This window comes from Saccoglossus kowalevskii, chromosome 6, assembly GCF_978046115.1.
Source record: "Saccoglossus kowalevskii chromosome 6, keSacKowa6.1, whole genome shotgun sequence".
Taxonomy (NCBI): domain Eukaryota; kingdom Metazoa; phylum Hemichordata; class Enteropneusta; family Harrimaniidae; genus Saccoglossus; species Saccoglossus kowalevskii.
This window is the reverse complement of record NC_140646.1, coordinates 33,285,226-33,342,701: the sequence shown is the minus strand read 5'-3', so window position 1 is coordinate 33,342,701 and position 57,476 is coordinate 33,285,226. Positions and strand designations below refer to the sequence as shown.

Here is a 57,476-nt window from a genome sequence, read left to right as displayed (position 1 = left end):
AGTTGCCATATGCTGTCTACAATCCATTTAACATTCATATGCTTGAAACAAATGACCCGACATTCAAAATAGTATATCTGGTAGTGTCAAGTAAAAAATTTCCTATAAAAATATTTGCTGAAAATAGAAAATTGAAACTATCATCATGAAATGAACAAATCTATTGAAAGGACAAGCAAGATGTACGTTTTAACCAAACTTACTACTCATGCATGAATTTATATTTATAATGAATCTGATGTAGGTTTACCCAAGGTACTTGTATATAAAATATCAAAGTTATCTGGGTGCAGTTTTTCCAAAAGAGTCCCAACATGCAATTGTTGACGAATGGACGACGACGGAATACTAAGAACAGCTTCGAAGCTAAAATTTATTTTGTAGTAGAAGCAAAAAAATGCTAGTAAAGCATTTGTGTTAACCACATACGAGCTAGAGGTCTTGTTGTGTTTAACAAAAAATCTTTTGTAGCAATGTGTCCATATGTTTTACACCTGTAATGCTGCTGTGGCTTAACGCCTACTCAAACAATGTCACGGGGGGGGGGGACCAAGCTGAAACCCTTTGTGTCAAAATACAGTAAATAGCGTTTCAAAAGGTCTACTTTTTTAAGGGGAAGCATGCCCCGGACCCCCTAGTAAGGTTGCGAGGCATGGTCAGCATATCTCACCCATGCACAATTTCGTGCAGCCGCTTAAGTCGCATACTATACCAACCTTCTCGGCCCTTTTTTCGGCCAGGCCCGCCGACCATGAACTGACAGTCTGTTTGATAAATCTCCATTGTCAGTAGCAGAGAAGCAATTCGATTATGAACATTTCGCAAAGGTTACTGTATACCAATAATGTGCCCCTGTTGAACAGAAAAGACCATTCGCTCTATTGCAAGATAGACCAGGTTTGCTGTTGTCAGCTGATAATCGAGTAGCCTGTATGAAGAAGTGCACTAACAGTAATTCCTTGCACACCTGAAACAGTGAGCAACTTGTCTGTGTCTGGTAGACTTAATAATAGTACTTCCATTTTCTTAGTAAATATCTGGAATCATGGGAGATAACATAGGGTGTCACATGGAGTTATTGGGAGAGGGGTGAAATATATCATTCTTTTTAGCAATTAAGGCGCGTTGAGACTATACAAGGGCTTCAAATTTGTTTTTCATACTTTGAGAGGGACCACCACGATGACCTACCAGAATATGATACATCTTGGACAAAAACACGTGTACCTTGCTTAATTATGGCCATGACATTAATCTTGCTCGGCCCCTTGTAATGGTGATAAACAAGATACATTTGGCTAAGGCTGGACTTCAATCTGTATCTGTCACCAAGTACAATGCAATTATGTTGAACTACGATTCAACTAGCGAGTTTCCATTAAACGTTTTTAGCAAATCCGCACTTGTACACTGCTAATCCACAGTCTTACCCCAGCTTTCTCTGCTTCACCGAAATACGCGTGATATACCATTCCTATTCTGCCCACTATAAATTTGCATATCTCATTTAGCCTTTTAAAATCACCCAATCATGAAAGACATCAGTATCAAAGGTCACCACTTGAATAATTAATTACATGCCCGTATTTTTCAACTGGCGGTGATTCCAACAGTACAGAGTCATTTAGGCATTTGCTGTTCGCATTTGCATTTTTAAAGTTGCAGTAATTTTAATATAGATAATAGAGATAATAGATCACTGTTCACTAGCACCTTTATCAGCAATATTGGATTTGTTGTACGGTACATTATCAGAAAATACGGATTAAATGTTGCATTTTAATTGAACCAAACTCTTAGAAAGATTACCAGTATATCTTCTGATGACTACTGTTGGTCCGTTTATACAACTGTCAACCCCTCAAATCCTGCAAAAATGTATTCAAATTGAACCGAAATGACCATGATACTAAGTTGTATCATATATTGAATGACTTTCCGTTTGGTTGGATTTATTATGGACAGAAACGAGAACTTGTCCCCACGCTTTTGCCGAACTTACAATGACAACCTGAATGGTGCGATATCAAAGAGTTAAGTTAGGTGCACTGAAGTCGCTGGCCCGGCCACGAACTTCCACCAAACAGTGAAACACAGATTATTGTAATACTTGACATTTCACCCTGAAAATGTTTGCGAAATATAGAACGAATTCGATTTTTTGCTGACAAGTTTTAAGGGACTCGATTGGTGATGGCACTTATTGAAATATTTTACTTCCAGGAACTCATGCAAATAAGGGCATTTGAATGACGTGAATACATAATTTGCTTATTAAAAATGTGACTATTCAATTTTGGAGAGTAGATGAATCGTACAGCAAATGTACTGGAGTATATTTCCAGTAGCGAATCGAAGCAATGAAACAGAAAACTGGGGTACCACAAATTATACAAAAAGAATATTCTTCATAGGGTTAAGATAATGCAGTAGACAAAACCTCCGCAAGCACTGGATCGTGTAAGCAAGTGTACGTCTGAGCTCAAAATAGTGCTTACTCCATTTGTTTTACTTGTTCTAATAAGTTTCTTTCTTGGCCATCAGCAGACTATTATTTGGCATATAATTTTAGTCCTGTTATAATGCTTTTCACATTTCACCTGCAATGATTCATGGAAACAACCTATGATTTCAAAAAGATTTGAATTAACTATCAATATTATAGTATGTCCAGCTCAAGAATCTTCTAAATACTAGTATGTTTCTAACAGACAGGTTAACAAAAGAACAATGTCACAGTCTGAACTTAAATCAGTGATTGATGCTAGGAATGCCAGGTCTATGGAGTTGTTTGAGGCAGGGAACATGGATGCGCTGACAATGGAGATTTATCACACCGACTGTCAGTTCATGGTTGGCGGGTCAGAACCAAAAAAAGGCCGAGAAGGTTTGTATACCAGTAGGCATACATTACAGGTGCAAGACATACGGACACATTGCTACACACAAGAATGACGCAATGCGTCGATATGGACAGAACACAATCAGAATTAAGAAGCACTGACATACACATCTATTAAACTAAACTCAATAGTCGTATAGGAATTTCAAAAGTATAATGGACATATAAAAATATATATGGGACAAATTACATTCACACATACAATTCAATATGTACAGTAATTAATGTGCCACATGCGATGAATTGGTCAACCTTGGACCATTCCTAAAAATGATTGTATGTACATACAAATAGATATAATGTTAAGAACAAGCAGTGATACCAGGTGTTTGCAAAAGAGCGAGTTTGCCCTACTGATGACACTCGATATTTATTAATCTAAGTAGTCAATTCATGGAACGACTTCTACATAAGACAATTAATGTTAAAACAATCAGAGATCATCTGTCTAGGTAATTCGTCGTAATGTTGTTCCCAGTTCATGATATTTGCCGTACGCTTGAATGTTGAGGTAAGACAATCTCTTTAAAAAAAACTGACTTAGCAACTTTGAAGACAGTGGTCTATGACATTTCGCAAACCATAACCAATGCAAGCTCTAGCATAGCAACAAGCTGGGAATTATATACAACATATGCAGAAGAAAGAGGGATATTACTACAAAGATGAGGAAAATTGATGATGCTAAAATCAAAGTCATCAACTTGTCACACATCCTAGCAGTAAATTTACCATTAGAATGAAATTGTGTGGTTTCTTAGATTTCAGATTCAGGTGGATATATCATAGAAAGATAATTGACGAAAGGATACGTTTATACATTTCTGAAGAAATTCGTTCACATATGAAAAATGCCAATGCTTTGTTGAAAGACATGGCTACCAAACTTCACAATTATGTTGACAATCAAATATATAAGCATGCTGACGATGTTATCTTCTGTATGAAACGTTTTTACATCATTTTTTATCAGTAACAAAATAGGTGATTTGTATCATGATAAAATAAACTAAAGAAAGCTTGGTAGATAAAATCTTTCAAAATGAGAAAAACATTGCAGGACAGAACCGTTCATCGGCAATGTCACCAATGGAAACGAGAGGACAAGGAAAGAGTTGACCAATCAGAGCAAAAAGAAGGCAGTGAAATCAATATCCATTCCTGTTGGTTATAGTGTGCCCAACCAGAAGATGAAGAATTGTTTTACTTTCGTCATCCCTAAGCCGGCATTTAGTTTCTCCAATTTAAAATGTTATAAATAAGGGTTTATCATAAGAAATGAAATCTTATTTAGTAGCACATAGGACACCATTAAATAGGATGTTATTTTGTAACACATAGCATATTGTTACAAAGTTAAAAGGTGTTAATTTTTTGCGTGTTCTCATAGTACACAAATGATGCTGTATTTCCTTATTTTGGTTATTGTTTATATTCCGGCTATATCTAATAATATGTTCATATACAGTGGTTGTCACCTTTCATTATTTATGATCTACCATGACTATAACTTGCATGTCTTTGTTTCCAATTCGCTGTCTTTGTTTTGTTTTCCATTAGATATAATTATTCATGACATTTGGACTAGCCTGAATATACGTTAGGATGATATAATTATTCAAAATTTGTGACAATATGCCTAATCACGGATAATCAAATTGTTTCAAACCAAACTGGATGCTTTCCAATCCTTTTCCCCCGCCTTTTTAATAATAATCTGCCAGTTGGCCAAAAATACAAAACTATACGGTGATGAATTTTATTACAATTTTTGTTTGAAATAATAAAAATTCAATCTGTGCATGCATGAACAAAACAACAGACACATTCTTCTTTCTCTTTTTTTCAAATAAAACAATTTCCAAACGGCCTTTGATACTTTGCTTTTCCCATATAGAGATATTGGGACTTCATAGATTTGAAGCAACTTATTTTTCATCATGGGGTCCGTCTATTCTTGTCTTACTGTGTGATTTTGTTCTTGTCGCCATCCGAGAGTCTCAGCTTAAAAATTGCTAGGGAGTTCGCAGTGGAGGGTCTCTGCATTGTCATAGAATCTCAAATCCAGTTTTATAATTACAGCTGCTGCAAAATTGATGGCAGAGATGAGGAAAACGGGTCTGGTGAAGTTGAAATTAACTTCTGAAGAAGTTGGCGGGCTCGATACAGTTTATGATCGTGGATCCATTATAATGTACAAGGAAGATGGTTCTGTTGCTGGGAATGGAAAGTATGTGGTGATCTGGAAGAAAGTGGATGGGGAGTATTGTCGATATATCACTATTTCTAATAGCAACAATGAATAATAATTAACTAACTTAACAAAAACTCCCTTTGTCTCTTTTCACAAGTTAGGCCCAGTGTAACATTGATAAAATAAAATTGAAGTGAACTGAACAAGAAAAGTATGCTCTATTTCTAACTGATTTTTAGAAGTGGAAACCTGTGTTTTGTTTTAATATAAAGGGAATAAGAGGGCTCCTGATACAGGTTACAACAATAAAAAAGGCATTTTACGTTTTTACAGAAAAATAAAATAAAAATCAAATTTACAGTAAAAAATAGGTTTTTACACTATACAGAAAAAAACACATTTCTAATTACATTTTCATAATATATTTAGTAATTTGTGTTTAAGAATCAAAATTTGAGTACGAATTACGACATTTAATGTGGGAAATGCTTTATAAGCTTACAAAAATAAGATCTTTGTACAAATTGACCGACACATGATTACATTTTACACCTTGCCCATGTCTAAGAATTAACGAATTTATTTATTTAAAATACATTATTACGGAAATAAAAACAATTGATTACAGCTTACGAAAATACCCCTCTCAGACCCTCTATAAAAATCCCAATGATTTGAGTTTCAAATTTATGATGTGATCTAAATATTTACACAGATCAGTTAATTTGCAATTCATTCAAATCAACAATGATGTTTTGTTGTGTAATTGTGCATCATATAACATCTATGATGTGAAGAGAGTTCGTGTCCTATTCACATTACAGAAGCACTACCAACCTCCCTAGGCAAAGCTAGCATTATGTCATAGAAGCACTACCATCAGCGGAATAGTTTAATGCTGCGCAATGCAGTCATTTGATCGTATTTAGGATTGTTCAATTTGTCTTATTGTTCTGCAATAATGCAGTATGTTCCGTTTATGTAAATTATTCTATAACAGAATGTGAATAATGCTTTTTATCATATTATATATCAATTGAAGTACTGTACAGATTGTACCATTTCTAATATATAAAGTAAATAAATAATGATTATAACATGAAAAGCAAAGAAACACTACTGATATAGAACAAAATGTAGAATAACATTTGAACATGTTATGATTTAGCAGAAACAGACACGTTGACATAAGCGTTTCACTAGACTGATGAAATAATTATACATTTCTCCCATGATTCATTGCGTGTATAATGATGAAATCCTATTTGTAACAGCAACATTACAGCATTTGGAATCTGACATCGTACAACACACTTGGTAGGTGGATGTAGCTGCAAATCTATAACATGCTGTAGTAGGAACAAAGTAGGTGTATTGCATGTGTGGTTAATGAGCCTCTGCTTGAAGCATGTAATTATGCCTAAATATTGTGTCCGACAGTATCAGAGAAATAGAAAAAAATGAAAGGAGATTTTCAGAACGTATTAATAGCTCAGGAGAATATAATATTATGCAGGAAAAAATCAAATTCGCTTTAAATATAAATATAAAATCTGTTTGGGATAGATACCTTTAGATGCTACGAGATAATGGGAATACAAGGCAATATTCCCAGAACTTACCACTGACTGAATGCGTCCGATTGTTTTTTATCTTGGTAACACCCTGCAATTATTGTTATGTCCTATTAAAAGAAAAGATATAATTTAACCAAACAGACTACTCATGTATTTATATCACATGAAAACAATAAGGACAGCACATAAAGGACAGAGGATGTTATCAGATATTGTATGAAACACTAACATCTGATATATTAGCGCCAAATCAGCCGAGTCACTATATGAGGGCCGCCATCTTGAATCTAGGTACACAACAAATGCACATGTTGTGAAACATGTTTTCAGATTCCTGCAAATCTGACAAAAAAAGCCAAACTTTTGTAGACATATGGTCGATATTACGAGTTGAAAAACGATTTTGGTTTTAAATACCCAGGTTTCAAGATCTGTGCATAATGAGACTAGAACCGAGCAAATTTGATAAAAAGTTACTGCTATTTACTTACCGTGTGTTGCGATATAATGTCTCTGTCAATTTAACAGCCATGGTAACAAGAGGAAACAGTTGGAATGCATTCATGTTCATGTTCATGTTCTCCCACAGCAAGGTAATCGCATCTGATATTAGATGAGAGCCGGTGTGCACGAGAGCATTGCCGTAAATACTGCTCTTTTGTACAAGTTCATTTGTGAATGATGGTCGTTAGACTTTACAATATCTGCCACTCTGTCAATAAATCACTTCTGAAAGAAAGTCTGGTATAAAGTTTATTTCACCCTATATGTACATTGTCACTAGGGTGATCTGATGTGATTTGTATCACTTTGAAACAACTGAGTTGTTCTACTGTTGTGTGTTGTTTCGTAACACTACTGTCCTCTGAAGGAACGCATTGATAGTGTTCTGTACGACAATGAATGTATGTATGCATGTTTAAATCTTGTATAACTACCTACCCTATTCCATAAGAATCCATGTGATGATCACTGCACTTGGTTTGGATGGTACATACTTTTTAGGGAAGAGAATCCAAGAAAGTCAACAGTAATGATCTGTTAATGGCAGTTATACTACTTTTTTGTCTCGTCCCCATTGTTCTATGTTTCTTACTTTCGTTAGTGGACAGTTTCAACCTAATTAATTATGCATTCCTGTTAACGGTACTGTTTTATCAATGGATTAACAAGCCGGGACTGTTAATAATGAATGGATTAATTTAAATATTCATGAGCACAACAGGAGTGGAAAGCTGATTAACATAACAGGTGGCCACTGAATAAAAACAAAGAACAAGGTGGAATTTTCATTTAATTATTTAAATACGCAATGACGATTATACGATACATTTTAAAAACGTATTTCAAGTTTCATATTTCCTTTTAAAACATTCAGACACTTGGGAATAATCGGTTATGACAGCGGTATTAGATTTGTCCCCGTCTGTTGGGGTGGTGGATATGTCATGCGTTTTCGCTTCTTTCGCGGTTTTCGGTTTGGGTGGCTGCAATGCGTCTGACACCGCTTTCGTCTGCTCGTCCGCTTGTAGCTTCTAATTGCTAGACTGGAGTGACCCGTTCTTTCTGCTATTAGCTGCTCGTAGAAATTTTGCCGGAACAGCGTGGTTGCCTGTGTAACCTGTTTAATTAAAATAAAATACAATACAATGTATTAATATGAAAGAACAATGCCTTGTAACAGTCCACCTCATAGCAATTTAAAATATCAATGTATTGTTATAGTACGTTCAATCGTTCAGCTTTTTAAAAAACACGCCAAAGCAGTTTACATTAAATCTTTATCGCGTGAAATGAATCCGACATATCGTCCCAGTGAATATAATATTTAAATGGTATTCCACCAAACAGTTTGCATGAAAAAATGGAGCTAACGAGTAGTGATTATTTTTGACATAAAGTTATGACTATTTCTCGTCAGCGGGGAAATCGAACATTGCATTACTAAAGTGCAAATTCTAATACGTACCTTTCCTGAATGCCCAGTATTATAACCTTTTATCCCAGCGAGATCAGTTATCTGCTTTGCTCTTTCCACTCATTCCATGTTTTGACGCCCCATTTTGTAGCGCTGCGAGTTGTCTTGGGTAAGCGTGACTGCTGGTATTCGGTGACTTGTTTGCTGTCAACTGGTCCAGGAGGCAAAAAACGGAATTCTTTCAAAATATAGCTCAGTTTAAAGTCCTCGGCGTCGTCAACATCAATTTGGGACAACCAGTTTTCCAAATCCCAGTCAATTTCCGGAGCAGCAAATTCTTGAGCGGACATGATTCTGGCAGATCTCCGGAGATCACCCAACAACGTGCTACACTGTTTTCACAAATGAGCACCAAATTCACGTGATCGAATGTTTTTTATGCAATTCTACGTGGTCCAATCAGTGTTGGTTATGGTAATACAATAAAGTCCACTGTTGGTGGATTCTATTGTTAAACAAAACAAACTCTGCTGAGTAAATGCCGATTGGCTAGAGCTTTTCAACACATCTGTTATAGCCAATGAGCACGGCTGATAATTGCGGTTGACTACACCTGGTTTAGAATTGCGACTTACACAATAGCGCTGTAAACATCCGCCATAACCACAATATTTAAAATAAGCCGTGCAAAACTCGTCAAATTCGCAGTATAACTTCGTTATACTACCCCTCCTCGGAGATTAACGGGGTGCGCGCCTCGGACTTTTACCAGACTGAGGCTTCAAAAGGATCCGCTATTTCCCGTTAATCTACTCGTAGGGGTAGTATAACTATCAGTAAATACTCTTTGTCTAGTTTTGGCCTTAGAATCAGTAATCATTGGCAATATACAAAATGTACATGTGATCCTTGGTGGGTATTGACTAGAAAGATGTCACCAAGGTTATTGCCTACTGGTAATGTGCTGCTCCATTGCCTGAAAGACCAGGTTTACATTTCTGTTGTTGTCAGCTGTCATTTTCCCCAAAGCTTGCAGTACATGTATAACAACTTAACTAGTCATCTAAGTAGTGAATTTATTCACAGACAGAACTGGAGTTCTTTCAGGCCACATTCAACTTACTGACACTCGTCTTACCCCCACTAACTGTGTCATGATTGTTATAATTTATGATATCGGGCCAAAACATGTTTACCATACTGGTCTCGTTGTTATGTGGCCACGGCAATAATCTTGCAAGGAACCTTCATATGATGTAAACTGGGACATTTGTCTGTCTTTCAATGTCATCAATGTATATCTCCATATAATTACAGTGCAATTCCACTGTTATTAAAATACTATAAATCGGTAACTGACTAGAGATGTAATTAGCAATGTCTAATGAATAACACAGTATTCATTGTAGACTTCAATCGCAGTACTGCAGTTGACACAGCATTTGCAAGCATGAGAACTTGGAATGCTGATCATATTGTTGTCAGACACTTGGCTAGAAAGTTGTGAAATTTCTCTTCTTTTATCAATAATAAGTTAAGTAATTTTTTTCTCAATGGATGTTATACTTCTGAGCTTGATGGAGTTTGAAATCTTTTTTCCATTTTTAATTCCTCTGATGCTCTGATCTTGTACAACTGTATTTTTGGCATATACTGTGTTAATAAACATGAAACTACTTTGTGTCCCAGATCATTTACGAAGTGACATAATACTGCTGTTCTAAATCCACTTTCCACATTTCTTTTTTTATTTTTGAAATTTTTTATTGGAGCTTCATTATGAAATACATTTCAGATGTTATGTAATATGGAAATTATTAAATGTTAATACATTACAGCACTGTTTTAAAAAATGTCGAAAGGTCTGAATGCTTTACATGTATAATTGACATAGTATAGTAATAAGTGTTTCAGTTTGCTTGTAAATTATTTTGGATAATTGTTTTCAAGTAATTACCCAATTTCTTTATATGGCTATTTCATTTATTCCTCCTCAAAACAATAAAATATTCTAATTTTTGAATATGCTGTACATATTTTTTGTATCCAATGAAATCAGGAATTTGTTTCTTAGCCCGAGAAATATAAATACAACGTTTCTCAATTAGAATAAAAAAATACTCAAGCAAGTTTTCTGTTCATCTCCAAGTATAATTGGTGATGCATTGAGAGCAGTATGTCCTTCCCCGTAGCATAAAAAAGCATTCCCAAAATTCCTCAATATAAACTACAATTACAAAAAAGATTAATTAATGTTTTAGGTTCAAAATTACAGAATGTACATTTATCTGAAACAACTCTGGAGGGCGTCCGTTTACACAACACAACATTTGTTGGTAAAATATTATGTAAAATCCTAAATTGAAGCTCTCTTAGTGCTCCCGGCAATCCATGTCTACATTCAACAAAAACAATTTCTGATCTGGGAGTAATAAATGTACAATCCACAATAGATTTGGATATATTCCTTGTATTATAGTCACCAATAATGCTAGTAGTATCAATGTTGAAATGTACAAGTTGTTCTTCTGGAATGTGAAAATTATTCATGTTTGTATGTTATTTCACCTCAACTGGTAGTGCATGTATTAGACCAAACCATTGTAAAACATATCTACTTGAAACACCCTTTTCTTGATTTTGTCCCATTGTAATAGACGATTATGTTATGGTTAAACAATTCATGTAAGAATAAAGATCTACCCTCAATAAGAATATTTCTATTATTCCATATGATTGAGTTAAGAGTAACAATGTTGCTATTTTCTATGAATGGATAAGTATGGCCATGTTGATAACATGCTTTTAAAGAAACCTGATCCATTTATGTCAAGCAGCTTAGGGTCAAAGTCACATTTCAATAAAAAAAATCACACCACCAATTTTCTTTCAGTATTGTGTCAAGAATTATTTTCCATGGACGATGAAGGTTTTCATCACAGTAACGCCTTATCAGCTGTTTGTCTGGCTACTTTATCAGGACCATTCCAAAGAAAATTATACAAGAGTTTGTTAATATTTTTCAATAATTTTACAGTGAGTGGGATTTTGTGCCTTTCCTTTTACCTTTTTTGTTTTAACACTATTTCGTTCTCATAAGAAGCACTATCACTCCACATTGATTAAACGTCACCCGTAATTAGTTAAATCTCACACTACGTCATAAAATCAGTACCAGTCACTTTCGGTAAGCTAACATTACGTCACAGAAGCACTACCACTCACTCTTCAGTTAAAACGTCATATTAGCAGTGGAGGAATTACGTCATATATTTATGTGGCGTACCTTTCAGCTTAGCTAAAATAGTATCTGGGAGTTTGTGATGTCGTAGATTCGACTTGTCCACAAACCACATATCCCATAATTCCATTATAAAGTTACCCTACTGATAATAATGATGTAATGCAGTGCTATTGACCTTTTCCCCATGTGTTCATACAGTCAGTTATATAATCACTAAATCTGTCAGGAAGCCGTTTGGTTGATAATTTACATGTGAATTGCTCATTCCCGCTCAATTTAAGTAGAGATATTCCATAGGAGTTTTATATTATTATCAACGAGCTGTTTAATATACACTATTCGTTGTGATTCCATTCCTGTCAATGGTTCCCACTTTTCTTAAAAATCAGGCCCTCTATAGTTGGGATCAAATTGTTTTATTTCACATCGTTTTTAACACAGAGAACATTATTACGAAAGTCATGGTTACTGATTTAAATGAAGTCTATTGACAGCTGTCGGATGTATTGTGTAGCATCAAAATAGTCTTTTGATTTTTTTGAAAAGCCATTTACTCTGTGGCTCACATTTTGGTATTTTTGGCGGGAGAGCCACTACGTGTTTTGGGTACCGATCTGTGCCCTTGTGTGCAAACAATTGTGGTTTCATTGTTCCTGGTGTTGAACATGCGATATATATATATATATCTGTTCTATTTTTTATAGAAGAACCTTCCCAAATAAAAGAAATTCTAAAATTTAAAAACATAAGAGGTAGTCACTAAACCATGTACTTTCACACTCAAGCAAGAGAATAGACATGTTGGTGAACTAGCCTTGCACTGTGAGTGTTTTATTGTTTACACTCTGTAAAATACCATTTTTTTTCACAAATAATAAAAAAAATTTAAGAACTGTAGACCTCACTTCTTTATATTTTTGAGTGGGCCAGCCAAGTTTCCACATGCAAAAATACACATAATATTTCTATTTAATTTCTTTTATTTTATAATATAATATCGCTACTGAATTCTTTAAAATAAATTTACCATTTACAAATTAATGTGTTGGACACTATATAATCTTAATATTTTACAATCCATATCCTTATATTTGAATCTGTTTCAAGACATTTGAAAAAAATATTTTAGAAGCATAACAATACAACGACTAGATTTGGTGTCACAGTTTGCTCCCAATTCATACTGGAATATTGCCAGCAATAATTAATAAAGCTTGTGCAGAATACCATTTATTCCCGACATCATATTCAATGGCTAGTTCTCAGGATCTACAACAGTAAATAAATAAACAGAAATCATTTTGATGCCATGTTTTTAGACGACACCGCCATATCGCACAGATATTCAACACTGCCATAACGAATTTGGATTTGGTCCATACCATTTCAAGCTGCAGGGGTGTCTAAACAATGACTCAACAAACAATAAACACATCTTCCTCCCACCACACAAATTTTAGCCTTAATTGAACAACCAAGAAAGCAACAAATATCAGGCTGCATCCTGAAAACAACGAGATAGCGCATTACAACCAGTCATTACTAACATTAAATCCTCCACCCCTCCCAGTACACCCTACAGCATTAATGGTTCCTATACTCATTTGCATCTATGTACAACAAGCTTAGCCAACGTGGCACCAGGTACTAACGTACTAAATATCTAGTCCTATGTAAGTAAACAACTAATTTCCGGCCAATGCACTTTATATACTAGAAATAGAACAATAAGTTCCTAATCGTATATATGTTTATTTCGTAGTTTCGTCAATCTACGTCTATTATTATTGCCGCAAATTTTTAGTTTCTTTTTTTTAGTTTATTATTAAAATAATACAACATCGTATTTTCATTCTATGCTTGATTGTGGCAGTTATAGCAGCCTTTTTAATGAAGAGTGCTAAGAGCTGTGTGAGAGCCGGTTCTACATAAATGTGGCTGATTCATTGGCGTCATTTCCAGCCATCACTTTTGCTTTTTCCAGGTGTCCCTATATGTGACTAGAATCTCACTGGGTGGCACAAGAACAACTACATCAGTTTTCTATGTGACTGCTAGAAGAGTGGTGAAGCTGTCGGGAAAAATATGATTTTTTTATTTACCAATATCATAACGTCGTAATGACGTTATTACGTGGCATTCGACAAACGCGAGTGTCACGGTTTTGGGGATATTTCTACGCTTATTAATGTATTATACACATTTGATTAAAGTCAAATTAAATAAAGTAAGGGTAAAGTAAGGGCATATTCAAAGATTTCGACAAAAAAAGAAATTTTGATTTTTGAATGTGACGTTCATTCACGCCTTACACGCAATACGCGAGATCTCGCAGTAAACGGGTCCCTCTCCAAATCAATATACTGCAAACATGTCTTTTTAACTAGCATAATATTGTAGATAATTTAGCTAGCTTGTAATTGTTTTTTCACAATGAGATAGTTAACACTATAGCATTCATGCACAGCACTCCCATAAAATGATTTTTAAGTTAATAAATTATTGGTTGCTGGTGATCATGAACAACATAGGTATACGGATGACATGAATCTCACTCACATATAAAGTAGTCCTGTGGTTTATTTGTGTTTTAGGTGGCATAATGAAATATTGAGCCTTTCGAGAGGGCATATTTATTAATCAAAGAAAGCTTAGAAAGAACTCCCGTGTGCTGAGAGTATTGGAGACACATTAAAAATTAATTTAAAATTACTTGAACTTGAGATGTTGATGGAAACGCAGAAAACTAATTATGCAAATAAGATAACTACTATGAACATATTTAAGTGTAAAACTAATAAGGTCTGCACAATGTTATTGTACCAAGTTTCATTGAAATGTGATTAGAACCAAAAAATATTAATTATTATGCTAATTAGAGAATTAATATGAACAGATTTTAACCCAAAATTAATCAGGCTGTCTATTGTCCTAGAGCAGTTATTTACCATGTTTTATTCAAATGTGATGATCAATACTTGAGATATCAGTATTAATTAATTAATTATGTTAATTAGGTGATTGAGAAGCATAAATATTTACCAAAAACTAATATGGTGTATAGTCCTAAGTTCATTGAAATGTGATGGGTACTCTTTAAAAGTTTCATTGAAATCCAATGAGTGGTTTTTAGACATCAGTGCAACAGCCATAGAACAGCAAAAAATTAAATAATTATGCAAATTAGGTAATTAATAGGCACAATTATTTATCCCAAAATTAATCAGGTCTCTGCATAGTCCTAGAATATCTATGTCGCAAGTCTCATTGAAATGTGATGATTAGTACTTGAGATATCAGGTGAAAAGCTGAAAATTAACTAATTATGCTAATAAAGTGATTAATATGCACAAATTTTTACCCAAAAACTAATTAGGTCTCTGCACAGTCCTCAAGTAACTATGTACCAAGTTTGATTGAAACGTGATCATTACTACTCAACATATCAAAAGCTGAAAATTAATTAATTATGCAAATTAGGTAATTAATATATACTGATATTACCCTAAAAACTCTCAGGTCTGTGCAGTGTCATATGACATATATGTACCAAGTTTTATAGAAATGTTATGATTAGTATATGAGATATCAGTGGAAAAACCGAAAATTGATTAATCATTATGTAAATTAGGTAATTAATAATATTAACAGATTTTTACCCAAAACTAACCAAATCTGCGCATTAGTTCAGCACATCCATGTTTCATTGAAATCCAATGAGTGGTTCTTCAAATATCATTGGAACAGTCTTGGAACAGCTAAAAATCAGCTAATTATCATGCAAATTAAGTAATTAATATTCATAGATTTTTACCAAAACCTAATCAACTCTGCGCATTATCCCAGAGCATCTATGTACCAAGTTTCACCAAAATTTGATTAGTGGTTCTTGAGATAACGGTGGAACAAAAAAAGTGACATACATACATACATACATACATACATACATACAGACATACAGACATACAGACATACAGACAGGGTAACTGCAAAGACTCCCTTTTGTGCTTCGCACACGGGAGTCAAAAACCTACTTTGTGTGAGAAACATTTCACTGAAAGATTAACCTCAATAACAGGGAAAGTCCACTTCTTGTTGACGGTATGAATAACACCATATAATAATTATCCCATAAGAAACAATAAAAGACAATAAAACTGTCAGGTTAAATATTATTTGAGTATTAATGACCTGGGTTGTAATATTAAAGCCGTGGTAAAATAGTTTGTTATAGTTTATTCGAAATAATATCAAAGCTGTAACTATGCAGCCCTGATCAAAGTGTAAAGGCCCGGTCACACCACCCGAACTTTGTTGGAGCGTTCCTTCAACGGTAGGGAGAGGGGGCGGAATTTAGACAACGCTCGTCACTGCGCATAAGATGAGAAAAAAATCGAAAACACGGGCGTTGCCTTAGAGGTGCACCGCTGAAGCCGGCGTTGTTTTAGCGTTGGCTTAACGGTATGTAGCGAGTGTTGGTTTAACGGTGACGCGAGCGTTGATAGAGCGGCGTTCTGCGCATGTTGGCTCGGCGGGGTTTTAAAGTTGGTTTAGCGGTATACCGCCCGGGCAAAGCTGGCGAAGCAGCTGAGGTCCAGCATTCAAGATTTATGCGTTGGCCTAGCGTACCCAAGCGTCCACGAACTTGTGTCTAGCAGTCACTGTCAAACTTGACTGGGCGTTGTTAGAGAGCAATAATTTGTGCAGCTCAAAACTTCCGGATCGGTAGGCGGGACACAGTCACTTGGGGGCTGAAAATCAATAAATACTAATTTTCAAAAAAAAATCATCCGCTATACGTATATAAATAAACAAGTTGTGAAACACGGCACCTAGTAAATCGACACCCTGTCGGTTTCAAATTTCGATTTCTTACCTTCAAATGCGAAACAAAAATTTTAGAGGGGATCAGGTGTTACGTTAATAACCATTTTTCATAATCTCTAACTTGCTTTTATTCAAAACTGCACAAATCCTGGGTTTTCTGATGATATCCGATGATTTCATGAACGAAAATGGCCAGCAGCCAGAATCAAGGGGGATTCGCACAGAGTTCTGGGTAAATCAAGGAAATACTCGCTGTTACGGCACGTCTGATTGGCTGAAAATGAGTATGCGCACTTGATTTACCCAGAACTCAAAGTCCTCTTTAACATGGGTGCCATCCGACGTAAAAATATTTTTTGGGTTAAACTAAAACGCGCGGTGATTACTGTGTCGTTTGGACCTGGATTTTATTTTAAAGCCAAACGTTGAAAATCATAGAGGGTGAGCATTGGTTGAAAGCACCTGGCCTGTGTATTGTTTTCGTGATGTATTTTCTTGAGTGTGCCAACATGTTTTTTTCTCTTATCTTTTCTCTCATTTTTTTGCCCATCTTGTGAATACATCTTGCCACCATCCCTATGATTTTAAATAATGGGTATAACCCCTACAATAAAAAATATATTTTTAGAACAAACGGCAGATAAAGGCGGATTTACTAATCCGTTGATATCCTAGCTCAGATTATTTGCTCACCACATTTTACCAACTGGCAGCGAACAGAGGTAATGTAGTACTACTGCTGTTAAATTGTCCATATTGTAGAGTTTAACTATCTTTCTACGTGTTCAATTCACGGACAGTCACGGAGAATCCGAGGAGAAATTGAGAGTATTGTGCACGGGGGGGGGGGTGTCTCTAAATGAAATATGGTACGCAAGCTGAAGTAAAAAAAAAACGCGTAAAAAGGGTGTTATTTTAAATTAGTTATTTAACGCGTATACGCGTGTACCGTGTTTAGGTTCGTATATTTCAAAATATATAAATTAATAACGAAAATGTGAAAAAAGGAACTCATGAATTCATGTTACCTCAACTTGGAAACAGTATGATTTTATTATGTATATAGGGTAACTATTTTACGTTTCTGTACTTGAAAATGGGTATAACTTCACCAAAATAGGTACGTGTTTAGATATTTTTTTAAAAAGCTATACTTCAGCATGTGATTGTACAGTAGGGTGTTTTGGGTATTAACGTTGAAATCAATTCTATACGTACTTGCAACTTCCGTATAACAATACTGGCCTTACGTACTGATGATTTATGTTCGATTTCCGCCGACAAACGCGCGTGCTCTTGTGTGAGTGTTTGTTAGAGGGGGTCTGACACCACTACTTATTGTCTTGTCTAGAACATAGAAAACGCCAATTTACAATTTCATTTGGGAAAAAGCCACATGTTGAATCATAAATGTTCACTAAATAGCCTTTGTCTTGTTGCTTAATCTGATTAAAATAAGATCCTAGTTTGTGCTTTATATTTTATTTTTAATTTTAAATATGTGTATATATATTTATTTTTGTTATACATTTTATTTTATTTTATTTTATTAATTTGGTGGCAGTTTTGGTAATCGCGAAAGCCCACACGGATCTGACCAAATGCTCATATAAACCCCGTTCAAAACTCGTATAAGCTACTGCCAATCCCAGCTAGCCTTTTATATCATCCGATGGCGTATTCACCGGGGAAAATAATTAATAAACAATTACAAAGTACTAGAAAAAAGATCGCGTTGAATAGCGTGGGTTTAATTTTCAAGACAATCGTCTCAATCAATAATTGGCCTGGTGGTTAGATACGCGCGCTAAAATTCATGTTCTGTCGTCTATTCGCACATGTTTGTGCCGTTCGTTTATTCAATCATCGCTCCAACTTTGCCCAAACACTGAGCATATTTAACTATAATTAGAAAAAAATAACTAAATCACAATGGTTAGAACACTGCAAACAGCTATAGTAAACAATGCAACAATCAAATCCCAAACTGATTTGAGCCCAACAGATGTAAGTTTTATAACGTTCACCGGCTCACGGCATCCACGCTGAATATTAGAGCAAAAAGAAAAATATTTCCTGAAATAGAGAAATATTTTATTTTACCCCAAATCAGCTCAATTACTTTAATAAACAGTTATTGTACATTATGTTGACACATTTTGATGAATATTTACAACCATGACTTCAATACAATAGACGATTTTGGCCCGATCGTCAACAAAACATATCCTGTATTCAGGGCAAGCGACGGAAAAGTACCCGGTGTTTGGTCTAACTGGTGGGAAAGATCCCAGAATAACAACCCAAAACAACGACCCAAACTGGAACAATTTTAGACACAATGTAATCATAAAAATGATAGATGATTTTCGCTGCATTTAAAAATGTTCACCGCGATAGTTTTCATCGCTAAAATCAACAGAATGATCTGCCATTTTATTTGAGTTTGTGTATGAGCTCTTTCTGACCGGCGACGTCACCAATTACAAAATAATTAAAATATATAAAATTAAATTAAATTCACGCCGTACAATACGTCAGATTTTAATCAGATTGCTTTATTGCCTTGGGCGAATTTCTCTCTGTTGTCCTTGTAAACTTCTCGCATCTCTATCAAATATTATATTGGAAATAACTCGAACATAAATATCTGTCTAATTGTTCTTATTTGACATTTTGATACATATAAACTATATGATTGTTTCATCGACCCGAAGTATTCAATGATCACGTTTTTGTCTGAGAGAGGGTACTACTAGGATTTGATATCGGCTCCATGCACTCGTTCGAATAAACGTCATTGACATGACCGATTTCGTCCAACAACCAACACAAGAAACATATCTCAGCTATCTCATGAACATCATTCAACAAAAATGGTAACTTGTTAATGTTTATCTTGGTTATCAATGTCATTTGTTATCCATAATTATAAATTCTTATTTTAGAATTTGTGTACGTTCTCAATATTTATATTAAAATTATTTTATGATAGCTACAAATAACAACTAACAGCCAACTATTCTACACAATGTGCTAATCATGTTTCGTTGAGTTGAAAAATGCTCTAAATTTTCTGTTTTCATTTTTTCCAATTGAATGACTATAATAAGCATTTGTCATAAATGCTAACTAAAATGTATCTAAACACATAATCTGCGGGTAGAAAAATGGTCAGAATGTTAATCATAGTTTTTTTTTTAATTCAGCTTTCGCGGCTTACAGGAATTAAAGTAGCCGATATTTTGTGAAAAGGGTCAACCGATTTTGATAAATTCATCAAGTACAGCAACAACATAATTATTCGTTGAAATTATTTTATGAAAATATTTATGAACTGAAAATTATATAATATGGTGTCCACGCAGCATACAACATTTTCAAATATAACGAATTATACACCGCGGGAGTACTCATTTAAAAATTAAATATTTTCAATTCCCAGGTAATTAGATGCATAGACGCAAGTACAGAAATACTGTACAAATACAGTAGTGTGCAATTACTGCATACACGATGAACGTAGTCATAAATATATACAGGTAGTGGCGTTAAAATGATAATGCAAATCAATGGCATGTGACCTTTATGACATGTGACCTTTATGACATGTGACCTTTATGACATGTGACCTTTATGACATGAGACTAGAATGCTATACAAGGATGCAAAAATAAATAAATTTTACTATTTCTTTCCTATGACAACTTGACAAGGATATATCTTGGTAAAAAAAGATATGTAGTGCCTCACAAAGAGTTTGTGGTTGTCTTAGTATTCCCACATTTACAATATTTTTAGTGAGTTTTTTGCTGTCCTCTATGGACACCACTACTAAAATGGCATTAACATTTTTCTCATTTTTTTCCACATAATATTAACTGGTACGTACTATTATTTGTATAAACAGATGACACGAAATATTGTCGCTGTTATATGCACTAAAATAGTCGCATATTTTAAGCACTCAAGAACAGCATTCCATTTTAAGTTGAGACGAAATCCTCTTACAGAAATATTAATTCTACATAAATTCACACTAAACACGTGATATGCCTGTAGTAAAATGGTAATCACGTCAATCATCGTTGGTTCGTATAGATGTATGTTTATTGCAGCACGTGATACGGACTGGCCAATCACATCACATACTTTAGATATTATATATTCAATTTTTTATGTAATAATGACTGGTTTATTGTATTTTGTAGACATAAACCAACTAACAAATCAACTGAGCTAAGATGCCAGTGTCTCTCTATACAGTGGTGATTGCCACATGGACTTTGATCACGTGCTCTGTGTCAGTAACTCACGCATCAGGGTTTCATCAATATTGCCTAATCGGCGCCGGACCAGCAGGTCTACAGATGGGATACTTTCTGGAGAAAGATAATCGTGATTATGTAATATTTGAGAAGACGAATATGCCAGGATCCTTCTTCGAACAGTACCCAAGACATCGCACGTTGATAAGCATCAATAAGATCAACACTGGGAGTACAAACAAAGAGTTTAATTTCAGACATGATTGGAACTCCCTTATTGGCGATGGCGATTTATATTTCAAGTAATGTTGAATTCTTCAAATGTAGCAGTTAGTAATTCATTTATTTCATTTGGAATGTAATTTTGTAATCCTCAAAGAATAACCTCAAATTCAAAATATGTTTATTTTAATGTAATCTAAAAATATTTTAAATAAAACTATTTTATAACGATTAACAAAATAACATAACAAGGAAAGGATCGATACTGTAAACACTGTACTGATATTAACACCCATTGTTGTTGATTCAGGTTTAGAATAAGCATTAGCTGTAGAATGCTACCTTAGCTCAGAAAACAATGTCATCTGAATTGAGGCGATATCATGCTTTACTGCTCCTCCATTTTATGTGCTTTTTTTTGTTTAAACCCTTGACTTATTTTTAATCAGAATCTGTGTCATGAATGGCTAGTGTTTTATGCCCCACAGTCTGTTGGTTGATAAACACTTTGGTTTATTTGGGTAAGGCTGGCACTGGTAAAACTATCGATTGACAAAACAAATCATTAGCATAGTCCTCGTTCTCATGCATCGTATGCACACTAAATATACATGTTGAGATGAATTGTTTTTAGGCTCCATAATCTTAGGCTCTATAATATTGATTTTCTGTTTACAGACATAGCCCCTAGTATAAACCCAACCAAGGTTCAAGTTCCCCGACTTGTCATAGGTGACGTGAAAGCCAGGGTTATGGACTAGTCAAGTCCCCGTCCGGATTTCCAGTCTTGAGAGGCTCATTTAGAACATTTTTAATCAGGGACATTGTCATTGTTGTCGATAAACATTAAAGCGTTGCCTGAATTCTAATAAAAAAATGGCTGCTTATCTTGGTTGTAATGAACTTGACTAGCACATTACAAATGATTCCCATTGATTCATAAGATTAGGCTGTATATGTGCGTGGACGCAGCGCATGTTCGCTCAGTATAACACCTTCTTTAACACTGGATCAAGTAGTTTTAGTTATGCAGCTGTAAATGATGTTGGAACTATGATTTCTTGTGATTGGGGGCTGAGTAACGATCACCATTCCAAGCTTTGCCCTTTCGGAGATTTATAAACGGTCGCATATACGGGCTAGATAACACAAATACATTTCACTCAATTAATGCAAATCCTAGCAATCCTCATTCAAGAGGTATAGTTAAAAACCACCAGCATATATTGAGATAGATTTTTCGAGATCAATGTTATTCACTCACATGTGTTTAATAATTATGGTTTTATTATTTTGAAGTCATTTATTTATACACAAGAAAGGTGAGCAGGAACAAAAATACTGGCCCGGCTTGTATTTATATTCACTGTAATTTACTAACTAGAGTTTTCAAATAAGTCGTTTATTTTACCATTCCCCAGGGATTTTTCAAGGGATTTTTTCCCCAACGCTGATGCTATACTAGAATATTTTCAAGCATATAAAACCAAGTACAATATACATATACAGTATAATACAACGATTGTGAATGTTGGACGTGATAACACGGCTGCGGGTCTATTCTCCTTAAGAGACCAGAAGGGTACTGTCCACACATGCAAGTAAGTACCACAGACTGCACCATATCATTTGTTTATTAACACTCAGAATATAGTTGCACAATGTCGCATGTGTATGTATTTTTCGATTTTAAGCAAAATGGAAATTCCCCATTCGCTACATGTAAACATTGTGGGTAGGAATTGAAAAAAAATCATAGGGTAGAACCTGTGAAAGGTGAAATATGTTGACTTTTGGACTTAAAGCGTTAACGATCATGACTTTCAGTAGCCTTACAACAAGTTCATTTTATGTATATATATTCAGAGCTGAAATGGTATTTACGAATACTGTACTTGTATATTTTTCACCAACATTTTAATAAACGTACTATGATTTTCTTTAAATCTGTTTTGTAATAACAAATGTTTATTGTGATGATATCAAGTAAACTCACGTATGAACCACAATATGGAAATTCAGTTTTATTTAACATTTTGTTTTCGCCTGACAGGACTGTTATCGTGAGTACTGGGATAGCTACACCCAATGTGCCAGACTATGAAGGCATTGAACACACGATAGGTTATGAGGACATGCCGATGAACATGTCGTTGTACGATGGGAAAACCGTGCTCATTCTTGGCAAAGGTAACTCGGCTTTTGAAACGGGTACAGCGATATCGTATATTGCAAATTTCGTTCAGTTGGTGTCATCCAGGCTGGAGAAAGACGCCTGGAGCAGCCATTACGTTGGGGATGTAAGGTGAGTCAATATTGTTGGCATGGTACCGGGAAGATTGGAATTGTCTGTGAAATGCTCGTATTATGTTTTAATATTAATGTCGTTCGTTGAATTGTAAAATGTAAAACAACATTGAATATGCGTTTATATATTTTGCTGCACGTTTGGGGATTTTTCAGTTGACTTTTTAGGATGTTTTTTGAAGCGAACGTATTTTGCTTTGTTATGTTGATAAAATTAGTTTGCAAACTAGTATGACTCTAAAACACGCGCCAACCTAGCAAAATGGCGATCATTTTGTACTACATAATATTATTTGTGTCAATGTACCGTACTATACTGCCCTCTATCAATACACAAACAGATACGTTTTAATTCAATCCTACATATTGACAAACGTTATCAGAAATGTTAGCTACATTAAATGACCGGAATAATCTTTGTTTAATTGAATAATTAATGTGACGAAAAGGGAAAATTGTTTACTCCCGCCATTTTTCCGTGATAATCCAACTCTCATAGGGACTACAGAGATTACTCAAATTGAACTTTTCACAATAACTGACATTAACGAGCACTCCTTTTTACAATTTTCTGACAAATGTTCAATTACTCATATTTGTAAGTGCTCTTCTGGTAAAATGTCAAAAATCGGAAACGCGTACGTGGACACTGACGATCAGAAACGTATAGACCACTTGGTGTAATTATAGAACATTTCCATTGCATACATAATATTTCGAACGCCGTTAATTGGATATTCGCGGTCATACTAGCGCCATTTTTAGCAGTGACTATATGTAGAACACTGTGTGGTGGTGCTCTGGTGACGTCATGAAGAATTGCAAAAAATATTCCAAACTAAGCCTTCTCAATAACTGACTCAGAATTGTCTTAATATGTCCCATATCGAACAGGACGCACATTCAAATCCACGGTATACGCTGTAATTGGTAACGCACATTACCTGTTCATCCGTTAACACGCTGTGGCTGGTAAACTTGTTCCAAACAGAATTTGTAATTTATAAAACATTAATAAACATTTATGTAAATATATTCATACCTTCATGGATTTCACTGTAATTCAACGATTGTAAACTATATTTCTTTAAACAGTTAAAACGCGTTCTTCTCGGCGAAGTGCAACAACCGGATTAATAAATGTTCCATTCACAATTCTAGGGCGGTGAACAACGAATTATATGATACCTTCTATTTGAAGTCTTTAGATGGAATATTAGTGACTCGTAAGGGAACTGGCATGGAACAACTACGATTCTTGAAGGACGAAAGCAGTGGGAAAATAAGTATCAGGAATAATCATTTGTTATCTAACAAAGATAATTACATGTTAAGGAAGGAATATGACTACGTCATCAGGTGCACGGGATTTCTCTTCGACTTCAGTATTTTTGACAAGTATGTACCTGAATTCAAGTCTCCATCATGCATGTTCCAATATCTAATGTGTTAATGTCAAGATACTGTGGCGAATCATTTCTGGAAGGAACAATCAGTCGAGTTTCATGAAATATGAGGTTAATACGAGGATACTGCAAAGTATGTACGAAGACAGTACAGCGACTGCGTACTGTCTTTTCCTCCCAGGAATACATCAAAGGAATGCCGATTTAGCAAACTGGGGTCCGTTCACACTCCAAACACTGGCGGCGCCCTCACTTCCGTTATTTTGGTTCGGGTTTTCACCACTGCCACACCGTAATTTGCATATGTTCTATAGAACGTAATCCGTAATCAAAGACGTTCGAATTCTCTTCGTATTGCGCAGTAGTTTTGAAATATTTTTATTCCGCTCTTGTATATGAACTTCGAATATTCGCTATCACACGCATTTTCCCCTTCATTTAAATCTTGCGATTTCGCAAGACTAGTGTAAGGTAGTTTTGATAAAGTAAAACAGACTTTGACATGCGAAAGCAGGTTTCTTTTAGCCAAACATCACACATGTAAACATGAATATACTTCCACTTTGAAAAACCGGTCTCGTACAAAAGTAACATGTATACACCATAAAGACACTTTCTTTTGGATGATTTCTTATTTATGAACATCAGCATATTTATTTCGTAAAAAGTCATAAAGGTTATACGCATATAATCTTCGTTTGAAAAAGTTTTTGTGATTCACCACATTTTTTATGCAAATTACAGAACATATGCAAATTACGGTGTGACAGTGGTGAAAACCCGAACGAGAGGAACGGAAGTGAGGGCGCCGCCAGTGTTTGGACAGTGGGACCCGTTCAAACCCCGGGGCAGCCATATTTGTTTTTATTATTATTACGCTTGCAATCGTTCCATATTTGGAATTCGCGTGTCCTAATATGGTAGGATGAAATGCAATACCAATACCCAATGCAATACCGTACCGCAAAATTGAGGCACGCTGTAACTTATGGCGTTACGATTACAGATGTATAATAATACTTGTTATGTTTATAGAACATGCCGGCCGAAACCGAAAATCCCGACGAAGAAAAATCGACGACCTAAATATCCTCTCATAGATCACACCTACCAAGCAGTTGGCGTTCCTGGATTATACTTTGCAGGAACAGTGACACACTCGCTGGATTTCAAGAAGTCGTCTGGTGGTTTTCTACATGGGTTCCGTTACACAAGTAATTATGATGGCTTTGAATAAGTATCATACATTGTATCTGCACAACAAGGAGCTTAGATTAACATAAAAATATTTGCCGACATTTAAACAATAACGTCTATTTCAAATGGCGCCACGAATATTTATAAAGTTATTCGATTCAGAATAAAAATGAGTGAACCGAAATTAAAATACCGAAGAATTTATTTATTTCTTTTTTATTTGTTTTTGCAAGGCGACAGTTTCGGCCATTGATTGTGACTTTTGTCTTTGCGGATTGTTCTATTTGCAAATTGAAACATACGTAAATTTAGCTATTGTGACATAATTGTAATTGTTCAAGGACATTGACCAGGCTATACACTTTCTTGAGATTTACAAAAAATCACTGAAAAGTCACAGCAATGTAAAGCAGTCTGGGTAGTAGCATACGCTGTCCTCATTAAGATGGAAGCCTACTCATAAATTAAAATACCCAGAATTTATTTATTTTGCAATAAATTGTACTCCGAGGCAATATACGGATATTGACTTAAAAAAAGTTGGGAGTCACCAGCCTTACTTTCGAGAAATTGAAGGTTATATTTTAGTGAAAAGTCGTTATTTTGGCACTATTATAATGTATATACCAGAGGTTCCCAATATCTCAAAATCTAGCCTGGTAACATAGGCTGAATAAATCATATATTGGTAATGATGGAGTATTTTTTTGTTGTTCTGAATTATTTAAAAAATCTGGGTTTTAAAAGTGTAAAAAAATGCATTTCTTTTAACACTGTGTTAAATAGCGATTTTCAAGAAATATTACGTTTCTCAAAAAGCTAAAGTGCAACACACAAAATAATGTTATTTCATTGTAACATGAGACATTAGCTTCATGATTTTACATCGCAAACTAATAAACATTGTCATGCGATTTATGACCAATTTTGTCAAAAATTATGAGTAGGATTCTACCTCAAATTTCTTTCATCCGCCGTACCTCGTTCTAAGACTACGTCAGTCATATTGTTAGTAAGATCTCGAAATCACAACGAACACTGTTAAATTATATTAATTGTTGTATTAGTAAACAAACTCACACACGACATGACAATATTTATGTTAACGATTTTTTTTACATGTTCGTGTTTGATATTTGATTTTACAGCTCAGGCTCTTCACAGAATACTCGAATACCAGAACCATAGAAAACAATGGCCGTCCATTAAATTGTCAATTTCAGAATTATTGAATCATATTGTCAAACGAGTGAATGAAGCTTCTGGTTTGTACCAAATGTTTGGCGTATTCAGTGACGTCATGATATTATCAGGGTAAGATTTCAGCATCATGTGAACAACATTGTAATTTCTGAATGACTACAATTGCTTGCAGTGGATGGACTAACATGTAGGTCAAGAATTGTGCCTTGTTAATATTTTTCCAATTCTTTACGGTATGTGTTCTTCATGCATGTATTATTTTACCGATTGTTGTCTTTTCAATTACATCATTCGTCCGTCTACTTATTACTTCTAAATTGAAGACCGCTTCGGGCAAGGTAGAACTATGCGGTGTTCAACTTGTTTCACGCCACCCCAGTAATGCTTAGCTACGAACTAAATTTTTTATTTATTGACTTTGTCATATATAATTGTTAAATATTCGCTCCTTGCCTGATTCAAGTCTATATAAATAATGCTGGCCAGAAACATAAATTGCTCATTTCCAAGATGTTGCATGTTATTACTTTTTACAATTTCGATGATTTCTTTTCAGTGACGAAACATACGAATATCTTGAAGACTTTCCATTACCGTTGTTGCCAACATTTAAGAATATTACTGGGAAAGAAGCACAACGAATTATTACATTCACTCTGCAGTACGGACCCGGGAAAGGTGGGGGTGTAAAATGTTGTTGTCGTAAAATACACTCCACATTCTGAATGAACAAAGCACAATTACGTAGATAAACAACGCACCGACATAGTGCTTCATTTTTACAAGAACGAAAAACACAACTGTAGGAGCTATATTAGTTTGAAGTTCCCTAACCAACCGTAAAAGTAAACGTCTTTATTCTGCTTCTCTTCATATTTAGGAGTGGAGCTGAACTTGGCCAACCAGGCACACACGACCTTCTTTCTGCACCCGATGTTTCATTATTACGAGGGAATACCAACAGGTAACAACCACAACAAATGATATTCTTGATTCTTGTAGCCCCGTGTCCCGACAAGTGACTGGTTTTATGCAATATATAATGCATTATATGAAATCTTTCGATTTTCTTAAATAATTCTTTTGACCATTATCAAACATTGTCTTACCTGAATACCATACGTAGAACGTAGAATTCAGTGTCAGAAATTTCACACCATTAAAAAGGTATGTATTCTGAAACACACAATATAAAGTAATTCCAAATACATCTGCGGTAAATAACTTAGATAATGTCAAGGTTATTGTCTTGCATATTTATTCGGTGTAAATTGGCTAAACAGTGCATATACAGTATCAACAATGTTAATGTTTATACCTGGATATTGTAAAAGAGTAGGTTACAGGACACGTGACAGTGCATAACGACGCAATTCAATTAGAAGGTAAGAATTTGTGAAGCAATTTTTCGGGTTACTTTGTCTATGGCATTAATCGATAACAATACGCAGGTATTATTGATAAACAAATCAGTAAAACATATTTTAAACCACAATTTGTTAGAATGTTTAGGATAATATGTGCAGCGTAAGAGCGAAGATTTCGATGTGGTAACGTAATAAGAAACTAGAAAACAATTGAGCTCATCAAATATTTTACATAATAGCTCTAAGAACCCAATAAATAAATGACCCCAGAATGCATCTCTAACGTTAAACAATTGTGAATATTTCTATATTTGTCAAATATATGCAAATTTGAAAATTCTATTCAAATTATTCGTAAGTAGTGAATAATCCTATGAAGCTGTGTCATGTTTAGCAAACTTATCACATTTTGGGATAGGTAAGAATTTTGGTACTACAAATTTTTGTTTTCGACTTTTGAGTGTTAGCACAATTTATCAATAATCTATAGAACGACGATAGTGTTAGTAATAACACTTGACGTAAAATACTTTTATTTTAGCTGGTATTCATTTTCGTTGGAAAGACTTTTTGGGTGTTTTGTATGGAATTTATTTTCACTGATTTTTGAAAAGTTGAATCTAAAATATAGAAAAAAAAGTTATATTCGCTGGATTTTATTTTCACTGAATCATTTCTTCAGCGAAAATCGCAAAAATTAATTACAAGCGAAAATGAAGTATTTTACAAGACTTGATACTTGCATATACATTTTTATTTATTTTCAATTTTCCTTTGAAGCAAGATTGTTTTGACAAAGTTACCTATACAAAAATGATAAGAAAAATACACAGAGAAGAAATTTTGATTCAGCATGAATATTGTTGTGATAATATATTGTATAAAAGAGAAATTGATGTGTTATGACCTGCATTATATAATTTATTTACAATAGTTTAATGCCTACTTTACTCATTTTCACTTGGATGATGTAGTATAACTTCTAAAAAAAAGTTACTATGACTTACCATCGACCGTGTTATACTTGTATCTGTCGTTATTTTGTCATATACTTATCATATTCCCGAATTCGTAAAATAACTCTATGGATTATGGATATGTGTATCGTATGTTTGGTATGCTGAACGACACAATGAAATTCAATATTAATCAAGTAATGTGTTAGTCTTAACAAGTGATCTGTCAGATTATTTTTACAATAACTATTTGTATATTTTGTTGACAGATGAAGATATGAATAATGAAAATTTATACAGCGGACTGCCTCGACCCTCCAAAATGCACCATATGACGTCAGATTTTATGACGTCATGGACTTCACCTAACAGGTAAGTTACAAATACTGATATATCGTAATAGTTGCTCATATATGACTGAACACATTTTTGTGAATTTCTAGCAGCATAAAATTGATACCCAATTCTCATTATATCGTGAATCGTGAATCATAATATACATTTCGATCCAATTCTATATTTCACAATTAACCAAGAATGGTCTTGCTTCGTAGTTGATGTATTAATAAGCTTTTGTTAAATAAAAACTTTAATCGATTGTTTTTTGATTATGCAAATGTTCATGATATTTGAATAATTAATATGGCGCATCAGTCGAGAACGATTTATTTCAATGATAGTATAAGTTTTTTTTATTAAATATTCCCCTATTTTTATTTTTAAATATGATGATGAAATAATTTCATTAAGGTAGCCAGTATAGAAATGCACATTGTGATATTTTTTGTGACATTTAGGACGCTTGTTTCCTGATTTTTTTTTCAACTTACCCTATTTTGTTTTATTTTGGCATCAACGTATAATAATAAAAGCACGGAAACGACGATATATACTTTTCAATTTGACAAGAACCTAAAATGACAAAGTCGTATCTCATCTGTGTGTGAGATACAATAAATCTTTCCAAATAATACATTATCAATACGTGAATATATATATAAACATATCCTACAGTGGCTGTTTTTACAAAGTAGCAACAACGATGCACAATTTGTTTGGAATGTTTGCTAAAACTTGATTATAATATTATGTGATTATAATTTGTGTATTCACCACGAGCATTCATGTCAATACTTCACTTGAAATGTGAATAAAAGGTGCATGGGAAATAACTTTGAACTGGTCTAATCCGGTCATAGCGTAAATTATAATTGAAATTTGACTGAAAAGACATATAGTTACACAATAAAGTCGCAATTTACAAATTAATTGAGACAGATAAAGGGAAAAAACATAATTTGCTACTACGTAATTTGAGTTCATCATTTAAATCCATATTAAAAATCACATATTCATATCTTAATGTTCTTGTGGTATCTTGCAGTCACATTCTACCACTACGTCGATTCCTGGAGTCCTGTGTAGGGCAGGATCTGCGATATAATTACGACGATGAGTGTTTTCAACTGACTATGACGTACAAGAATCCACCAATCGGGTGTAAACAATCCTATGCGAGTGGTTTGAGGATGTTGAAATCAGCATATTAGATTTTAGTGATTTGCACAAACGTTTTTTTTTTTCAAATTGTAGATTTTAGAACAAGACATTTGTTTATTTTACCAAAAGAACATATAGTTGGAAATCTGGCGGGCTTATATTAAATATTTATGTGAAATATATATAATAGTCTACATAATCATTTTATTGATTCATTCTGAAATCAACAAAAACATAACAATCTTATTGCAAATTCGCAGATTTATATTGATGTTCATGCTTAGATGTAGCTATAACCATTCATCGATATTCTGTTTCATAGTTTGTGTTATTGCTAATTAGAAATACTTCAGTTGGGTATAAGCAATTTATCTAAATAGACAACTCTGTTTTGGTAGAAAACTATAATAACGGTATTTTCTCAAATATACTAACGACCAAATGTAAAAACTATATCGACGTTTTGAATTGCGTCTTATAACCCCAACTACGTCACAGAAACGCTTTGCCGCCAAAGAAGCATTAAATTGGCAATGATCGTGCTTGTTTATTGGGGAGTTATTGTCATTTCGGTGGTGGTGTTTGGTGTGAAGCTAGAGGTAGTATATAAGCCGTTCCTGGCGACGCGGAAACTTCTACCGATATGGATTGTTGTGGTTGATCAGTCTGAATACATTCAAATGTTGGACTTTATATCAAATAGAAATAGGGATCTAGCACCTCAACAGTATTTACTCGCCAGGCGCATGCATAGGCTAGATGGGTTTTTATACTGCTCTTGGTCGTTCTTTGACGACAATTATTCTGTATTGAGTTTAATTAAATGAGATATTTTGCGTTACTTAGTTACAATAAACGATATGGTTAAGTTAGTTTGTTTGTGTATGTGTGAATTGTATTTGCTAAGCCGTCACACGGTAGACATTCCAACAATTCCCAAGAACCAATATTCAATGGCCACCTATTTCTAATGCCTGCTCACATTTCATTTAACTCTTATGTGGGCTTCATATTGGCTTCGGATTGGCTCCAGTCTATTCTAAATGCACCCGGTTGTGTTATTTAAACGTCGCACTCATACTGAGATTGTGCCAATCTAGAGAGTTAATTCTTAACAAGTTAAGGGTTCATTCAATGCTCAGTATGCCTATAACCACTACAAATAAACAATATTGTGACCTCGACGTGATATGTCCCGATTCTTTATTGACAAAACGTCGAATATATTCATTTATGTAAATAGTTTATGTTGGCAACTGCAAAAACGTAACACTAGAATATCTTCATACCGTGATTTTGGTTGTCGACACACACGCTCACATTTTTTGGTTTGTATTCATTTTTAAATGTTAGATCTGGGTATGTTCTTGTCAAATACATAGATTTGAAAAATGGCATTATGTTTTAAATAATGGTATGCTCTCATCACAGAAACGACTTAAAACTGTTACGTTTTAGAGTTAGGGTTAGGGTTAGGTTAGATCTTCTTTTTTTCGGGCCGTGACGTATATATTGTACATGTTAAAATGATGGTGTGAGGGCGGGGATGTGGCAGTTATGTAAAGTGTTGAGAGGGGAAGTCAGATTAGGGTTAGGGGAGGGTTAGGGTTAGGGTTGGAGTGCGAGGGTAGTAGAGATTGGGGGTCATTAGAGAGTTAAAATACAATGACTATGGTTTTAGATGTATTTTATTCTCATGGTGAGTAGGTTGGGTAGAGGAATTTGTGTAAGGGGTGTGCATGTTGTGGATGGTGGTGGGAAAGGAGTTGTTTGGGTCTCAAACTTTTGACCAACCACTCATTCTAAATATTGTTGAGTGAGGGATATTTACTAATGAGAGTAATCTTTTAAAAAAATTAAACAGATCTAATATTACAAGCAGTGAATATAAAGTTATGCTTTAATTAATGAAGGTATACAGTTCACTCACCTGAAAACATTCTGGGGCATGACTTATAACTTGTACCCATTGAGGGGGGGGGGGTCAGTCTAGCCACAGTTCAAATCTTTTAAAATATGATTTTTCAGGTAGTGATTCAGCTCTAATTCTGAAATTAAATCAAATTATTAAAATTAATTCATTACATCTGTTCTATTTTTATAGAAGAACCTTCCCGAATAAGAAATTCTAAAATTTAAAAACATAAGAGGTAATCACTAAACCATGTACTTTCACACTCAAGCAAGAGAATAGACATGTTGGTGAACTAGCCTTGCACTGTTAGTGTTTTATTGTTTACACAAATAAAAAAATAAAAAAAAAGAATTGCAGACCTCACTTCTTTATGTTTTTGAGTGGGCCAGCCAACTTTCCACATACAAAAAACACATAATATTTCTATTTAATTTATTTTATTTTATAATATAATATTGCCAATTCTTTAAAATAAATTTAGCATTTACAATATCTTCATACCGTGATTTTGGTTGTCGACACACACGCTCACATTTTTTGGTTTGTATTCATTTTTAAATGTTAGATCTGGGTATGTTCTTGTCAAATACATAGATTTGAAAAATGGCATTATGTTTTAAATAATGGTATGCTCTCATCACAGAAACGACTTAAAACTGTTACGTTTTAGAGTTAGGGTTAGGGTTAGGTTAGATCTTCTTTTTTTCGGGCCGTGACGTATATATTGTACATGTTAAAATGATGGTGTGAGGGCGGGGATGTGGCAGTTATGTAAAGTGTTGAGAGGGGAAGTCAGATTAGGGGGAGGGGAGGGTTAGGGTTAGGGTTGGAGTGCGAGGGTAGTAGAGATTGGGGGTCATTAGAGAGTTAAAATACAATGACTATGGTTTTAGATGTATTTTATTCTCATGGTGAGTAGGTTGGGTAGAGGAATTTGTGTAAGGGGTGTGAATGTTGTGGATGGTGGTGGGAAAGGAGTTGTTTGGGTATCAAACTTTTGACCAACCACTCATTCTAAATATTGTTGAGTGAGGGCTATTTACTAATGAGAGTAATCTTTTAAAAAAATTAAACAGATCTAATATTACAAGCAGTGAATATAAAGTTATGCTTTAATTAATGAAGGTATACAGTTCACTCACCTGAAAACATTCTGGGGCATGACTTATAACTTGTACCCATTGAGGGGGGGGGGTCAGTCTAGCCACAGTTGAAATCTTTTAAAATATGATTTTTCAGGTAGTGATTCAGCTCTAATTCTGAAATTAAATCAAATTATTAAAATTAATTCATTACATCTGTTCTATTTTTATAGAAGAACCTTCCTAAATAAGAAATTCTAAAATTTAAAAACATAAGAGGTAATCACTAAACCATGTACTTTCACACTCAAGCAAGAGAATAGACATGTTGGTGAACTAGCCTTGCACTGTTAGTGTTTTATTGTTTACACAAATAAAAAAATAAAAAAAAAGAATTGCAGACCTCACTTCTTTATGTTTTTGAGTGGGCCAGCCAACTTTCCACATACAAAAAACACATAATATTTCTATTTAATTTATTTTATTTTATAATATAATATTGCCAATTCTTTAAAATAAATTTACCATTTACAAATTAATGTGTTGGACACTATATAATCTTAATATTTTACAATCCATATCCTTATATTTGAATCTGTTTCAAGACATTTGAAAACAATATTAGAAGTAATATAACAATACAACGACTAGATTTGGTGTCACAGTTTGCTCCCAATTCATATTGGAATATTGCCAGCAATAATTAATAAAGCTTGTTCAGTGTTCATCATATTCAGTGGCTAGTTCTCAGGAACAGTAAATAAACAGAAATAATTTTGATGCCATGTTTTTAGACGACACCGCCATATCGAATTTGGATTTGGACCATACCATTTCAAGCTGCAGGGTGTCTAAACAATGTCTCAACAAACAATAAACAAATCTTCCACCCACCACACAAAGTTTAGCCATAATTGAACAACCAAGAAAGCAACAAAAATCAGGCTGCATCCTGAAAACAACGAGATAGGCATTACAACCAGTCATTACAAACATGAAATCCTCCACCCCTCCCAGTACACCCTACAGCATTAATGGTTCCTATACTCATTTGCATCTATGTAAAACAAGCTTAGCCAATAGATGCACCTGACTCATCAAACTTTTGACCAACCACTCATTCTAAATATTATTGAGTGAGGGCGCTATTTACTAACGAGAGAAATCTTTTAAAAAAATTAAACAGATTTTTGGTCAGGGCGCCCTCTAGTATTTGTGGGGAATCATGTTTATTTGGAATGCTCTGATTGGATGGACGTTTGAACTTAGCAAGGTGTGATAAAATTGGCCAGATTCAAATAAGCATGAACTAATAATTTGACAGGGAAGTGATACTTATAATGCAGAAAGCTGTTTTAATTACTGTTGTGATAGAGTTTTTATATTTCCCCGTCAAATGCATTTATTGGTCCACTGAAAAATCAAAATAATGTTTCCCTGTTACTTAAACTCTTATTGATCAAGGCATTTTTAAAATCATGGGTGTTCATCTCGTTGTACTTTGGATTTCTTGGAGCAAATAAAGATCCTAGAAAGTTAGTATTTATATGCATGTGTGTGGGTTTTGTTTCACTGTCTTTGACTTTCCCAATATGTTTGTTGCTATTGACAACAATTCAGTCTTTTGTAATGCTTCAGTCAATGTTTTTCTTCACTACCTACCCAGCTCCTCATCAGGCGTATGTGGCTGGTGTGGCATATTTAAGATGGGTTTAACCCACCAAATCAGCACAGACAGTAGGGCAATTGTCACATTTAGTGCTCCAAGAAAATATTCTCAGTCAATGTGTATTTATATAAATTGATGCAGTTTCTGTGGCTTCAAATTTACTGGCTTTGTACATACAGATATATTAGTTTACCTGTTTCTAGTTGAAATTTAGCCAATCTTATTACCCAAGACAGTTGGAAATTAGCCAAATGTCACAACACTCATTTCAAAGTGCCACACCTTAGAACAAGTAGTCAAACCTGATATTGGCTAGAGCTTTTTTTATATGGAAATGGACAGGGTGAATGGCAAACTCGATTGTCAGAAAGTAATAAAAATAATCACAGGCTTACTCCACCTACCCCACTATGAAGTAAAAGGCTGTTTATAAAACCATGATGGTTTCATGTTTCTTATGGAAAACAATTTTAATTATAAACTTCTATGCTCTTGTACCAAACCGTGGGGATCCATCATACTAAACAACAGGTGTCAATATTACTAAGAACAATGGACTTCTTTTTCATCAAAATTACTGATGCGTCAGTTTCGCGATTTCTCATGTCATCACATAAACTCTCATGTCATCACAGTTGATTGCGTATATATATGTGTATACCGTGGACACATAGTATTTTGACCTCTACTAAAATAACCTACACTACGAGAATGGTTAATCTGGTGTAGTGATCGCGTGTCTGCTTACAGTGTGGTGCTGCCGTGGTTGTGAGTTGTTCGAATCTTTATTGCGTGTTTATAATTTCCTAATATACCTGTAATTATATTCATCCTGGTTGTCCGGCTCAGGCTCAGTCAGTACCTGGTGTATATAAGCGCTGCACCATGGCTATCATCAAATTACACACGTATATTACAGATACAAAAATGTACATGTTGTTGTCGTACGTATTGACGATATTTGCGTGTACAAGATCTAGAACAATTCTATGGATCTACTTATTTTTACCTGCAATAAAATTATACAATTTCCAAATAATATTTTGACAGATTGCTGACTATAACATTTGTGTAGACAGTTAAAGACTGGAAATTAACCAAGACATGGTCCTGGAGCGTTATATTCACTTGTTTCTTGAATTCGCGAAACTGTGCGAGTTGGACAATGAACAGACATAAGAATACTTCAGAATTGTGTAAATTAACATACGTTCAGCGCTGTGCACTGAAAATTCAACTGATTGCTGAATCTTTCACTTTTATCGTGTCGTGGTATACGTCATTAATCACATCAATAATTGTGTAATTTACTGTTGTAAATACACAACAACGAGATGCGATTAACTTTACATATTGTGTTATAAACTATGAAAACATTTTCATGAAATAAACATACGGTAATAAAATGTACAATAAGTTATTTTTACCCACTGTTGTCGGTATATTCAATTCAAAGCATCTCACATGTGGTACCATGATGTGCAGCTTACGTAAATTGTAACTGTAAATTGCAGCTTACATATATACACCCGATATACATGTATTACATCAAAGGTTGACTACCCAGACGTGTGTTGTCATTAAACAATTCTGCAATGATTACTAGTATTCTAAATGCACGATTCTTAATACAAATATGAATTGCTCAAAAAATGAATTATTATATAAGAACATACAATCATTGCTGATGTTAATGGACTAGATTGGAATTAGGAAGGATGTCATTCCAAAAACATTTTCCAGTGTCTGAACAAATATCGAAAAAATGTTATGAATGAAAATTTGTCATGAATGAAGACAATAATAGTCAAATCCAGACAATCAAATCTTTGAAAAGTAACAATTCCAATAACAGTGATTATTATGTTACTGTCTAAATAACAATACATTATTCGGAAATACAAATTTCAACAACTGCCCCGGAACATTCACAGGAATAAGCAAATGTTATTATTTAACTTTGTTTTTATTTATCAATGTTATTGCTGATAACTATGTACATATATCTAAACTAGTATAAAATTCAACGTTTTTGATTCTCGTGAATTATAAGACACCAAATAACTCTGATTCCTGTCTTGTAAAATGTAAAAATAACATGAAAATAGCCTTTAACAAAAACGAAATGTTGACACTGTGAAAGCAGGACTGTATACATACATTCTCATTCAACTGCTTTTGATGAAAACACACAATATTGAATACAAAACTCCTATTAAGTTTGCTTCAAAAAACAAGCAAATTAAGCTAAAATAATCTCAGTAGCTTGTTTATTGAAGTGACATCTGTCCATAGCTTTCACAAGTCGACCTAATGTAGCCCGCGGATGTTCAGACTCTTGGTACTTTCTCAGCATTTGGTGAGCCCGTTCAGACTGACCTGTGTAATCAGCTTCAATCGTATCTATAGTTGCGTCATTGAGATGTGAACAACCCATTGCATGTAATTCCCGAGCAACGTCTTTCCATTTGTGGCCACCAAGTACTTTGGGAAATGCTAATACTTGATTTCTTGTCAACTGCTTATTTAATAAATCTGAATTCGCAAACAGACCATAATTATACATTGGGGGTAAGTTCGTGTGAGTAGGTCTTGTCTTATAATAAGGAAATATATGCAGATAAGTGATATGCATAGTGAAATGTTATTACATATAGAATGAATCCATTACGTTTAAAGAATTTACATTTTATATATGTATGAGGGGGAAGATTCTTCTCCTCTGGGTTCTCCACACGTGCCAGGGGAAAATCTCGTCTGGCCTCTATATCGCGTCCCCTTGAGGTACGGGATCGGGAAAGTCACTTAAGTTTTACAGTTTTAAATGTTTCAACTCTCTAAATATAAATATTATTTTTCAATAGTAATTCTATTATAACGTTGAAAGCAAGGCATAAGGGAGGTGCTCCCTTTACTATACTACATTTTGTAACATCAATACCCATGTTTTAGTTGATCATGTTAAATTTGGCCCCAACCCTCTCATGTATCTTTTGTAAATACTAAAAACTCCAACCCTTCATTGAAATAAACAGCGGCCGACACGTCCGTTTGTATAACGCCAACCTCTTCATATACATTCACTGTTACAGTATAGATAATAATTACATACAGCAGCTTTTTGATATCAACACATATGCCCTAAGAATGAAACGGACTAACCTGTCCAAATGCCCAGGGCTATGTGGCCTTGTATGATAACCAGGCTGTGAAAATTGAGGGAAATACCATTTTGTCCAATTTGTTTTTGCTTTTCAGGACTTGAGGGAGAGTATATTTCGGAATATTATAGCTCAGCTGAACCCCATAATCATTTTTTAAAAACTTTTTTTGTCGTTCCAATTACTCAGCCTGTATAATCTCACAAAATATGCCTATTTATTATTAAAACGCGAAGAAAGCATAATTGTCATAGCATACTCTTGGTGCATTCCTTTATCTATATAAATATTTATAAATTTCACTATTCAAGCTGAAACGAGAGGTTTCTATTGGCCGACTGTATTAATTAACATTGAGATGTTTGCGCACTGTGTTCGTTGATTAGCTGGTTTGATTCAACTGCAATAGCAATTTATAAATATTTAAAAAGACGAAGGAATGCTCTTGTTGCCGCGAGAGTAATGTTATCTAAATTTGTATATATTATTATTCATTTACCAACCTCTTATTTTAATGTTTTGTACTGTTGTACCAATAGTGCGGAGTCAATAACAAAATGTATTATAAAGTATAATGAATTCTCAAAGTAGGCGGGTATCTATAGAGTACTGACCCAAACCGATGCCTGAGCATTTGTGACCAGGGTATCGAGGTTACTAGTACACCGTTCTTTATTGAACTGCTTACAATTCCCTTGGTGAATTAAAATGTTTCGTTGAACCATATACCCCAGGGTATATGCATGAACATTGATGACGAAATACAAGCACTTAAAAAAAATCAAATACAATACATGCAAGCTTACAAACTAAAACTAAAACACTTACGCATCAAAGAACTTGAACAATGCCTATTTTATTTCAAAACCCTGCTGCTTACGAATAAAACTTTTTTTTCTGTTCACAGCCGTTGAGAAATCATTCAGAGATTTTTTCAACGCAGGCGCCAAATGGTCGACCCTCGACATCGACGAAGCTGGGCAGGTTCACGGCGACGACTGCTTGTACGAACGAGGTCACTACAAGTTCTTCAATGAAGATGGAAGCGTTCGCGAGGCAGGAAAATATGTGATAATTTGGAAGAAAATTGAGGGTGAATATCGCATAGATATCGACATCTGGAATGCTAATCAGTAATTTAAGGGATATAAACTCTTGTACACATTTGTACAAACAGAATCACTTAAACGTGATTGGTCAGGGCAAACTCCAGGTGTTGTTGACGTATAGAAAGTCGGATAATGCACCCTTGTCGCACAGCGTTCATATATTGAGGTTCACTCGTGCCTTTGTGTCGCTCAATATTTGAAGGTAATAACTGTGTTAAATAAGTGTTAAACACTACCAGAAAAACTACAACTGAATTGTATTACCATTTTCAAAGCATCCAATTGTTTGTCACTGTAATCACATGCCCATTACACGTATTTTCTGATCTGTAAAAAATTACGTCTGCACATAACTTTAACTCATCGGACGAGGACATGATGTAATGCCTGTAACAACGTCCAACAGTTTTTATATATCGTGTATATTATAGAAACAACGTTGGCATTCATGAACGCCATAGTTTACACCACAGTAGACTGAAATAAAATATAGTGATGCCTGCCTTATTCTCAAATTAAAAACAGTATATGAAGCTCTTTCATGTTGAGGGTGCATTGGTTAATCACTGTTTAAAGTCTTGTTGTAGCCGTGCTTTATCGTAAAACAATTTCTTGGGTCAAGATGCACTGGGAAGGTATACACAGTTTTACATTCACTATAACCGAGGCTTAACGTCGACCCTGACCCTATGTATCTACATACGTATGTATGTGACAAAAACGATGTGAACTACATAAATCGCGCCATATAGTAGAACGCTTCTCTGGCGTCAAAATGACGTATATGGATGTTTGGTTGTTCGTTATTTAGTCTATAGTAAAATCTCTAAAAAACATAAACTTCATTGATGGGTAAATGCATATCGAAACGGTATCGATGATTTGAACTGCAACCTTCGTGTCACCAACTTACCGCACAGCATTTCACCACTAGAGGGCGCGATTTATAAAAAGTTTACTGTACGCAAATAAACAAATAAACGCCAACGTACAAATCATGACGTTGGCGGCGCTATAAACACGGCGGTGTTTACTTTCTGGATAGGAGTAGCAATTCTATAGAAACTGTTATGGACGTTAAGTCACATGCACACTAATGATCTAATTAGCATAATTCAATTTGCATATGATTCTCTACTTATGATACAAAATACATATGATTTATACGATTCTTATGCTCAAACGATTTAAAGATGTAAAATGGACGAGTATTGATATTTGAATAGATGGTCGCCCTTGTTTTGTTTCTGCGCATGAGCAGTGAATGATTGGAAAGAACCAATCATTCTTAGGTAAAATAACGGCGTTGTCAGCTGCTGTTATATTTAAAAGTAATGTATGCATTCCTGTTAATATAAGTTTTTAAACTTGGGGGAAATGTTAGATTCCAGTGGAATTGCAAAACGAGTTCAGATATAAAACTAACCCTAACACGCTGAACACGAGCAACACATTCTGTTGAAATCAACAAGAATAAATTCAATGCAAAGATAACTATCTAATGACAAAGGTAGAAACCATATAAACAAGCTTAGAATCTTTAGATAACTTTGCTCTGGAACAATACCACATTGTTGTTAGAACCAGGAGACTTGTTAAATCAAAGTTGTTTAGATCATAAACGAAAACTTAAATATTTTACTTGACAGCGCAGTCTGAACTGAACCAGCGATTGATGCAAAGAACGCTAGGTTTATTACACAATTACAAAACGTTACATATTTACGTGTCATGCAGTCAGCTTGGCATAAAATGATACTAAAATTCACAGATAATCAATGTATTTGCTGATCATCTTGAATCTGACTCTGAACTTGACAAGGTATCAAGCACAACATTTCCAGTCAGTCAAACAATTCGTTCGAGTAACACATAAATTCGATCACATTCGAACCTTTTTCGTGAGAAATCCACAAGTCTCTATACTGTAATGTGTACTGTTTTTATTTGACCGCACACTTCAAACAATGCTACTTGGAACGACTGACACCACACACATGCATACTATATATTAAAGCGCGGTGGTCGTCGCGCAGCGCGTGTTCAAATTTCATGTAAATAAACAATGTATTTTACACGCGTTGTATACGTCGCTATGAGTCCCATATCGAACAGGACGCGGCACAACGACTGCCGCCCTTTAATACACAATCATCACCGAAGTTCACTTACAATACAACATCTAAAAGTAAGAACAAATCAAAAGTATACATTCGAGTGTCTCGTATTGTAAGAAAAGTTCACTTTATGTACTTTTCTTTAGAAACAAAATATTGTCTCAAAATACAGTTTAGTTGCATACTAATAGTTTTTCAAGTGTTGTGACTTCTCAACAGTACAGCCTGATTGTATAGTTATTCTACTATATTCTCACATGACGCTTTCACGTTCCTAATTGTTCACATGAATTGTGTTGCAATTGAAGTGACTGCTTGGTAATCTGGCGTGGACTCCAGCACAGCATTTTCTGTAACATCACCAGCTGCCAAATTTGGTACATTTCCTATGCGTTTTTCAGATGTTTGCAAATTCTCCAGAATATCCATTTATTCTCTGTAACATACGATCTGATTGATGTTAATTTGTTTGCTGACTTCAGCATCTCTCTATGCTTTGTCAGGAAATGTCGTTGGTATTATTATGACAGTTACCCATTTATTATCAGATGTTTGGTCCCTTTGTGACAGTAGTACAGCTGTCTGGCTGGCGCTTTTCGTCTTTATCTGCATTACTACACCTCAGCTATTGTAGGTTTGAGGAGTTTGATAGTTGTAGGTAGTTGTTCTCATCTTACAGAACGAAATTCATACCTTATGTTGGAGTGTTTCTGAAATCCTGTATGGTTAGATTTTTGCTTTTCTCATGAAATTAATGTCTTTACTGCGTTTTTAATTTTTCCATTGCTCTGTGAATATCATACGGATGATGCTATATATGCTCAAAACCACACTTTCTACCAAATTCTTTATTTTCAATTGATGATTCCAGTGATTTTATTGTCCATAACGAGCGAATTGCACCTCGAGTTTTCTAATAATTAAAATTATAGTATACTGTGACTAATCATTTCATCAGTGCCACCTTTTGTGCACGGTTGTGGTACATGTAGCTGTGTTTTCTTGACTTCTGCATTCAGACACGACCAATAAATATTTTCTTTGTAATTCGGTCCAGCGGTTACATAGGGTATTTATTAAAGACTCCCAGAGAACCAAAATTTGGGACGTGAATCGCTCCGATGGCGAAAAATCGGCGAAAATAGCCAAAGGGGTGAGGGACTGCATTTCAATTTATATGTAGGGTATATAATAACTTAGACATTCCTTCAAGTATCCAATTCGCATTGATTCCAAATTATACTACACTACTGTCATGAATTTGTTTTTGCGTATCTGTTAATCGACTTAATTAGCTGATTACGAGTGAATTGCTGTGTTATGTCTGTCATCGTTTAGGCCTATTTGATGTTTTGGACGGAACTTGGCTCAGTGATTTGGAACTAATTATGAGATAACCGTCGCTATTCTGACTATTAATTCTGACAGTTGGTATTCGTAGTTATTAATGTAGTGAACGATTAATCAAAAGATATGACGTATTCAGTACTTAGTGTGATTGGCTTTATGATTGAAGGTTACGCCCTAGAGTCTTTTTACTGTTTTGTAATTGGTTAGTGTTTTGAAAATGAATAAAGAGAGTTTTGAGTTGGTCTTGGCAAGTACTCCACGAGAGACGCAGTTGAGAGTCCAGTCTTGGGGCGAGCCTTGAGGCAGTCCAGTCTTGGGCGAGTCTTGGTTCAGCCTTGCGATAGTCTTGGGGATTTTTCCCCAGGGCGCCGTGTCTTATAGAGTGCTCGAAAGACCGACTAAGACGAGAGTTGAAACGTATTTCGTTGTGTGTGTCTTATTTGACTGTAAAGTATAAGTGGCTTTCCCAATCCCGCACCTTAAGGGGACGAGATATAGAGACGAGAGGAGATTCCCCCCAGACACGTGTGGAGAACCCAGAGAGAAGAATTTACCCCTGATACTACCTTCAATTAGAACAGAATGCAGACAAACAGAAACTGAAATACTAGTATGAGGAATTTTGAATTTATTCTATGCCTATAGAAACTAAACATTTAGGTTGACTTTTGACATTGATTTTGGGGTATGTTCATATTTGTGATGTATGAAATATAGTTTCTCTAAATTCAGTATAAACTGATTCAAATTGCCCCATATGTAAGTTAACAACAATGTCCCAATATGTATCCCATGAATCATTGCAAGTATAATGCAGAAATCCTATTTATAACTGCAACATTACAGCATTTATAATCTGACATCGTACAACACAGCAGGTAGGCGGGTGTAGGTTCCAATCTATAACAGTATAGATATATTTGTGATAAATATTGTATTAAGTCTGGGTCTCGGTCGGAAACCTTTAATTATACTACAATATCGTGTTGAATGAAACTGAAAGCGATTTCAAGCAAGCTCAGTACGAAGTATGTTCTGGGAAAAAAACAAATTATTAGTCTTAAATATAAATTTCAATTCTGGCTGGGTACAATAACTATAATACAAAAACATGTGTAGATGCTAACTTAATTTGAGGCAACGGCAATACATCGTATTATTCTTGTATTTACTCACTGTCTCCTGTCCTGTGATGAACCCAGATCTGCCCTGCAATTTCTATGTTCTATTGAAAGGGCAGGATATAGGTTCTAACCAAAATGACTACTCGTGCATGAATTTATATGTGAAAATATCAACAGTACATAAATGAACACAAAATGTCTATACTTTATATGCTAAACACACTCGACCGGGAATACAGAGTAGACGAACCAAACACAGAAATACAAAATGAGTAAAGAGTTGCCATATGCTGTCTACAATCCATTTAACATTCATATGCTTGAAACAAATGACCCGACATTCAAAATAGTATATCTGGTAGTGTCAAGTAAAAAATTTCCTATAAAAATATTTGCTGAAAATAGAAAATTGAAACTATCATCATGAAATGAACAAATCTATTGAAAGGACAAGCAAGATGTACGTTTTAACCAAACTTACTACTCATGCATGAATTTATATTTATAATGAATCTGATGTAGGTTTACCCAAGGTACTTGTATATAAAATATCAAAGTTATCTGGGTGCAGTTTTTCCAAAGAGTCCGAACATGCAATTGTTGACGAATGGACGACGACGGAATACTAAGAACAGCTTCGAAGCTAAAATTTATTTTGTAGTAGAAGCAAAAAAATGCTAGTAAAGCATTTGTGTTAACCACATACGAGCTAGAGGTCTTGTTGTGTTTAACTGCGAATTATTTACTCTAGCAAAAAATCTTTTGTAGCAATGTGTCCATATGTTTTACACCTGTAATGCTGCTGTGGCTTAACGCCTACTCAAACAATGTCACGGGGAGGGGACCAAGCTGAAACCCTTTGTGTCAAAATACAGTAAATAGCGTTTCAAAAGGTCTAATTGTTTTAGGGGAAGCATGCCCCGGACCCCCTAGTAAGGTTGCGAGGCATGGTGAGCATATCTCACCCATGCACAATTTCGTGCAGCCGCTTAAGTCGCATACTATACCAACCTTCTCGGCCCTTTTTTCGGCCAGGCCCGCCGACCATGAACTGACAGTCTGTTTGATAAATCTCCATTGTCAGTAGCAGAGAAGCAATTCGATTATGAACATTTCGCAAAGGTTACTGTATACCAATAATGTGCCCCTGTTGAACAGAAAAGACCATTCGCTCTATTGCAAGATAGACCAGGTTTGCTGTTGTCAGCTGATAATCGAGTAGCCTGTATGAAGAAGTGCACTAACAGTAATTCCCTGCACACCTGAAACAGTGAGCAACTTGTCTGTATCTGGTAGACTTAATAATAGTACTTCCATTTTCTTAGTAAATATCTGGAATCATGGGAGATAACATAGGGTGTCACATGGCGTTATTGGGAGAGGGGTGAAATATATCATTCTTTTTAGCAATTAAGGCGCGTTGAGACTATACAAGGGCTTCAAATTTGTTTTTCATACTTTGAGAGGGACCACCACGATGACCTACCAGAATATGATACATCTTGGACAAAAACACGTGTACCTTGCTTAATTATGGCCATGACATTAATCTTGCTCAGCCCCTTGTAATGGTGATAAACGAGATATATTTGGCTAAGGCTGGACTTCAATCTGTATCTGTCACCAAGTACAATGCAATTATGTTGAACTACGATTCAACTAGCGAGTTTCCATTAAACGTTTTTAGCAAATCCGCACTTGTACACTGCTAATCCACAGTCTTACCCCAGCTTTCTCTGTCTGTTTCTCTGCTTCACCCAAATACGCGTGATATACCATTCCTATTCTGCCCACTATAAATTTGCATATCTCATTTAGCCTTTTAAAATCACCCAATCATGAAAGACATCAGTATCAAAGGTCACCACTTGAATAATTAATTACATGCCCATACTTTCCAACTGGCGGTGATTCCAACAGTACAGAGTCATTTAGGCATTTGCTGTTCGCATTTGCATTTTTAAAGTTGCAGTAATTTTAATATAGATAATAGAGATGATAGATCACTATTCACTAGCACCTTTATCAGCAATATTGGATTTGTTGTACGGTACATTATCAGAAAATACTGATTAAATGTTGCATTGTAATTGAACCAGTATATCTTCTGATGACTACTGTTTGTCCGTTTATACAATTGTCAACCCCTAAAATCCTGCAAAAATGTATTCAAATTGAACCGAAATGACCATGATACTAAGTTGTATCATATATTTAATGACTTTCCGTTTGGTTGGATTAATTATGGACAGAAACGAGAACTTGTCCCCACGCCTTTGCCGAACTTACAATGACAACCTGAATGGTGCGATATCAAAGAGTTAAGTTAGGTGCACTGAAGTTGCTGGCCCGGCCACGAACTTCCACCAAACAGTGAAACACAGATTTTTTTAATACTTGACATTTCACCCTGAAAATGTTTGCGAAATATAGAACGAATTCGATTTTTTGCAGACAAGTTTTAAGGGACTCGATTGGTGATGGCACTTATTGAAATATTTTACTTCCAGGAACTCATACAAATAAGGGCATTTGAATGACGTGAATACATAATTTGCTTATTAAAAATGTTACTATTCAATTTTGGAGAGTAGATGAATCATACAGCAAATGTACTGGAGTATATTTCCAGTAGCGAATCAAAGCAATGAAACAGAAAACTGGGGTACCACAAATTATACAAAAAGAATATTCTTCATAGGTTAAGTTCATCTGATAATGCAGTAGACAAAACCTCCGCAAGCACTGGATCGTGTAAGCAAGTGTACGTCTGAGCTCAAAATAGTGCTTACTCCATTTGTTTTACTTGTTCTAATAAGTTTCTTTCTTGGCCATCAGCAGACTATTATTTGGCATATAATTTTAGTCCTGTTATAATGCTTTTCACATTTCACCTGCAATGATTCATGGAAACAGCCTATGATTTCAAAAAGATTTGAATTAACTATCAATATTATAGTATGTCCAGCTCAAGAATCTTCTAAATACTAGTATGTTTCTAACAGACAGGTTAACAAAAGAACAATGTCACAGTCTGAACTTAAATCAGTGATTGATGCTAGGAATGCCAGGTCTATGGAGTTGTTTGAGGCAGGGAACATGGATGCGCTGACAATGGAGATTTATCACACCGACTGTCAGTTCATGGTTGGCGGGTCAGAACCAAAAAAAGGCTGAGAAGGTTTGTATACCAGTAGGCATACATTACAGGTGCAAGACATACGGACACATTGCTACACACAAGAATGACGCAATGCGTCGATATGGACAGATCACAATCACAATTAAGAGGCACTGACATACACATCTATTAATCTAAACTCAATAGTCGTATAGGAATTTCAAAAGTATAATGGACATATACAAATATATATGGGACAAATTACATTCACACATACAATTCAATATGTACAGTAATTAATGTGCCACATGCGATGAATTGGTCAACCTTGGACCATTCCTAAAAATGATTGAATGTACATACAAATAGATATAATGTTAAGAACAAGCAGTGATACCAGGTGTTTGCAAAAGAGCGAGTTTGCCCTACTGATGACACTCGATATTTATTAATCTAAGTAGTCAATTCATGGAACGACTTCTACATAAGACAATTAATGTTAAAACAATCAGAGATCATCTGTCTAGGTAATTCGTCGTAATGTTGTTCCCAATTCACTACGTTCAATTACCCACCATAGACTCCGGTCAGTCAAAATGACTATTTTGAACTGTAGGCATTAATCAGCGATTCTGCCGGTGACGGAGAGATAGAATCTAGGTCAGGGGAAGCCCCATGACCTCAAGATTCTTTTACCCCTTACGTCACGAACCCACGTGACCGAGGCCACATGGCAACGCCATAGGCAGCCGTCCATCACTCTTTGATTCTCTCCGCCTCGTCGGGGAATGATTCTTAGCGGCTCTGCCTGGCTTTGTTGCCTTTTTCCTGTCCGGGTTTCTAGCGTGGGTCGTCGCCGCAGCCGCGGCATCCGACATTCTAGCTGGTAGGATAAGTTTTTCTTGTCGTTTTACCCTCGTGTCGCTTTCCCTCTTTGTGTGTTATGCTTTTCCACAGCAAAGATATCAAACCCGGGCGCCACCACGTAGTCACATGTTGATTTCATGGCGGTACCTTTTACAACTGTAATTCTTTTCCCTCATGCTTGTCGTCTTTTATTTTTAATGTGTTTAGAAATGGACAGATGCACTGGCAACGCCAGAGGCTCACCGCCGGTTTTGAGGCGAGTTTGTACTGAGTGTACGCAGCCATTGCAGGAATGGAATCCGCATTCAAAGTGTTACCGTTGCTTTACGTGCGTTCGGGGTTCGGGTGTTTGCCCAGAGAATTTGTGTAATCACTGGGTTTCGGAAGCCTGGGAATCGTTCCAGCAGCATGTCAAAATAGCAGAGACTGACCGCGTCCCTCGTTCGCGAAAAGGTTGCGCGGCAAGTCCTACCGGCATGGGTATGAGCGAGTTGTGCGTTGGCATGAATGACAAGTCCTCGCGCTCGGTTACCGGTTCTCATACCGGGATACCAAGCAAAGGGCCCGATAGTGGGGGTGCCGATTGTTTTTGGTCTCCCCCCGCTGATCGGAGGGCATCTACACAGTCTTTTTTTTCAGGCAGTGGGTTTCCCAACTTTACCGGCAACAGCGAGGCTGTGCCCCTGGAGGTCTTTCCTCCTATGGGGCCTGCGCTGGGTCCCGTTGTGGACCCATCCTCGCACGGCGCCGGTTTTGCCACTGAAATGAGGGCATTGGTCGAAGGACTGTCAGGGCAAATTGCGTCCTTGGCAGGCAGAGTAGATCACCTGCAGGCAGAGCGAGCTGTCTCCACTGCGGCCTCTCAGCCGGCAAATAGGAACCCCCCGTTCCCAGCCGTGACCCCCCCGCTGATTCGGGGGAGGCCGAGGCGCAGGCTAGTGGTAGCAGGACCCCTCGGGAACCTCAGACACGTATCACCAACGGGGACGCTGGTAGCCAGGACTCCGTTTTCGGGGCAGGGCGTTTGGGTCAGGACATACTTTGTACCTCCCCCCCGCTTTCAACCAGCCAGGGTTCACCGCGCGGTGCTGGACTGGTTAATTTACCCTCAAGTCCGAGCTCCGCTGTGGGTTTCAACTCCCTTCTCGCCGACCCACAGGCGTTCCCAGAGGGAACCGACCCTGTCATGAGACGCACTCTTGAACACGCTCTCGCCCACATATTTAGGCTGAGGGGTGGCAGTTCACTCGCATCGGATACAGTGGGTACCTCGGGCGGTCCCTCAGAGTCCACATTGCGTAATGACTCAGTGAGCCACGCCGTTGGGGTGATGCGGAATATTATCAGTCCAGGTGACGCTATGTATATTCCCCCACCCTCGATCCTAAAGCAGCCGCTTACGGTCGCTTCTACGCTGATGGGATCACAGGCGCCGGGATCCAGATCGACCCCAGTCGCACGTCTCCCCTGGTCCAGCCGAGCGCTGAGCATGGGGGACGGCGCGCAGACGGTGTTGAGGGGCGGTCGTTGGTCAGCCGCGGAGGAAGTAACGCCGAAAGCCCCGGGCTGGGGTAATCTGTTGCATAACTCCTTTCGCTGGACTAAACGCTACCCCATCGGGGCAATCTCGGATTCGGACCCCAATTCGTGGGACGAAACCAGAAGTCCTCGACCGGACCCCAAGGCTCCTTCCCCGGACCCCGGTACCACAAACTTCCGTTTTGCCAGCCGGGTGAAGGGGGATGGCCGTGTTCCATGGTCATTCTCATCGACTCATTCTGAGACTATCCAACATGCTCTGAGAGCGGAGTTGCGACCAATAAATTTCCTTGAATTTGTGGGCGCCACACTGGAGCGCATTCTTGTGCGCGCCCAGGACTCTGAGACCTCAGATGCAGAACGCACTCGCCTCCTAGAGCAGGCGACACAGTTAATGGTAGGCCACCGTACGGCTATGTGCGATATCCTCCAGTGTCATATGGCTCTCTTGGCCGGGGCTACTACGGTGCAGCGAGATGTGTTTTCGCCGGCGAACTGAGTCAGGGGGTAGGTCACCGCCTCAGTTACGCAGACTGGAGATCCTCCACCCTCTTTGATGGGGAGATAGCGGGGGCAGTCGCAGAGCTTCGGGGTGTAACAAACCAGATGGTCCAAGTCGAATCCGCTAGCCAGTTGGCCGCTGCCAAGGGTAAACGGAGGGCGCCCCAGGCACAGAAAGCACAACGCTCTAGGACTAGCTCCGCTAAACAGAGTCAGCCAGGAGGCAAGCGCTCGTACCCATCCGCGGGAGGGAAGGGTAGAGGCGCGCCCCCAGGAAAGAGGGGACCAGGTGGTGGCTCCTCCTCCTCCTTGGGCGGTCATCATCCCCGGCAGCGGGGTAAGCATGTTTGACGCTTACCTCTGCGACGGGGGGATGGGCCTGTGTTCGGCAAGAGATCAGGCTTAGTAACCCCAGTGATCTACGGGGAGGCTCACCTCACGGTAGAGGAGAACCCATGGCCACAGATCCCTGTCGCACACAGATTGCGCTGGTGCATTCCGGCTTGGCGGCAGCGGGTAACCGATCCCTGGACACTCCAGGTGGTCACACACGGTTACAGAATACCACTGACATCTCCTCCGCCCCTGTCAGTGTCCCCCCCGTTGGGGACACTGCCAGGGGACCCCCGCAAGGCGGAAGCAATCAGACAGAAAGTAGACAGTTTGCTAAGAAAGGGCGCCATACACAGAATAGTTCGGCCGGCACTAAGTCCAGGCTTCTACTCAAATGTATTCGTAGTACCAAAATCTACAGGCGGCTGGCGTCCGGTTCTGGACCTAAGCAGACTAAACCAGTATGTGCTTCTCGATCAGTTCTGCATGGAGACACCATCCAGTGTCCTACTCTCCATCCACCGGCTCGACTGGCTAGCTTCTTTAGACTTATGCAATGCTTACCTGCACATACCAATGCACCCAGCGAGTTGCCCTCTCCTTCGATTCGCTCATCTGGGCCAAGTATTCAAATTTCGAGTGTTCCCCTTCGGGTTATCCACAGCGCCCTATGTATTCACCAGAGTGATGAATCAGGTAGTGCTGCTGCTCCACCAAATGTCGGTACACATCAATCCGTACCTAGACGACTGGTTGATACACAACCCAGACAAGGGGTTATTAGCCAGACATGTAAGGCTTACACAGGATTTACTTCACCAGTTGGGCTTGTTAGTAAATCACAAAAAGTCCCATCCCGACCCGACGCAACAGTTGGTGTTTCTGGGCATGGAGTTCGACACCGAAGTAGGCCTGGTTCGCCCATCTCTAGCGCATTGCCTAGCGCTAAGCAATCTAGCAGAACGCCTAGTCAGCATACCTTCAGTGTCTCTCCAAGAACTAATGCGGCTCATTGGAATGATGACCTCCGTTCGAAGGGTAGTTCCCCAGGCCGCATTACACAGCCGCCCGGTCCAATGCTTGTTATTGGAATACCGAGCTCACCTACGGGAACTAAACAGACGGGTATCGATCCCGGACCAAGTAAAGGAAACCCTGTCCTGGTGGTCGTCACTGACCAACCTCAGACAGGGGTCCCCTTGGACCCACTCGTCACAACCATGACTCTGGTAACAGACGCCTCCCTCCAGAGTTGGGGAGCGCATCTATTGGACAAACAAGCCCAAGGAATATGGCCCCCGCAATGGGTTTGGGACCACCATATCAACTGGCTCGAGCTGAAAGCAGTGCACCTAGCACTTTCACACTTTCGACCCGAAGTTCGAGACCACAGAGTCCTGCTCCGCACAGACAACACAGCGGTGGTCTCCTACATCAACAAGGAGGGGGGACGCATTCCCCATCGTTGTCGGTCCTAGCGGAGCAAATTCTCCTTTGGTGCCTGGAATACAATGTGGAGCTAACAGCACACCACCTTCCAGGGGTGAGAAATGGTCTGGCAGACGCCCTTTCGAGGCGACTCCGTCTCCAGAACATGGAGTGGCAGATCCCCCAGTGGGTAGCCTCCAGGCTGTTTCGGCTATGGGACGGTCCAAAGATAGACCTGTTCGCAGCACCCCGGAACGCCAAGCTCCCGATGTACGTAACACTCCTGCCGACACCAGGAGCATGGGCCGTGGACGCCTTATCGATCCCCTGGTCCCACATGGATGCGTACGCCTTTCCTCCCTTCCCGCTAATTCACCGGGTACTGGAGAAACTTCGACAAGAGCCCACCTGCATATTAACTCTGGTGGCGCCCAATTGGCCGACCAAGGCCTGGTTTCCGCTACTGTTGGAAATGATAGTCGAAACTCCGGTAGTACTGCCGGACATACCGGACTTACTGTCCCAGCCGGACGGCACACTACCAACAAGCCCAGCAGTGTACCACTTACACGCATGGAGGCTTTCAGTAGACTCGCGCAGACGAAAGGTCTATCTAAGCGGGCTGCCAACGTCCTGGCCAGGGCAAACAGGGATTCCACCAATGCTGCCTACGACTCGAAGTGGCGAGCATACACCGGTTGGTGTAGTGGAAGGGAGATTGATCCATGCCATCCCTCTATCGGCCAGGTAGCAGACTTCTTTGTCCACTTGTTTGACGAAGTGTGTCTGTCCTACGCAGCGATCGTTGGCTACAGGTCAGCCTTGTCCCCTGCCATAGAAGACTCTTTGGGGTCAAGTTTAGCCGATTGTCCCATTATTAGGAGACTGTTTACTGCTTTCCATAACCAGGGCCCGTTCAAAGGAACTGCCCGATTGGGACCTGTCGGTTGTTTTATCAGCCCTAAGCAGACCTCCCTTTGAGCCCCTCTTTTCAGCACCACTCAAGTTTTTGACGTGGAAAACAGTCTTCCTACTGGCCCTCGCCTCAGGTAGGTGCCGGTCAGAGCTAGGCGCACTGTCCTTTGCGGACGGTTGTGCCGCCTTTATGGACGATCAAGTTGTACTAAAGACACGTATCGGGTATCTCGCCAAGAACCAAATCCCAGGGCACGATCCTCAGCCGATCATCATCCCCCGGCTGTCAAATATTATCGGTCCGGAGGACCAGGAGGAATTGCTTCTCTGCCCGGTCCGAGCGCCGAGTTGCTACGAGAACCATACCAGGTTTTCCAGACAGGGAACCAAACACATGTTTTTGTGTTACGGCCCTGGCAAACAAGATAAGCCGGCTTCCCCGACTTCCATCTCCAGGTGGATTACTGCGACTATACTGGAGGTCTATAGAACACTATCCTCCTCAACACAGACCTTGCAGAGACACCAAGTACGAGCACATGAGGTCCGTGCGATTGCTAACTCACTAGCGCTAGCGTCAGGCGCCCCCCTCGAACACATTTTGAGGGCAGGCTTTTGGAGGACGCAGAACGTCTTCATCAACTACTACCTAAGAGACACCCAATCTATTGAGCAGGGTCTCTTCAGGTTAGGCCCCGTCGTAACGGGTCAGGCCTTGTTTGCTGACCCTGCCCGTACGACTGCAGGGGCCCCTGCGCATAGGCGATAAGTCAGTCTCGGCATTCTTGCGGGCAGATTGTCTGTACCACTAGCACTCCCTGGAAGCTCCCAGGTTTTCGCTTCTTTCGACCTACGCCCTCATGCGAACTGTTTCGGTCCTACCTCAAGCTTATCACCCCCGAATTCGGCTTGGGTCTAGCTTTCTCGGGCACACTGAACCCTGTCACCACAGCAGCATTGGCTTCTTGCTTCGGGGACAGCACAGGCAAGGTAAGACACCACCCTTCTTGGGTCTTAACTTAGGTTTTTGAGTTTGTTTTCATCCCGGACGGGGAAAAGACTTTCATCATTCCTTTTATCTGTTTGCTCGGAAAAACCCGCCACCTATCGGTGTCTGACTCTGCCTACAGTTCAAAATAGTCATTTTGACTGACCGGAGTCTATGGTGGGTAATTGAACGTAGTGAATTTAGGCGAGGGTTCTTCGAACCCGCCTATTCACATAGTTCATACCTACCATAGACTCCGGGTCCCCCCCAACCTCCCCACTCTTTCTGTCGCGTTGGTCTAAGTCCTCGAGGCAGAGAGAAAGGAACCAGAGTGATGGACGGCTGCCTGTGGCGTTGCCATGTGGCCTCGGTCACGTGGGTTCGTGACGTAAGGGGTAAAAGAATCTTGAGGTCATGGGGCTTCCCCTGACCTAGATTCTATCTCTCCGTCACCGGCAGAATCGCTGATTAATGCCTACAGTTCAAAATAGTCATTTTGACTGACCGGAGTCTATGGTGGGTATGAACTATGTGAATAGGCGGGTTCGAAGAACCCTCGCCTAAGTTCATGATATTTGCCGTACGCTTGAATGTTGAGGTAAGACAATCTCTTTAAAAACACTGACTTGGCAACTTTGAAGACAGTGGTCTATGACATTTCGCAAACCATAACCAATGCAAGCTCTAGCATAGCAACAAGCTGGGAATTATATACAACATATGCAGAAGAAAGAGGGATATTACTACAAAGATGAGGAAAATTGATGATGCTAAAATCAAAGTCATCAACTTGTCACACATCCTAGCAGTAAATTTACCATTAGAATGAAATTGTGTGGTTTCTTAGATTTCAGATTCAGGTGGATATATCATAGAAAGATAATTGACGAAAGGATACGTTTATACATTTCTGAAGAAATTCGTTCACATATGAAAAATGCCAATGCTTTGTTGAAAGACATGGCTACCACACTTCACAATTATGTTGACAATCAAATATATAAGCATGCTGACGATGTTATCTTCTGTATGAAACGTTTTTACATCATTTTTTATCAGTAACAAAATAGGTGATTTGTATCATGATAAAATAAACTAAAGAAAGCTTGGTAGATAAAATCTTTCAAAATGAGAAAAACACAACATTGCAGGACAGAACCGTTCATCGGCAATGTCACCAATGGAAACGAGAGGACAAGGAAAGAGTTGACCAATCAGAGCAAAAAGAAGGCAGTAAAATCAATATCCATTCCTGTTGGTTATAGTGTGCCCAACCAGAAGATGAAGAATTGTTTTACTTTCGTCATCCCTAAGCCGGCATTTAGTTTCTCCAATTTAAAATGTTATAAATAAGGGTTTATCATAAGAAATGAAATCTTATTTAGTAGCACATAGGATACCATTAAATAGGATGTTATTTTGTAACACATAGCATATTGTTACAAAGTTAAAAGGCGTTAAGAATTTTTTTGTGTGTTCTCATAGTACACAAATGATGCTGTATTTCCTTAATTTGGTTATTGTTTATATTCCGGCTATATCTAATAATATGTTCATATACAGTGGTTGTCACCTTTCATTATTTATGATCTACCATGACTATAACTTGCATGTCTTTGTTTCCAATTCGCTGTCTTTGTTTTGTTTTCCGTTAGATATAATTATTCATGACATTTGGACTACCCTGAATATACGTTGGGATGGTATAATTATTCAAAATTTGTGACAATATGCCTAATCACGGATAATCAAATTGTTTCAAACCAAACTGGATGCTTTCCAATCCTTTTTCCTCGCCTTTTTAATAATCTGCCAGTTGGCCAAAAATACAAAACTATACGGTGATGAATTTTATTACAATTTTTGTTTGAAATAATAAAAATTCAATCTGTGCATGCATGAACAAAACAACAGACACATTCATCTTTCACTTTTTTTCAAATAAAACAATTTCCAAACGGCCTTTGATACTTTGCTTTTCCCATATAGAGATATTGGAACTTCATAGATTTGAAGCAACTTATTTTTCATCATGGGGTCCGTCTATTCTTGTCTTACTGTGTGATTTTGTTCTTGTCGCCATCCGAGAGTCTCAGCTTAAAAATTGCTAAGGAATTCGCAGTGGAGGGTCTCTGCATTGTCATAGAATCTCAAATCCAGTTTTATAATTACAGCTGCTGCAAAATTGATGGCAGAGATGAGGAAAACGGGTCTGGTGAAGTTGAAATTAACTTCTGAAGAAGTTGGCGGGCTCGATACAGTTTATGATCGTGGATCCATTATAATGTACAAGGAAGATGGTTCTGTTGCTGGGAATGGAAAGTATGTGGTGATCTGGAAGAAAGTGGATGGGGAGTATTGTCGATATATCACTATTTCTAATAGCAACAATGAATAATAATTAACTGTAACTTAACAAAAACTCCTTTTGTCTCTTTTCACAAGTTAGGCCCAGTGTAACATTGATAAAATAAAATTGAAGTGAACTGAACAAGGAAAGTATGCTCTATTTCTAACTGATTTTTAGAAGTGGAAACCTGTGTTTTGTTTTAATATAAAGGGAATAAGAGGGCTCCTGATACAGGTTACGACAATAAAAAAGGCATTTTACGTTTTTACAGAAAAATAAAATAAAAATAAAATTTACAGTAAAAAATAGGTTTTTACACTATACAGAAAAAAAAACATTTCTAATTACATTTTCATAATATATTTAGTAATTTGTGTTTAAGAATCAAAATTTGAGTACGAATTACGACATTTAATGTGGGAAATGCTTTATAAGCTTACAAAAAATAAGATCTTTGTACAAATTGACAGACACATGATTACATTTTACACCTTGCCCATGTCTAAGAATTAACGATTTTATTTAAAATACATTATTACGGAAATAAAAACAATTGATTACAGTTTACGAAAATACCCCTCTCAGACCCTCTATAAAAATCCCAATGATTTGAGTTTCAAATTTATGATGTGATCTAAATATTTACACAGATCAGTTAATTTGCAATTCATTCAAATCAACAATGATGTTTTGTTGTGTAATTGTGCATCATATAACATCTATGATGTGAAGAGAGTTCGTGTCCTATTCACATTACAGAAGCACCACCAACCTCCCTAGGCAAAGCTAGCATTATGTCATAGAAGCACTACCATCAGC

General features: G+C 37.1%; 3 protein-coding genes and 1 long non-coding RNA gene across 4 annotated transcripts in view; 3 read left to right on the top strand and 1 right to left on the bottom strand.

Moving 5' to 3' along the window:
- The window catches only part of LOC100371061 (uncharacterized), a 13,475-nt gene extending 8,168 nt beyond the window's left edge, over positions 1-5,307 (top strand). Inside the window, exons 4-5 of the mRNA XM_085500673.1 lie at positions 2,712-2,887; positions 4,985-5,307. Of these exons, the coding sequence (XP_085356799.1) occupies positions 2,712-2,887; positions 4,985-5,208 (400 nt within the window). The 3' untranslated portion in view covers positions 5,209-5,307. The remainder of the gene's footprint in view (positions 1-2,711; positions 2,888-4,984) is intronic.
- Positions 5,308-17,352: 12,045 nt separating this feature from the next.
- On the top strand, positions 17,353-31,530 carry LOC100368595 (FAD-dependent oxidoreductase domain-containing protein 2-like). The gene is made up of 11 exons (XM_085500406.1): positions 17,353-17,384; positions 20,874-21,232; positions 22,574-22,753; positions 23,206-23,457; positions 24,621-24,857; positions 25,901-26,079; positions 27,211-27,376; positions 27,822-27,943; positions 28,146-28,229; positions 29,858-29,960; positions 30,973-31,530. The coding sequence occupies exons 2-11, from the start codon at positions 20,907-20,909 to the stop codon at positions 31,136-31,138; spliced, it is 1,815 nt and encodes a 604-aa protein (XP_085356532.1). The 5' UTR covers positions 17,353-17,384; positions 20,874-20,906; the 3' UTR covers positions 31,139-31,530.
- Positions 31,531-37,996: 6,466 nt separating this feature from the next.
- On the bottom strand, positions 37,997-38,320 carry LOC146742720 (tumor necrosis factor receptor type 1-associated DEATH domain protein-like). The gene has a single exon (XM_085500672.1). It carries the CDS (start codon positions 38,318-38,320, stop codon positions 37,997-37,999), a length of 324 nt encoding a protein of 107 aa, XP_085356798.1.
- Positions 38,321-44,342: 6,022 nt separating this feature from the next.
- LOC146742719 (uncharacterized) lies at positions 44,343-56,806 on the top strand. Its single transcript, XR_014929848.1, has 3 exons — positions 44,343-44,369; positions 47,621-47,796; positions 56,482-56,806. It is a non-coding gene; the product is annotated as an uncharacterized LOC146742719 (long non-coding RNA).
- Positions 56,807-57,476: the final 670 nt, after the last annotated feature.

What these genes read in the sequence shown, in the direction of transcription:
- LOC100368595 (XM_085500406.1), top strand. Translation starts at nt 20,907, where the DNA reads ATGCCAGTGTCTCTCTATACAGTGGTGATTGCCACATGGACTTTGATC. An exon ending in GACGTCATGATATTATCAGG is followed by an intron (nt 27,377 to 27,821) that starts GTAAGATTTCAG and finishes ATTTCTTTTCAG; the next exon opens with TGACGAAACATACGAATATC. An exon ending in TTACGAGGGAATACCAACAG is followed by an intron (nt 28,230 to 29,857) that starts GTAACAACCACA and finishes TTTTGTTGACAG; the next exon opens with ATGAAGATATGAATAATGAA.
- LOC146742720 (XM_085500672.1), bottom strand. Translation starts at nt 38,320, where the DNA reads ATGTATAATTATGGTCTGTTTGCGAATTCAGATTTATTAAATAAGCAG.